The sequence below is a fragment of the Medicago sativa genome, chromosome 8 (assembly GCF_051527215.1).
Source record: "Medicago sativa cultivar Bolivia chromosome 8, Bolivia_mono, whole genome shotgun sequence".
NCBI classification, from domain to species: Eukaryota; Viridiplantae; Streptophyta; class Magnoliopsida; order Fabales; family Fabaceae; genus Medicago; species Medicago sativa.
The window spans coordinates 15,591,601-15,655,876 of NC_140756.1; the positions used below are offsets into that span (position 1 = coordinate 15,591,601).

At 33.3% G+C, this 64,276-nt stretch overlaps 5 protein-coding genes, 1 long non-coding RNA gene and 1 other non-coding gene across 9 annotated transcripts; 6 read left to right on the top strand and 1 right to left on the bottom strand.

Annotated features, from left to right (window-relative positions):
- The first annotated feature begins 5,675 nt into the window (after positions 1-5,675).
- LOC146897302 (Dormancy/auxin associated family protein) lies at positions 5,676-7,596 on the top strand. Of its 2 annotated transcripts, none has more exons than XM_085732018.1 (3): positions 5,676-6,048; positions 6,974-7,073; positions 7,195-7,596. In XM_085732018.1, exons 1-3 carry the CDS (start codon positions 5,808-5,810, stop codon positions 7,223-7,225), a joined length of 372 nt encoding a protein of 123 aa, XP_085588144.1. In that variant the 5' UTR covers positions 5,676-5,807; the 3' UTR covers positions 7,226-7,596. The 2 variants fall into 2 exon arrangements, with proteins under 2 accessions (XP_085588144.1, XP_085588145.1); XM_085732019.1 differs by having other exon boundaries at positions 6,974-7,054.
- Positions 7,597-8,920: 1,324 nt separating this feature from the next.
- TRNAA-UGC (transfer RNA alanine (anticodon UGC)) lies at positions 8,921-8,993 on the top strand. Its single transcript has one exon. It is a non-coding gene; the product is annotated as a tRNA-Ala (tRNA).
- Positions 8,994-10,357: 1,364 nt separating this feature from the next.
- LOC146897304 (trihelix transcription factor ASIL2-like) lies at positions 10,358-11,895 on the top strand. The gene has a single exon (XM_085732020.1). It carries the CDS (start codon positions 10,515-10,517, stop codon positions 11,637-11,639), a length of 1,125 nt encoding a protein of 374 aa, XP_085588146.1. The 5' UTR covers positions 10,358-10,514; the 3' UTR covers positions 11,640-11,895.
- A 12,903-nt stretch (positions 11,896-24,798) lies between these two features.
- Positions 24,799-28,303, top strand: LOC146897305 (uncharacterized). The gene is made up of 3 exons (XM_085732021.1): positions 24,799-26,201; positions 26,328-26,423; positions 26,999-28,303. Exons 1-3 carry the CDS (start codon positions 25,256-25,258, stop codon positions 28,267-28,269), a joined length of 2,313 nt encoding a protein of 770 aa, XP_085588147.1. The 5' UTR covers positions 24,799-25,255; the 3' UTR covers positions 28,270-28,303.
- Positions 28,304-31,776: 3,473 nt separating this feature from the next.
- LOC146897306 (GPI-anchored adhesin-like protein) lies at positions 31,777-45,234 on the top strand. Of its 2 annotated transcripts, XM_085732024.1 has the most exons (12): positions 31,777-31,948; positions 32,510-32,660; positions 32,772-32,954; positions 33,052-33,151; positions 33,258-33,288; positions 34,581-34,623; positions 35,793-35,945; positions 39,657-40,328; positions 40,428-41,556; positions 41,682-42,978; positions 44,125-44,208; positions 44,788-45,234. In XM_085732024.1, the coding sequence occupies exons 2-12, from the start codon at positions 32,602-32,604 to the stop codon at positions 44,850-44,852; spliced, it is 3,816 nt and encodes a 1,271-aa protein (XP_085588150.1). In that variant the 5' UTR covers positions 31,777-31,948; positions 32,510-32,601; the 3' UTR covers positions 44,853-45,234. The 2 variants fall into 2 exon arrangements, with proteins under 2 accessions (XP_085588150.1, XP_085588148.1); XM_085732022.1 differs by having other exon boundaries at positions 39,657-41,556.
- Positions 33,720-35,542, bottom strand: LOC146897307 (uncharacterized). Its single transcript, XR_015021306.1, has 2 exons — positions 35,444-35,542; positions 33,720-34,009 (listed from the first exon to the last, which is right to left on the bottom strand). It is a non-coding gene; the product is annotated as an uncharacterized LOC146897307 (long non-coding RNA).
- Positions 45,235-47,189: 1,955 nt separating the features above from the next.
- Positions 47,190-54,900, top strand: LOC146897308 (ABC transporter B family member 19-like). The gene is made up of 9 exons (XM_085732025.1): positions 47,190-48,244; positions 48,672-48,726; positions 48,865-49,040; positions 50,031-50,195; positions 50,387-50,682; positions 50,989-51,305; positions 51,421-51,644; positions 52,063-53,994; positions 54,458-54,900. The coding sequence occupies exons 1-9, from the start codon at positions 47,285-47,287 to the stop codon at positions 54,803-54,805; spliced, it is 4,473 nt and encodes a 1,490-aa protein (XP_085588151.1). The 5' UTR covers positions 47,190-47,284; the 3' UTR covers positions 54,806-54,900.
- The last annotated feature ends 9,376 nt before the right edge of the window (positions 54,901-64,276 follow it).

Sequence of the window (64,276 nt, forward strand, 5' to 3'; positions counted from 1 at the left end):
GACGTATAAATATTTTTTTAATTAATAATATAACAAGGGTAAAACAACAAAATATCCCAAAAATATCCTTAAATTTAACATACTCATGACAACTTTTTTTTATTCAAGTGTAAAAATATAGTTTTATTCCTTTTAAAGTGTTGCCCAAACAACGGCCAAAACACTAACCAATTCATACAAACAAATTTTAAAAAACTTTTGATATAAAGTCTTTACGAGCATACCTCAATTGATATAGACATTACAATATATAGAGATTGGTGTTCGAACTTCAAATTCACCATTTATTCACTTTAAGAGGTGAAATTCTAATAACAGAGATACTTGACCAAAAAATAAACTTTTGGAACAAATATTCATATAAAATATTTTAAAAATAAAATATTTAATATGAATATTCATGCCAGAAGTTTTGAAATTCAAAATGTCAATATACATACCGAATCTTTCGAAATTCAAAACATCTAAAAAATATCACAAACTTTGTTTTTTTTATTTTAGATTTGGTCATTTTTTAAAAGATTTTTTTTTTGAAATTAAGGGTATTTTGAGTAATTTATACAATTATATAATCTAGACAATAGAAGGCCTCAATCTGAGCCCACAAAAGTATTATATGACCCATTAAGATATTTCCCTAAGTTTATTGACATGGATATGTTGGAACTAAAATAAAATAAAGGGTTTTTCTTTTCACATCCTCCTCGCTTCTCAAGTTCCCTCCAATATTTTTAAAATACTCTCGTTCGGATTATATGATTTGAACTCATTTTTAGAATTTTTGGATTATACAATCCAAAAACTATCAAAACTCATAATTCATACTATAACTGATATGAATATCTCTGCATACCATCGTACTATTCCCGCATAAACTACACAACAATTTTGGGGATAGTATGAATAGCCAACATTGACCATGGTATTCTAACCCACTCCCAAATAAAAATTAAGAAAGAAAAATGTAGATTGGAATGGAAAATGAAGAATGAATAAAAATGTTGGTGAATGCAAGTCTTTTTATAGCCACAAAACGTTATTAGATTGTAACTACAGTAAAAGAAAATATTTAAAATGCCCAAACATGCATTAAACACACCACAAACCATAAAACTTTGTTTGTAACGCTACAATCCACATTCTGGGATGGTTCGAATTATATAATCTAAAACTATTTCCATAATATTTCAGATAATATAATCTGCATCAGACCCAAATTGTGTCGAAACTTGAAGTTTGGAGGGTTGGCAGGGTTCAAACTTGTTATGATTAAATTACCCAAATCGTTGATACATGAATTTTTATATTAAAAATTTGACATTAATTTAAATTCTACAACAACATACATTAAACATAACAATTTCAACAACGTAATTCGACAACATAAAACAACATAATAAAATACACAAACCAAACTTAATTATGCATATGGTCTATCAATGCAAGCCCTGATTTCTTCGTAGGTCCTAGTCAAAATCAAAATTACCTGAATAACTTGGAAAGATCTGACCAAGAAAGTGTCTAGCTCGATCAATCCCTTCGAACTATGTTGATCAAATAATACAGGGAACATGATTCTCGCGTCATCGTTGTTCCATAATTTCATCTTGGTGTACGGCTCACTTCCTGGGGTACACAAAAGGACGACGATATTCAACAGTGTCCACCTTCTTTGTGTCTTTCTGGTTTAGTTGACCATTTATTTGGTTCAGTCGGTCCTTCAAGCTAGACAGTATGACATCAATATGAATCCTAAACATATTAGGTTTCCCCGCCGCCCCCTGTGTTGTAGTACATTGCAGCTAGTTTGGTGTTTACATCAACCAAATAAGTGTTCATGGTTCTGATGTGATTTGCAAATGAACCAAACACGCCAATTTATAGATTTTTTTTTGTGTAATGTGGACCACACAAAAAACATGCACTTGACTGGTTTGGATTAAAAAATCATAAATGTCTCAAACCCTTCAAAGTACAAATTTTGACACATAATGTGACCATTTCAGATTATATAATCTAAAATAATTTGAGAATGATTTCAAATTATATAATTTGAACCAGTCCAGAATGTGAATGGTGGCTTGGTCAGCAAGTCTGCCTGGTCTGAGACTCATTTAACATGTTTTTTTCCCTAGACTGATCAACATAATTGGCAATATTTACTGCCTTACCTTGATTGGTCGTTACACTCTATATATGTATTACCCCTATAAATACCAACTCATTCTTCACAAATTCTCATTCCAACTCACATTATATAATTTTTTTTCATCCATTTCCTATGAGTAATGTATGATGCCAATGTTCCACAGTTGGTCTTTCATACAAAGGTTCATGTCATCTTGTAAGGACATTATGAGTGGTCAAAGGGTGATGGCCCTCTATGCAAATTTGCACCAAAGATTAGTCAAAATCTGCGATTCGTATAGCTCATAAGAGTTTCATTCACCCACTTTGTCAGCATTCCCATCTTCTCCCTCTTGAGGATGTGCGAGAGGGGTGGCAAATTTTCCTCTCTTTCTCCTCCATCTTCTTGTACCACAAATTTATTTAGTATTAAGTGGATAATATTTTGTTGTAATAAGCATTATATTAATGCAAATGTATTATATGAATTATTTATCGAATAATGAAATGTGTTCAGTTCTTCATAATTTGTATCACGTCTCTTTAAATTTATGCTCTTTTTGTCATTTTTTTCATTTCTGCCATTTTAATATTTATGTAGTTGTTTTGAAAAAATTGGTTAAACACGATTAAGATTATATAACCCGAAATACATGAAAATGTAATTCAGAATAAATAATCCTAACGGGGGTATTTTTGTGAAATCTAGAGGACGTTTTGACTCAAGGTATGTAGCATGTATGGATAGTTTTCGTCATAGTAGTATTTCAGATCGTAGACATTTGGACATAAGTAATCATATTTGTACAACCATTTTATGACAACTTTTGGAACAACCTTATTTTTCTCTCCTCTTTTTGGTAAAAGACAATAGAGAGAAAAAAGAAGAGAGAGAGAGAGAGAGAGAGAGAGAGAGAGAGAGAGAGAGAGAGAGAGAGAGAGAGAGAGAGAGAGAGAGAGAACACAATATGAGTATCAAAGAGAGACTTGCTCAAAAGTTGTCATGAAATGGTTGTACATATAACATTTCTCTTTTGACATAGGGTCTCTCACATGTACGAATGGTGTTTCATCATAATTGTAAGGTAAAAAAGACTAAATGATAGGAGAAAAACTCTTGGGATTTAGTTGGATTAAGGATTTTGGAGCGTAAGTCTTTCGTTCAATAAATAGTTTAAGATTTTAAAAAATTGAATACAAAACATGATAAAAAATCATATAACAACCAAGAGTTTGATGCGATGATAAGATATCTCTTTCGGTTTAATCAGATGTCATGAGTTTGAATTCAGCTCTGAAAATGTCGTAATGTTAAATCTCTTGAGAAAGTTTTGTCATTCATTATGGTTGTATTCAAATCGAAAGATTAGTTTTTGTAGTTGCACGTAGAAATACCTGATTAAAAAAAAATATCATATAACATTTTATTCACATTTAGTTTATTGTTAAAAATATTCATAGCTTCCTTCATTTATTGAAGAAATTTTTTTGTTTACTCTCCCCCTTTCATCCAATACTCTTCATTCAAATTAAATTACTCTTTGATGGGAGAATACACACCCCTACAGTAGAACACATACAAAAAGCTGGAGGCAATCTCATACCAAATATGACAAGTAAGTTACATCTTAGTGTTGTTTGAGGATAGCGTGGAGGTGGGATGAGATTTTGTGAGATCTTATCCACTTGACGTGTAAATGTTGTAAACTTGTAAAAGGTTCGTTAATGATGAAAATGGGACCCCAAATGTTTCTATTTTCTTGGTACTAGACTGACCTGGTCTTCTTTTTTTACATCATTCCCATTTTTGTGGATCTGAGTTGTAGTTGCAGCTGGCTTGGCTCTTTTCTTAGGCTCACTCTTCACTCACTTAGTTACTCCCTCCGTCCCATATTACTTGACCTATTTAGAATATTTGCACTATTCATATAACATGCTTTGACTCTATTTTTCTACTAATATATAAAAACAAAATATAGCATATAAGATGTTGTTAGATTCGTCTCGATTAATATTTTCAAAATATCAAATTTTCGTAATTTTTTCTACTAGATTATTAAAGAAACTTAAGTTTAAAATTGTGCATTGGCATACGTGACGGAGTCAACTAGGTCAAGTAATATGGGACGGAGGGAGTACTTCATTATTTGATTTTTATATAAGTTCACTAGCTAGTGATTAAGCCCTGCAGTTGCAGCTTGCTCTTCTAGAAGGAAGAATTTTTATTACCTATCTAGTGTCTAAATTTTTTTGATGTCAAACATAATTTTGTTGAATGTTTTTTAAGTGTGTGTAGTTTATAGAGATAAACGCTTCCATGGTATATATTTGTTCTTTACATACGAAGCTAATAACAAACAAATATTTTTCTTTTATACTAATAACAATCAAGATATACCAATTATATTTTGTCTAATGTGCACAAGTAAATTTGTCTTACATTATGCACAAGTTTATTCTACCGTTTGATCAATATATCACATTTCAAAATATGTTGCAAGTTTTTTCCTTTATACTAATAACAACCAAGATATCTCATTTGATCCAATTGTGAGATTTATTGATTCAATGATGAAAATAAATTTGTGCATAGTGCAAGACTTATTTCACTTATGCATAATAGAATTGAAAATGCTATCTTAACCAGAAAAAATGAAACTGCATTATATTTTTTGGGATTGGAAATGCTGTTATGCAGACCATCCATTTCAAAATATGATAATACAAGTAATTCATTATTCACTAAACCAGGAAATGAACCCCTAAAAAAAAAGGGAAAAGAAACAGGACACATTCTGATCGAATATTTTATATTAATACAATATCTTTATATAATTATTACACTATTGATGTAAATATTATTTATCTTCATGTATATTTATTAGGTAGATTTTGTCAATGATCAAGGGTGTATTATAAGCTTTCATGAGCCATGATTCGTATTGATAGACTGAAGTAATTTTTTTTTTTTTTGAAGGGATAGACTGAAGTATATCATGTACATGAATTGATAAGCCACTAAATAGAAATAAATCAATATTATTCATGGCTCTAGCTCATGAAGACTCATACTGTCGTTGACCATTGCCAATTCTACCTAATAAATATACAAGTTTTAAGGAGCCTAATAAATATTTAATAATATTTACATAATAATTATATAAAGATACTCTATTAATATAAAGATATTCGATCAGAATGTGTCATGTAGAAAATCACAAAAGTCTAATTCGAACCACTACTAGATATAAGCAAAACAAAAATCTATAAATTTAGTAAGGAGCCAATATAGTCAAAGAGATAATATATAGAAAATGAATATTTTGATTTAGCAATGAGTAAAAATCAATTTGATGGCTAGAAAAATGAATATTTTGATTTAGCAATGAGTAAATCAATTTAATGGCTAGAAATGAAGATAGCCTAATTAGCCGGAGCTAAGTTTACAAGCTGTCATAATTAGCCGTCAATAGTAATACTAATAATTCAATTAACCTTATCAACTCTTCATCCTAATCCTTAAGTAACCATCACACCCCACCAAACACAAACAAACAAAAAATTAAAAAAAAAACCAAAAAAAAAAAGTAATAAAATTCTTTCAAATCGTTTCGTCCCTTCCTTCATCTTTAAACCTTTTAATTTGTGTTAATAATTTGAGTTATAATAACATCATTATTATGGGATTTCTTGAGAAACTTTGGGACGAAACGTTGGCGGGTCCCACACCTGAAACAGGTTTGGGTAAGCTTCGGAAGTACAACTCTTTTTCTGCTGCTAGCTCCGGCGTACGGTTGCCGCCGGTGAAGGATGATGTTCCTGTTGTTACTCGTAGCATTATGATTATTAGGAACACCGTTTCTGAACCTGTTTCACCTTCTTCTTCTTCTGCTGCTACCACACCTCGTACCCCTAATACACGTACGTTATTGTATTCTTCTTGTCTCTTTTTTGCATGTTTTATGTTTTTCGTTTGTACTAGGTTTGTTTGTAAGAGAAGGTATTGAATCTTTGTTTTGTCCCGTAATTTAACAACACTTAGAAAAGATACAGATGTTACTTTTTTGACAATATTATTGATGAATAAATAAAATCCAAATATCATACTCAAATTTAAATTATAATAATTACTAGTTGCTTGATATTAGGAAGCATTGTGAATAATTTCTGTGAAACAAGACAAAAAAAACCTCTAAAACCTTTGATTCTTTTTGACAAAAAAAAAAAAAAAAAACTTTGATATTTTGACAAATTTAGTTATTTTATTTGTGTTACAAAGTTTGTTACTTTCTTGGATCAAGTGTTTTCTTATTTGAATGAGGAAAAAAGTAGAGATTCTTTTTGACAAAAAAAACAAAACAAAACTTTGATATTTTGACAAATTTAGTTATTTTATTTTGTGTTACAAAGTTTGTTACTTTCTTGGATCAAGTGTTTTCTTATATGAATGAGGAAAAAAGTAGAGAGGATGGGAGAGGAATTTATATGAATCTTTCTTATTTAGCTCCATTTTATGGAGGGATGAACACATTCACTCAATACCAGTTTAAAAAAATTCAATTTCTTCAACTCATAGTCTCTCAAGCCAACAATTTCTTTAACTTTGAAGCATTATTAATTGATTTTTTTTACACTATCAACAAATCACAGTCAATCATATGTATCACTTTATAAGTAGTTATGATTCAAAACAAATGCTTTTGATGATTGACGGTATACAAAAATGTTTACTTTTAGTGTGTATATGAATTGTATAAAATTAAATTTTGTTCTCTCTTAATCTTATCAAAGCTAGATGAGTTTATGTCATTTATTAAACTCCAATGTGTTATTTTTTATTTTGCAGCGGACACGCCAGGCGGTTATTTTAAGAAATTCACAAGGAGAAAAGCATCGGGGGATCCATCGGAGAGCTCCGATTATCGAAGTCCGAATATTTCCGATTGGTTATCTATTTTCCATATTTTTGTTTTAAATTCAGCCATGAAAAAATACTCATGTGATGTGGCCTTTGAATTTTTCATGCCCATTTTTTTGTCCAACTTTTCTTAATGTTTTATATTGCAGGGTGATTATGAGTGCTTTGGATCGTTGTTGAGTGATAGAGGAAGGAAGATGTTTTGCATTGAACATCATCATTCGGCATCTAACTGCTGTTATATATATTAATATGTATATATGTATATAAGATATGTACATTACTATATGAAATAATATAAGTACGTATAACTAAATGGCTCAAATGATGGGGTCTGTCGCAGCATATTGAGCCAATGCTTCATGAGATTCTGAGGGTGTAAAGGAGTAGCAAGAAAATCATAAGCAGAGTGTTTGTAAATTGTATATATGATTTTGGTTTTTTTTTTCTTCTCATTTTCTTTTCTAAGTTTTTGGCTTTTGACTATTGTAAATATGGATCATGTACTCTGAAATCTTTGTGGAACTCAATGAAGCTTGAAGTTTATTATATTTTTGTTGTTAAACCTCTTCTTGAAAATGGCTTCTTGCTAGGAGAATGGGGGGTCTTTGTATATTGTATGAATGGTTTTCGAACCATCTTATCCGTCTTCTTTACTAGAAAGTAATTTTAGTATCTTGATGGGTCGAGTACCCCTTGTACTTCTCTTTGGTGGATCAAATATTAATTGTACTCTTCTCATTCCTTTCCATTAATATATTTTTTTTGTTGTTAAAAAAAACCTCTTTTACTTGCTGCCTGAAATTTATGCTACAATTCAATTGGTTTGTAACTTTGTATTCAAGGCTATTCCTCCATATATTTTTTCTTTCAATTTGAGTCCCAACAAATGCTCATTGTAATACAAATTTCATTGTATAAATAGGCCAAAATGTTTAGTGTGTATTACGGACTCTACTCTCAAACAGATAATCCCTAACTACATGAAAATTATGACCTTAAAAACAATGCAATATAAAATAGTAATTCTATTTGAAGAGTGTAAAGAAAATTCATTTTTTAGCAGATGTAATGTAAGCATTCTATGATTATCATTTTGTGAAATTTGTGACTGAAGCTTGCAATTGGCCTAGGTTGAAGCATTCTCCACCATCTCATTATGATTAGAAGCATCTTAAACGGTAGATATGTTCTCAGCTCTCACTTCTCCAATGGAAATAAATAGTATTAATTAGTTTTAGGAGTAACAATGACTTCATCAATGGAATGTTATTTTGAAATCGTACTTTGGATATTTTGCAGCCAATAGATGGAAATGGAACACATAGGGAAATCAACAGAGATAAGATAAAAGTACTATATGAGAAAATGTGTGAAATTATTACTATGGAGGAGCAATATATTTTAGTGTCAATTCTGATCGACTTGACATGATTTTCTTGTTGTCATTTTCAACTAGACCTTACACTCACATTAATATCCCCTGCATATGAAAAATAAATGGTGTGAACCACCTACTACTTGCCCCTCCAAGATAGTCCTTTTATTTTGATGGATCAAACATTAATGCCTGTGTCTTACAATTGTACTCTTCATTAATTTGGCTAGTTTTTATTGTTCTGATCCAAGAATTGAAGGAGAGGTTGGCCATAGGAGTTGAAAAGGTACCTGCAGAATCAGAAAAATAGTAGCTCTTAAAAGCAAGAAGTTCTAGACTATATTAAGTTAATGCTGATTTTAAATACCATGTTCCACTCGCATCATATAGCTCCAAAATAATTGATTACTACAAAGAACGTTCTTTACCAGTATATGTAACATTTCGATTTTACATATAAAGGATATATATCTAAGAGAATGAAAAGATTTCAACATGGGGATGTAGCTCACATGGTAGAGCGCTCGCTTTGCATGCGAGAGGTACGGGGTTCGATACCCCGCATCTCCATTTTCTCCTTTTTCTGTGGAACTTGTAATTATTTAATTTGGAACCGCATTTTAAGGTTGACCTCTAACATTATTTGCATCCATGTCCTTGTCTTTCATAGGTTTAGTATTTCTCACCATCCCTAAACCTTAATCCCTTTTTGGCAATGAACAACTTCCTCAATTTTGTTCAAATCATTCCTTGCTTTAAATTCAACAGCACCAATTCATGTCATTCATGGGTGTGTGTTGCCAGATTTCAATGTGTGTTCGTGTTTTCAGGCAATTTCAAAACTCAGATTTTGATTACTGCCACCAAAACCTAATCATCAGTAATAGAAGAGGTAAAAACTAATAAAACAATGTCAACATAAAATAAAAGAGGTATTTCTTTAGTAAAGTGCAAAACTACTAAATCGTACATCTATTTATATTTATATGAATTCATTTCTCTTTTAAGATTTGAAATGGAAACGTGAAAAAATCTAAAATACAAAGTCCAAACACCATACTGCTACAAACTTTGGACAAACTTACAATTCATTTTCCTATATTACCCTCCTCCATTAAAAAAATCAAATTCAATTTTAGTAAATAACAACAACTAAGATTAATTACCAATATCTTTAAAACACCATGAAATGTTTTCCACTCTACATAATCTCTCAGAATAATCAATCTATTTTTTATACAATTTAAAAACAAAAAGCATATTTTATTTTGGGGTAATATTTATTTTAGTTCCTCAATATGTAATGATTAGTCATTTTAGTCCTTCATTATATCAAAATTTCAAAATAGTCATTGATTGTGCATTCTGTTAGTCAAAATAGTTCTTGACACTAAAATAACCTCTCAATGTTCACAATAACTCTTTTCATATAGGGACTAAAATGATAATAAACATGTACTTGTAAGGACTAATATGACAATAAGTAAGTATATTGGAGGACTAATATGACAATATTAACGAAATATTTTAACATTAAGGAATATTTTGACCAACAAAATGCACAATCACGGACTACTTTGAAGTTTTGATACATTGAAAAATTATTTTGACTACTCATTACAATTTCAGGGACCAAAGAGACTATTACCCCATTTTATTTTCTTAGACCATGATAAATGAGGAGGGTAAATTCGGAATATCGCCGGAGAAAACAAACACAGATTTGATGGGTAATTCGGAAAATGAAACGTGACTAACTTAGAGATTATCGTGAAAACCAGGCCGGTGACGGAGTTTTCATCCAGACCAATCATATTCTTCCACGTAATCCCTCCTTCTATTATCTTCATCCACGTGTCGACGGTCACCGTCAACTCACCCTCTTCCGTCAAAAACGTTACCAATTTCCAAAAATTAAAATACAAAAATTTAATAAACCAAAACCAACCACGAAAAGGCGTCGGTGTAATGATTCTCGCCGGCAAAAAATTAAACAATTTAATAAATAAAAACCCTACCTTCTTTCTTTCTCTCTCTATAACTACTTTCTCTCTCTAACAATTTTCTCTCTCCTATCGGCGGTCAGTGGTTATGGATGACGACGACGAGATCCACTCGGTTAACTCGATCCACTCGAATCCATCTCCGGCGAGTGGTTCTCCATCTCCGGTGTCGTCTCCGGGAGCGATCGGTAGGATTTCGGTGACGGTTGCGGCACCGGCGGCGAACAGCTATGCATTAGCGCTTCCGATTCAGAATACGACACGTGGAAGCAACGGTGGAGGGAGGGAGGATTGTTGGAGCGAAGCAGCGACGGCGGTGTTGATTGAAGCGTGGGGAGAGAGGTATTTGGAATTGAGCAGAGGGAATTTGAAGCAGAAGCATTGGAAAGAGGTTGCGGAGATTGTTAATGGAAGAGGTGATTATTTGAAAGCTCCGAAAACTGATATTCAGTGTAAGAATCGGATTGATACGGTTAAGAAGAAGTATAAATCGGAGAAAGCTAAGATCGGTGCTGGAGGTGGCTCCGGCGGTGTTACAACCAGCACTTGGCGGTTTTATGATCGGTTAGATCAGTTAATTGGTCCAGCTGCCAAGATTAGTGGTGTTTCCGGTACCAGTCATACTGGAAACAGTCATTTGTCACAGCAGAAAGTTCCGTTAGGAATTCCTGTTGGTATTCGCTCCTCTGGAGCTAGAGGCGCGAATCAAGCTAATTCTCAGAAGAAAGATATTCAACAAGCTCAGTTGAATTATCAGAAGATTCAGCTCAGACCACGCGTTTCTGAGCTGAATTCTTCTGATAATTCATCTGAAAAAGAAGCGTTGTCACCGGTGTCAAGCGACAGTTTACCACCACCGGAGAGGAAGAGAGCGAAAGTGATGAATTCAAATTCGAAGGGGAGAGGTTGGGGAAGTGCGGTGAGGGAATTGACTCAGGCAATTGTGAAATTTGGTGAAGCTTATGAACAAGCGGAGACGTCGAAGTTGCAGCAGGTGGTGGAGATGGAGAAGCAGAGGATGAAGTTTGCTAAGGATTTGGAGTTGCAGAGAATGCAGTTTTTCATGAAAACTCAGGTAGAGATTTCACAGTTGAAACTTGGAAGAAAAAGTGTTAATGTTAATGGTAACACAAGTAATCATCAAAACAACAACAATGTAACCAGCAACAACAACAACAATAGCAACCATAACAATAACAGTGACAGTGAGTGAGTGATGTTTAGGTTTAAGGTTAGGTTCAAATTTCAATTCTGTGTGTATGTGTTTAGTTATTATGGATTAAGATTTGTGCATTAATTGTTGTAGTTAACTTAGAGGGATGTTGTTGCCAAAGAGAATAATTAAAAAAAAAATGAAGAGTATGTTGTACTAAATAATTTAATGTATCAATGTAGCTGATGTGTTATTTGTAATGTGTAACACCATTCTGAATTGTTATTATCAGTGTTAAGGATCATATCTTTGTTGATAGGCTCTAGTTAGTTTGATACAATGTAGTACATATTTAGCATATACAATCTTGTAGCATTAATTTATAGTTACTGTTATGAAAGTTTAGTGACTTTCTTAAAACTGAAAATATAATGTTAATCTTGATAAATTACTGTTATTTTTATGTAACCTAAATGCTATTTTGATGGATTGAGAGTACACTTTACCTTTTTGAATGGTCAAATTCGATTTTGAGTAACTTGATTGTAGATATAAAAGGATTGATTGAACACGAAGGAAAAAAAAAAAGATAAAGGGCTACATTGATACAAAATATTAAGATAAATTATTCCTGGCGCAATTTTGTGTTTTAAATATCGAATAATATTACATTTATGTACATTATGGCTTAAGAAGACTTAAAACATTAACGTGATGCAGAAGAATCATTCTCAGCGGGGATTGAATTAGGGCTGCTTAGAATTTTGCTGATGATTTTAAGCTGAGATTTGTACTTATGTATCCTTACAGAGGAGGGATATTGTATTTCTCATAGTGCCATCTCTTTTTTTTTTTTTTTTTGAATTGGCAAATATTATTAATCCGAAACTCTCGCAAGACGATAAGAAACGGTGACAGATAAAATTACAAGGATGCCGCTTATAGGCGTAAAATCGCCCAAGTTCCAAAACGAGAAGAACGGTGGAAGACTGAAAAACCAAAAACTACCAAGAACCACTCCAAAATGGCTTAAGCTATGACTCTGAAATCTAGTGCGGGCGGACCACCAAAATTCAGTCCCATAGCTATGCCTCAAGCATCCCAAGCAATAGCCACCAAAAACCGACCGAGGATAAGGAAAAAACACCCCAAACTGCAGCCGTACCTGCCTGAAAACAGCCGCAACAGCTGCTGGACTATCATGACAGCAGCACAGCAGCGCTGCCACAGAAAAACCAGCACCGCTGGGACGTGAAACAGGCAGAAGGCAGCAGCTCTCTTAGAGCCATCTTATAAGTATATTTTATAAGAATATGAGATAGACTCAGGAAAAAAATAAGCAATTACCGTCATTGTTTAAACTTATATACTTGCTTATTTTTTTACTTGTAAAATTATGTTGTCAGTTTAGATGAGTCACGTTCATTTTATAAGAATGAGCATTACATTCCACTGGATCACAAAGATTGATTCTGCTTTATACTTCTGTGCAGAGTAGCCTGATGTACAAGCTTAACCAAATATATGTCAGTAGGGGTAAATTTCGCATATACAATCTTGTAGCATTAATAGTTACTGTTATGAAAGTATAGTGACTTTCTTAAAACACTAGAATGTCATTAAATGTTTGAATATTTTGGATGTGGCCAATCATCATGTCATATGATATACCAGTATTTTAGTTATAATTGAGTTAAGTGAATGAATTATGCTTATATTTTTTACTTGTGCTCTCAAAGTGTACTGAATCAATCAGCACTGCTCTAATGGGATTATTGGTCTTCACTGAATAAAATAGTTAAAATGGTACATCACTAAGACTCAAAGTAAAGCATTGGATTCTGGTTGGAGTTAATTCATATGTGACCAAAAAATTGCCACATAAAATAACTGGGTCCAGTGATGATTATCATGTGCACCACACTGGTAGATTAGTGGTTACCTTTGCTGAGTGTATGTGGTTCATGGTGACTTACATAAATCTTTCAACGATGAAGGTTGTTAACCTATATTAAGGAAGAAGGATAAGTCAAATCAGAAGCAAAATGGCATGTAGAATAATATCTTCGACATCACATCAGTGAGAGATAAAAAAAAAAGGCCAATTGATGATGGAGTCGTGGAACTTATGTAGAATAATCTTTTTCCCCCTTCTTTCTTCTCGCATGTTTTATTTGAACTATAAAATCTAAAAAAAATAGAAATTTTTTGAAGGTGTTTTAACGTGATTTTGAAGACGTTTAAAGTTGTTCTGATTATAAAATCCAAAGTTCATATGCTGCGTGAAAATTTTATAGGGTGGAAAAAGAAACAACCACTAAATTATACTAATCCTTGCATACCGAGTGTCTCAGCAAGGGTTTGCTTCTTTAACCCACTGGGCTTAGCCCTTTTTAGGAATAGGACAAAGAAAATTGCTCTTTTCACTTCAAAAATTGTTCTCTAACACCTCGAAAATGGTCATAGAGGCAGTTAACTGTTATTCTCCCCCAACCGCAATTAAGTGTCATTGCGTTCTAACTTGCATCAGAGTAGCAACAACACTTCCCACACTTCTCCAAAACACAAACCCACCTCTTTCCATTTGTTGTAAGACAATAGAAAATGATAGATGATGATTTATAGTTTTATTTCATCTTTGTTTAAATCGGGCAATTATAGTACATAAACACAATTAAGGAAACCTAACATGTCATTCTCTCTAAGGATGTTGTAGTATTATGTTGTAGAATTTCATTTAATTCATAGAAGTTTATGAAAATGATGGCATTGAAGTGTATTACTACCATGTCAACTGACATGTTTCAGTTGACAGAGATGCATGATCAAGTTCAAAACGTCTTGGAGCACATTCCCTTTTGTAATCGTTCTCCTTATATGAACGAATTTGATGTGAGAATTTGCATATCTTACTAGGTAGAATAGAAAACCTGTTATCTTTATCCTTTTGAATTTTCTCAAAGAGACTACTAAATCCTTACACTAAGTAGAAAACTTCACTGCCAACATTTTCATAAGCTTTCATGAATTAAATAAAATTATACAACAACAATAAGAACATACATTAAACTTTAATCCAACAACATAATGATACAACATGGTAATACAACATCTACTACAAGAGCATAATAATACAACATAATAGATCACAAATCAGATAACCTAACTTCTTCATGTGGTTCTTCCATGCAAACCTAACTTTTTTCGAATATCTTCAAAAGATTTAATCTAGGAAGCATCCAACTCGAGCATTCCTTTAGTACTGTGTTGACCAAATATTGAGAATATGTTCCTAACGTCGTCATCGTTACTGAGCTTCATTTATGTGAAGCAGACGCTTCCATTTGAGTTGGTCAATGGATAATGATACTCAACATTTTCCATCCTCATTGTGCTTACATGGTTGAATCGACAGTTGATTTGGTCCAGTTAATCCTTCAGCTCAAACAGTGTGACATCGACTCGGATAGGATAAAGTGTGACATTGATGCTTCATTTTTCTCCTCATGGAACCGTATTGGCATATGTATATGTTTACGAGATGAAGATGGTGTATATGTGCTCGCTAAAACTATGAGTTTGTCTCATAAGCATGCAATTGAAGTCGGAGAAGCTCTTGGATCGTTTTATGCATTATAATGGTTAACAGACATGCAGTTCGACAATGTGGATTTTGTGGTAGATCGAAGATCGCATCAGATGCTTTCAACTCAATTCGTCAAGATGTAACAGAGTTTGGCCACGTTATTACAACACGTCGGAATCTTTTTTCACACAATTTACAAACTTTAGGGTGGAGTTTAATAGGCGACACACAAATGTGGTTGCGCATGTCCTTGCGAACGGGACCACATTGTCAGCTAGTCTCATAATTTATTCTGATGTTCCAAATTGTATTAACAGTATTATTATTAGGGGTGTTCAAAACCGAACCAATCCAAACTGAAACCGTAAAAAAACGCATTTGGTTCGGATGTATTTGAATCATTTTTTTACTCAACCGCATGGTTCGGTTCGCTTTGCGGTTTTAATTTTACCAACCGAACCAAACCAAATCAAACCGCAATATAAGAAAAACACTAATTAAATACATATCATTTAAACCAATACTCATAGAAATTCAATGGAAACTTTAATAAAATGAAACATTATTTTCTCCTGTTAATTTTCTTCTTTGCTTTTTCTATCAAAAATGTATTTATGTGCTACTTGAACTCTTAGAGAATTATTAAAATTTTAGTCTTTTGAATTTCTTACAAAATAGGATTACTTTTTGTCCACGTTTTAATTTGGTCTACGTAGTTGGGAACATTGTTAGATAGAAATAAAATTGTTATGTTGGATGAAATTTAAAATATTGTTGAAAGAGTAAATAGGCAATTACCCCCCTGAAATTGTAAGTTTCGTCAATTACCCCCCTGAAATTAACAAAACTTCAATTACCCCCTGAAATTGCACAACGTTAATCAATTTACCCCCTCCGTCAAATTTTTCTGTTAGTGAACATGACGTTTTGCAAATACCCCCCTGAAGTTTTGCACTTATGTGCAAAATGCCCCCCGAACTTGAAAATTTATATATTTTTTTCTTATCCTTGACTCAAAAGATATTAAAGGCAAACAATTAACAATTAACTTTAATATTTTAAACTCTACAAACTCCTAAACATTAATTCATGATCACATGCCTCATCATTCTCCTCATTGTTACATCTTCATCACTAATAACTTCTTCATTCAAATCAAAGGATATTGAGCACCTATGTGATGATCCCATTGAAGTGTCCTCAACATGTTCTTCACTATTCCCAGTATTCTCATTCTCATGTTTCTCATATCCATCCAACATATTCATTAACAACTACTTGTTAAATATTTGTTGTTTGCAAATTATGTTTTCAAGCCTGAAACAGATAGTAAAATGTACAAAAAGTTGTTAAAATGAACAAGAATTAAAAGGGAGGAGAACATGTTTGTAAGATGTCTACAACATGTACAATTACTTAGCTTTAAAACTTTTAAAATATAGGTACTGAAATGCTAGAATGGCATGGTAATAAAGGAACAATGTGTTATTATGAATTAACATTTAGGGGGTTTGTAGAGATTAAAGTATTAAAGTTAAATGTTAATTATTTATCTTTAATATCTTTTGAGTGAAGGATTACAAAAAATATATAAATTTTCAAGTTCGGGGGGCATTTTGCACATAAGTGCAAAACTTCAGGAGGGTATTTGCAAAACGTCGTGTTCACTAACAGAAAAATTTGACGGAGGGGGTAAATTGATTAACGTTGTGCAATTTCAGGGGGGTAATTGAAGTTTTGTTAATTTCAGGGGGTAATTGACGAAACTTACAATTTTAGGGGGGTAATTGTCTATTTACTCATTGTTGAAAATATGTTGTGTTTTAGCTTTTTAATTTGATTTTAACGTTGAAAGGAAAAAAAAATTATTGTCTAAAAAATCCGCAACAATTGATCCAATCCAAACCGCATTGGTTTGGTTTGGATTATATTTTAAAAGTCAACTGAACCAAACCAAACCGCATACTTATTTATCTTGCGGTTCGGATGACTTTTAACTTCAAAACCGAAACAATTCGCACCGCGAATCCGCGAACACCCCTAATTATTATAAATGAAATGTTGTAAATAAACACCTTTCCTTAAAAAAGAAAATTACATGATTCGTCTTTAGAACTTGAGTTTAAACTCGAGCTCTAATATATCAAAATTATTATAGTTTTTTATCACATGAGTGATACTTATGAAATAATCTTACCAGTTTTTTTTGTATGGCTAACCGAACAGAAAAGACATCAAATCAGATTTCTGTACGGCATGAAGGAACTGTGGAAAAAAATGGAGTCGTATGAGATTAATGACTTAAATTCGGCTAAGGTTAAGCATAATCAATTTTTAGTTGAAGGTTGTTTATTTAGTCTATAATAATTAACTAATAATTCTTTCAAAAAAAAAAAAATTAACTAATAATGAACTGTCGATACGTTTTTGCCCGAATGAATCTAGTGTCATTTTCCCTTAAAATCTAAATAATGCATTTCAATCTCTTATTTTGAATTTAGGAACCAAAGCTATGATGAAGTGCACCAAAGTGCTTCTATATTACTTGTTCATCTAACTGGGTAAAAAATTACAAATATCTTAAAATCGACTCAAGGCGAGGAGAAATATTCTTAATATGGAATTGGAAAATGGAAATCAAGCATTCTAGAAAGATGCTCCTGGTCAATACTTGATTTTTAGGTTGAACATACCTCTGATTATGTACTATCAAAAAGTACGTTAAAGATAACCACACATGAAAAAACATGTATCGTATGAGAAATTTGTTTTTTTTTAAGGTCTTGGATTAGATTAAGAATCAATTAAGAGGTATATAAGACTTAGTTTAACCATGTTCATATTATTAGGTTGAGCATCTTCCACACAAATTTAGTCATGGAATCTTATAATTGTGTGTGTCAATTTCAGTGGTGTTTGACATCCCGTCTATAGACCAAAAAATAAAATAAAATAAAATAAAATATTACAACTAAGGTATATTTGAGATTGATCTTAGCAACCTCACTCTATTATAACATCAAAATGCAATTTAGTCCATAGGACCATAACATAACGATACTCTTGAATAGATAGTTCAGTATATCTATGTGATTCTTATGCAGGGTCGTCTCTGATAATTCGAAGTCCCCGTTATAATCTTAACAAGTTTTCAGTTAAAAAGAATTGAAAAAAAAAATCTAACACCACTTATCGCAGCAGACAACTAAATTGTAGTTAAATATATGCAGCGTGTGTGGTGGTCATATTGATTTTGTTGTCTCACTTTTACTAAAAAAATGTGTACCCCTAAGGGCACATCCCAAGTATCATACCTCCATTATATACACACAAGTACTGTGTGAAATCTCCCCTATATGAGACTTATAGCATTTTTTAAGCCACACAATAGCGTACTCGTATATGTTCCAACAACACCACACTTAACGTTAAAAATAACTAAATATTTTCTTTAAGATGGTACATAAATAAAGGTGTCTTCCAACTTGTGCCATTGTATAATGAGTATGATTTATATTTTACTAGGATGACTCGTAGTCTTAAACTTTATCTCTCACATTAGGGCACATACACTATTTTCTTAGATGTATTCTTAAAATAGACCGTGCTTTAAAGACCTTGCACGTATGTCCCGATAAAACGAATGTTGTAGAGATTTTACCCCCACTTCCACATATATCAAGTACTCTTGCAGTTGGGTACTTGTTTTTACAGAGCATGAAACTCATTAATAAGTTACGTTATCAAATCCTTTTATCGTTTCTAGAATCATGTTTCTTCCGATTTATTACATTTTAAAAATTTCTCACAAAAATTTAGAATTTTTAAGCACTAAAAATTATTAATTCATATTTGATCATTCTTTGTTAAAAAAATTAAATTTCTACAAGATATATATTTATAATGTACTTTCCTAAAAAAAATATATTTATAATGTATTAAACATGACTAAAAAAAAAAGTTAGTGTTTCGAAGGTTACACATGACTTTAATTAAAATTAGACACCAGAAGTCATGAAGGAAAAGATTTTCACAAAACTGATTGAAGAATTTTAGAAGGATTAAAAATAAAACTTGAAATTTTTATAGTGACAAAAACTTATTTAAGCTTCAAAAATATTTTTTTTCTTCCCTTTACCAAAAAAATAAAATAATTTCTTCCCTTTACCAAAACTGATTGAACATAAAAAAACTTTTATAAATATTATGTTCAAATTCAACTATTCTCTTAGCACGATAAATTCTTTAAAAGATAAAAAGCGTATGTAGCATCTTTTTCAAGTTTTAGGTTTTGGATTATGGTGCTACTTCATCCAAAATTTGAATGAAGGGCCAACTAGTTGGTTCACATGTGTGGAATTTTGTTGTTCATTGAATCACATGTGTGGAATTTATGCTAGACTACATGTGTTAAAGAATTGTATGCACGTTTGGTCTTGGAGATGTCCTGGACAATAATTTACACTTGGCTTTTGATGTTCAGCAAATTACTACACGATAATTTGTAATATTTGGCGGGCTATTTCTGTTCGAAATGCTCCTTAAAAAAAAAAAAATCTGTTCGAAATGTTAGTATTTGGAAAAGATACAGTTTAGGCGGTTCGAGGGTCTTAAATTTGTTAGATAATGGTTTGTTAAAAACAATTATAAAAATATAATATTTTGTAAATATTTATCAAAACAAATCGAACAACATCTTACATGCTAACATTTGCATTTACATGTTAGTTAAAAACTATGGTCAAAGTAAGTCATGTGAATAGTGCACATTGCAAAAATGCGACATGTATTTTGAAACGGATGGAGTATTTCAATATTTTTTTTTTCTTCAAATGTGATACTTAAGACGTAAATATGAGGTGTGAATTTTAGATCTAAAATTTAATGACCAGCCTTGTTCTCAATAGCCTACACCAGGCCAAACTACGCCCATTGTTCCAGAGGATATGTGAGGTCAAACTTTAGATAATAATTATAACTTGTTACTTGAGGCAGCTTTAAAGATCAAAAGGGTCTTTGAAATTGAAATGTATTAAATGACTGATATATATAGAAGATGCGGGAAGACTCTATGCTAATAGACTAGACAGAGACACCACTCAGGCACCCAACATTACAAGCATTGATTGGTGATGGCTACTACCAAGTTGCAATAGAAAACTACCAATCCTGGCTAACACTAATTAAGCCTTGCAATAAGGAACCAACTCATGGTTCACCTCCCCCGGATAGAAGTGGAAGCTTACAAATAGTAATATACAACAGGTATTATAAATTATAATTAAGGATATGATACATGTTAAAACACTGGTGTGAAGTTAGGAGGAAATTGGAAGGTTAGAAGATTAAACATTAAGTAATAAAACTTTAAGTTAGTGTGACGTTAATTTAAAAAATAAAATGTGGGGGTCTCATATAAAATAGAACACAGTCATTAGTAGTGTTTAAATTATGGTATTTAATTTTGTAAATATTTGGTAATGATAAAAATAATTATAGGAAAACATATTAGTAGTTGTTTATATTGATTAACATAATTTTAGATTATGTTGGTTGTGATAAGATTGAGAATTCAAGTGACTTTCTTATATTTCCTTCATTCATATTCAATTAGTTTGTTTCCTCCACTTTTATGAGTTTGTTTTTTTCTTATCTTATCCACAAAAGTTGTTGAATTAATTAATGGGTATTTTTTTTATTCTATCCACTAAAGTATCTGCTGCCGCAATTTTAGCAAAATTCAGTTACAAAGTCTCTATATAAATAAAGGACTCTACTCGGTTTATAAAACACACCAAAGAGCTATATTGATTGTCGAAAACTCTTTCTCTCTTCTCTCTCTTCCTGCTCGATGCATTTCCGAGCCACTTCCCCCTTTATTTTCTGTCTCTTCGGAATTAATAATGTTATTAAGATCATAGTCCCTTTCGAGATACGATGTCTCTTCGAAATAAAGAATGATCTTAAGAACATAGTCCCCTCGATAATATATGTCCCTTTGAAATAAAAAGTGTTTTTAAGATCTTAGTCCCTTTTCAGGAATAATGTCCCTTCGGGATTAAGAATTATCATAAGAGTATAGTCCCTTCGATATTATTTTTCTTTGGAGAAGTTGGAGATTAGAATGGTGGCAGTAACACCATATTTGAGTAGTCATAGTACCATATTTGGTGAAATTAAATGTTAGAATGGTGATAACATCATATTTAAGTGGTCTCAATATCATAATAGAGTGGTCACAATACCATAATAGAATGGTTTCAGTATTAAATTTAAGTGGCCTTAATAGCCACATTCTAGGGAGTAATTATAGAATGGTTAGATATAGAGCGGTAGTTAATTGCACAATTGTTGTTGGACTTGTTTTATTCTGAAGACGACGGCGTGGTTGATAGTTTGTCTTACATAATTTTGGATAGTGCCACAAAACATCTTAAAGATAGCGAATTGATCGTAACTCAACCTAATAATAACTTCAGTGGATGAAAATTCCTTTTTAAAATAGAATTTGGATCCAAATGTATCATATGGACAATTCCAAAATCAACAATACATGAGTTGATAAATGTTGAAGATTTAATTTCAAGGTTGAGAGTGTAAATCTTGAATATTAAAATTCATTTGTCAAGATTAACGGTTGAACTAGTTGATAAATTTGAGATGACGTATAAATATTTTTTTAATTAATAATATAACAAGGGTAAAACAACAAAATATCCCAAAAATATCCTTAAATTTAACATACTCATGACAACTTTTTTTTATTCAAGTGTAAAAATATAGTTTTATTCCTTTTAAAGTGTTGCCCAAACAACGGCCAAAACACTAACCAATTCATACAAACAAATTTTAAAAAACTTTTGATATAAAGTCTTTACGAGCATACCTCAATTGATATAGACATTACAATATATAGAGATTGGTGTTCGAACTTCAAATTCACCATTTATTCACTTTAAGAGGTGAAATTCTAATAACAGAGATACTTGACCAAAAAATAAACTTTTGGAACAAATATTCATATAAAATATTTTAAAAATAAAATATTTAATATGAATATTCATGCCAGAAGTTTTGAAATTCAAAATGTCAATATACATACCGAATCTTTCGAAATTCAAAACATCTAAAAAATATCACAAACTTTGTTTTTTTTATTTTAGATTTGGTCATTTTTTAAAAGATTTTTTTTTTGAAATTAAGGGTATTTTGAGTAATTTATACAATTATATAATCTAGACAATAGAAGGCCTCAATCTGAGCCCACAAAAGTATTATATGACCCATTAAGATATTTCCCTAAGTTTATTGACATGGATATGTTGGAACTAAAATAAAATAAAGGGTTTTTCTTTTCACATCCTCCTCGCTTCTCAAGTTCCCTCCAATATTTTTAAAATACTCTCGTTCGGATTATATGAAGGAGCATTTCTGTTCGAAATGCTCCTTAAAAAAAAAAAAATCTGTTCGAAATGTTAGTATTTGGAAAAGATACAGTTTAGGCGGTTCGAGGGTCTTAAATTTGTTAGATAATGGTTTGTTAAAAACAATTATAAAAATATAATATTTTGTAAATATTTATCAAAACAAATCGAACAACATCTTACATGCTAACATTTGCATTTACATGTTAGTTAAAAACTATGGTCAAAGTAAGTCATGTGAATAGTGCACATTGCAAAAATGCGACATGTATTTTGAAACGGATGGAGTATTTCAATATTTTTTTTTTCTTCAAATGTGATACTTAAGACGTAAATATGAGGTGTGAATTTTAGATCTAAAATTTAATGACCAGCCTTGTTCTCAATAGCCTACACCAGGCCAAACTACGCCCATTGTTCCAGAGGATATGTGAGGTCAAACTTTAGATAATAATTATAAGTAGAGCGTTAGATATAGTTGTTTTGAGTTTTGAGCTACCCTAAAAAATACATTAATAAGAATATAAAGATAAATAGATAAATTTGCAAAAATAAGATTGTTGGATCAATTGTATGTGTTAATTACAATGTATGAATAAAGTGTTTATAATGTAACTATTGTATATTAGTCAAACAACATGGCCTACAACGCGTAACTCCTGTTCGAATAATGGGTGTTGTGTGATAACTCCCTTGGTAGTGGGATCATGACGCCCCATGTTTCGGCTTCGAATTTTTCACTCCAGCATGATCCAATGACAATTTCCTTTTATGTGCAGCTCCACTACAGGTGTATTTGGTAAAATTAAGCTATAAGCTAGTTGATAGATGATAAGCTAGCAGATAGCTGAAAAGCTAGCTGATAGCTGATATCTGATAGCTGGAAGCTTATGGCTGAAAAGCTAGTTGATTGAAATTAAAGTATTTGATAAAATTAGCGTTTAAAGTGACTGATAAATATAAAATGATAGAAAAGTACACATAAGTTTAATACGTTTCTTTAAGGACATATATTTAATATGTTATGAATTATATTTAAATTTTTTTTAACTAATATATTTATTATAACAATTTTAATTTTTTTCAAAGTATTTTTTGTCTTTAAAATGATAAATGTGATACATGAATTTAATTGAGATTATATTTAATAAATTTTCTATATTATTACAAAAAAATTGAATGAGACCGTATAAAAAAATACAAACCTCAAAACATATTTCAATAAACAGGAACATTAAAAAAAACATCAAATTAGAAAGAAAAAAAAAAGTTGAATAACGCAACCGTAAAAAAAATAAAAATAAACACAACGTGGGTAGTTTTGATTTCTTGAGTGGGTAATTTTCTAAAATAAAAAATGATATAAAGGTCAAAAATGGAAGAAAATATAAAAAGCTACCAGCTATAAGCTCAAAAACTACTTGAAATAGCTTCTCAAAAAACGTTATAAGCTCATGAGAAAAGCTTGTTACCAAACACGTCACGTTTAGCTAATCTAACAAGCTATAAGCTAGCTTATTTGTATTACCAAACACAGCCTACATATCACGTTTCTTCCCTCAACTCTCAGAATAATTATTGGCACAACATGCTTGTGACTCAGTTTTAAGCCTCTGACGACCCACCTTTTGGGTTAGTGACTTTGAGAAAGAATAAGTTCACTTGCTCAACTGCTCTAACATTGTCTATCCTTCATTCAGCTGAGGGACTTCCTCACTGATTACTCAATCACCTATTTACTGAATTCGGGTGACATTTAGTGTTTGACATGCATCAAATAAAATTACATCTGGTGAAGTGAATGTATGGATAAAAAAAATGACATGAATTTATTTATTATTAAGATCTTTATCCGATTTCAATTTTTCATAATTTCAACTAAGAGTTAGATTTAGTGAAGTAAACTAGACTCGCACAACATGTTGAATCAATGTTTGAATACCGACTGAAGAAAGTATCAACGTTTAATATCCGATAATACATTATATAAGGTTACCTTCTTTAAAGATCTACGTCGTGTAATCGTACAAAATGACTTTTTTAAAGAATAACTTCTTGATATAAATTTATTAAATTACATTAGAGACACCCGTTAGCCAAACACAGTATTTAAATTACATAAGAGACCATATCTTCCTTCTAAAACTCTGAGTTTAAGTTAATCAATAATTAACGTATCACCGTCATTTTCTGCTTAGACCACTTACAATGGGTTATTGAATCCCATATTCAACATATTGAAGCCATTGCACCAGCCTTATTGAATATCAGTTGGAGGAAAGAGAGGATGAAAAAATTCAACAAGATGAATTCCTGTCCGAGGTGCCACGTGGCGAAGCCAGATTGGCCAAAACTGGCGCGTGCATGTCACGCGCCGACAGGGTGAGTGGCTGCAGGTTCACGCGGAAAGAGAAAGTGGAAGGGATAAAACATTGCCACGTGGCTTGCGTTGATTGGCTGCTTGGATTTTTATCTTCTTAATAATTTGGACTCAATTATTTCATTGTAAATAAATTTTTTTTTTTTACCAAAATTCGTCATTTTTTTTCTCTCTATAAAATGAGACTTGGATCATTTCATTTGGACACAGAAAAAAAATCAAGTTTTTCACTCTCTTAATCTCATTATTAGTCTTTCTGTTAAAGTTTTAGTCTTTGATTAGTGAAATGGATCCCAATAACAATCAATTTAACACCCAAAATTCTTCTGATTACCCATTTAGCTACCAAAATCCCAACAATTATCAACACCCAAATCAATTTCTCAACCAACATCCTCAAAACCCAAATCAATTTCCCAACCAATATCCTCAAAACCCAAATCAATTTCTCAACCAAAATCCTCAAAACATGCCTAATTTTGGTTTTGCCTCAAATTTCAATCACCCATCCTCTGTTCCAAACAACTTTCGTCCATATTCTAGATCTATGATGGGATATACATCTCAAACACCCCCATTTAATGGTTATATGCCGATGATGAATGAAAATTTTCAGAGTCTTGGTGAATATCCTGAATTTTCATCACAAATAAATCGTGGTGGAATGACAAGAGACAATGAAGTCACTCCAGAGGATACAACTCCTAAGAGCAAGAAAAACCCCCAACCATCATGGAACACTGAACAAAATTTGGTGTTAATTAGTGGGTGGATAAAATATGGAACATCCAGTGTTGTCGGGAGAAACCAGACAAGTGAAGCATATTGGGGAAAAATTACTGAGTATTGTAATGATCATTGCTCATTCGATTCTCCACGCGATGTCATTGCATGCCGAAACCGCTTTAATTATATGAGCAAATTAATAAATAAATGGGTTGGTGCTTATGATACCGCTAAGCGTCAGAAAGCAAGCGGTTGGTCGGAAGATGATGTTTTGGCAAAAGCCCAGGAAATATATGCATGTGGGAAGAATGGTAAATTTACTTTAATGGAAGAATGGCGCGCTCTCCGTGATCAACCACATTATGGCAGTCAAGTAGGAGGCAGTCAAGTGGGAGGAAATGTTGGCTCAGGTAGTAGTGGATCTAAGATATCTCACGAGGACTCTGTAGGATCTAGTGCTCGTCCAATGGGAAGGGAGGCAGCTAAAAAAAAAGGAAAAAAGAAAAGCAAGGACGCTGGCTTGGAGGAGGTGGAACAGGAGTGGGTTCAATTCAAAGAAATGAAGGTGCAAGAGATGGAACACTTTAAAGAGTACACCGAAAAAATGGAACAGTACACCGCAGTGCAACAAGAGAAAAACAAATTGAAGAAAATGGACATGTACATAATGTTAAGTTCCAAAGAGCATCTCGATGACAGGAAAAAAGCTCTGTTGGAAAACTTGGAGCATGAGCAGTTCGGAAATTAATTTCACTAATATTTGTTTGTATTCGGTCAAAATTGTCAGTGTTGTCTAGTCCCCAATGTTTACTTTAAATAATTGTCAGTGTTGTCTAGTCCTCAATGTTGCTTTAAATAATTGCCAGTGTTGTCTAGTCCTCAATGTTGCTTTAATAATTATGCATAATATTTGTCCCGTGACTTTTTTCACAAACTTTAATTTCACAGCCCATGATATTCCTCACTAGTTTTTTCACAGCCCATGGTATTGCTTTACTATGCATACAAAACTTTAATTATGCATACTATTTTGTCACAGCCCATGGTATTGCTTTACTATGCATACTTTTTTCACAGCCCATGGTATTGCTTTACTATGCATACAACACTTTAATAATTCAATCCCCGTGCTTCAACTATTTGCTTATATATAGGGACTTGAATAGCATTCATATCTACTTCCAAACCTATTTGCCATTTCAATATTGTTTAAACTATTTCCTTTCTCAAATTGCATTCATATTTACTTCCAATATCTACTTCCAAACACTATCAATGGATCCTTTTGGTTTTGATATGGAAGCCTACTTCAAAAAACGTGATGTTGAAGACACATATATGGTCAACCGATTTATTCAGCGTCGAAAAAAACTAGAGGAAGGTAGTGGATCAGGTAGTGGATCTAGTAGAAGAAAATATTTAAATAGAGATCATGCAGCAGCTAACCAAAGACTCATTGACGACTACTTTGCCAATGAGCCTACATATGACGATGCAATGTTTCGTCGTCGGTTTCGGATGCAAAAACATCTTTTCCTTCGAATCGTTGGAGACCTTTCAAGTAGTGATAACTACTTCACCCAGCGAGTTGATGCCACCAACAAAGAAGGTATATCACCCTTAGCAAAATGTACCACAGCAATGCGAATGTTAGCATATGGTGTGGCAGCAGATGCGGTCGATGAATACATCAAAATAGGAGGTACTACAACATTGGAGTGCTTACGTAGATTCTGTAAAGGAATCATACGATTGTATGAGCATGTGTACTTGAGAGCACCAACGCAAGATGACCTTCAAAGAATACTCCATGTTAGTGAAATGCGGGGGTTCCCAGGGATGATCGGGAGTATTGACTGCATGCACTGGGAGTGGAAAAATTGTCCTAAAGCATGGGAAGGTCAATTTACTAGGGGGGATAAGGGAACCACCACAGTTATTCTTGAAGCAGTTGCATCACATGATCTATGGATCTGGCATGCCTTTTTTGGATGTCCAGGAACGTTGAACGATATCAACGTTCTAGACCGATCACCGGTGTTTGATGATGTGGAACAGGGAAAGACTCCAAGGGTGAATTTCTTTGTGAATCAACGTCCCTATAATATGACATATTATCTAGCTGATGGTATCTACCCTTCTTATCCAACTTTCATCAAATCAATTAGACTTCCTCAAAGTGAACCCGATAAGTTATTTGCAAAACAACAGGAGAGCTGTCGAAAGGACATCGAACGTGCTTTTGGAGTGCTTCAAGCTCGATTTAAAATCATCCGTGAACCAGCTCGCTTGTGGGACATAGCCGATTTGGGTATCATCATGAGGTCATGCATCATATTACATAATATGATTGTTGAAGATGAAAGAGATACATATGCTCAACGTTGGACCGATTTTGAGCAATCTGAGGGAAGTGAATCTAGTACACCGCAACCATACTCGACCGAGGTGTTACCCACCTTTGCAAATCATGTGCGTGCTAGATCCGAGTTGCGTGATCCAAATGTTCATCACGAGTTGCAAGCAGATCTCGTGAAGCACATATGGACAAAGTTTGGAATGTTTCGTGATTGAAGATGATTTGTATCAGACTAAATAAATTAGTTGGGTTTTGTGTGCTTGTTTGTTGTCTTGCATTTTAAGCTATTTGTGTGTCGCGTGCTTAGTTTGTTGTATTGCATTTTAAGTTAAGAAAAAAAATTATTTAAATAAATATTGTTTTTAAAAAAAATTAATTGTATTATTTTAATTTAATTTAAATCAATAATTATAATTTTATGTAATTATAAAAACAAAAATTAAATAAGAATAAGAAATAAAAAGTGGTGGGGTAGGGTGTTGAATGTTTACCATTGGAGTGGTAAAAATTGAATAGGTGTTGAATTAAGAGAGAGAAAATGATGTGGAATATTGGGAATTGAAAAAGTGGATGTTGAAGGTTATTGAAATTTTTTTTCCATTGTACTACATGGTCTTAGAAAGAATAATTATCCTACCACTTTTGAATTTTCGATCAATGAATGCACAAAATGTTGACCGCAGCCTAATCACATTCTTCTTTATGAAATTATCAAAATGTCCATTTTGTCCAATCAATGTAAGGGTCTATTTTATATACCTGATGACAATAACGTAATTAAAGAGTGAGAATGAAATACCTCATGTCATGAAATTGAATCATTAGTCTATAACCTGTTAGGGTGTGTTTGGTTTAGTGGAAAGATTAGAAGAGGGAAAGAAAGATTGTGGAAAGATCTTCTTTCCATTGTTTGGAACCACAACAAATAAGAAAGGAAAGAAAGTTTTATGTGGGACCCACACAAAAATTCTTTCTTCCCTAGATTGAACGGAAACATGAGGTGAGACAATGTTTTGCTTAAAAAGACAAAAATAACCCTATTTAATAATATAATATTAACAATATGTAATGCATCTTTTTATGAAATAAACAATATAAAAATGTCCACAAAAAATGATACATAATGTTGTGACAACAATACACATACAAATATTCATCTTTCTCTTCTCTTATTTTTTTTGACATGTTTATATAATATATTGCATATATTAATATTTTATTAATATACAAGGGTATTTATGTCAATTAATAAACACATATCTTTCTTTCCTCTTACTTTCTATTCTACTTTCTCTTATACCAAACAACCATAACAATCATCTCACTTTCTACTCTCTTTCATTCCTTACACAATCTTTCCTTTCTCTTTCTTTCCTTTCACTTTCATTCACTAACCAAACAAAGCCTTAGGGAAGGTGACTCGATTCTTTAAATTAAAAAGGGAAAGGTGATTCGATATTTCCATCAAACCTAACCACCACCATAACTTGAACAAAAGACTAACTGCACGATAACAACATCAAATGTATCAATATGAACTTAATATTCTTCCCCTAAAAAAAAGGATTTATTAACTTTCTTGTGTAGTTATTTTTATTTTATTTTTCACTTTTAACTTTCACATAAGCTACTTCTTTTTATAATTTTGTTATTTTTTAACGGATCAAATAATAAAATTTTTTTATAAAGAGAATATGAATTATGAGGTAATTAATATCATGTGTAAAAAATATCTTTAATGTAACATTTTTTCTTTCATTTCTATTGTTTATTTAAAGAGAAATGCTAGGGTCACACCCACTAACACTCTATTTTAACACACCTAATAATAATCCTCCATGTCATCAACATTTTACCTACAAACCGGTTTCACCCTTTTTTTTTTTGAATTATGAGTGTTTCTATTTATTTTATTTTTATTATTAAATTAGATTGTAGTTTTTCATCTTCTGCACTCAACTTTCAACAAACCTGGTCGTTTCACATAACGTCACAAATTATTTGCTTTCACAGAGAAAAACAAATCAAATTGATCTCACTTTTTCAATCAAACAATGATAATTTTACTGAATGTGAATCGTAAAATCTCCACCCCAACAAAATCAATAAAAATTGATCTCACTTTGACAAATCTTATTTAAGAACCAATAACTACGACCATGTATATTAGAGGGTGTGAAGATTTATTTGAGATGTTCATAGCTCACAACCATACCTACCTAGAGAAAGAGAGGGTCAGATTGACGAAAATGACAACAAAGCTTGCACGGGACAAATCAAAAGGAAACAGGCGAGATCGGAAGAAACAAAGATAAGATGGGTCAAATCAAACAAGAAAGATGATAGATCGGAAAAAAAGAAGTGGTGGATAGGCCGGAAGAAGAAGACATGAAGAGAGGAGAAGGAGAAGAGGAAGGAGCCATGAATATTTTAGATTTTTTTGTTTTTAATTCAGAGCCTTGAAGTTCAACGAAAAGGATGTGTTCCAGTAAAATAAAAAAATAACATTTAACAACTTGTATTACCGGTAACCAGTCAAGGAATTAAAATAAGTGGGTGATGTGGCTAATTGTCATTGGGGTGTGTTAAAAGAGAGTGTTAATGGGTGTGACCCTAGCATTTCTCTTATTTAAATTATTTTATTTACAATTCCATAGTATTAGATGAACACCTTAATACTTTCTATGGGTCAATAGCATTATAGTTGAGTTATTTTTTATTTATTTATAAGTAAGGGGACAAATATCATCTAAAAATTCACACATATAAAAGAGAGATGTCGAGGTACTTATTTATGAGACAATGTGACATCATACGAAATGCACTCTTACTCTTTGATTGTATTCGAACCTTGTGATTGTGATGTCAAACTTAGTTAACATCAGACTTTGGTTTATTAACACAAAATATTTTTCATCATATTATTATTATAAATAGGGTTATGCTTATAAGTGCAAAATATCAACACAAAAATAAAAATAGTTGATAGATTTTATGTAAAAAAAAGTTACTTTTTGGTGTTTCAATACTTTGAACACACAATTTTTAAGATAAATTTTTCCCTTTAAGCCTCCAAATAAGTGTGCATTAAAGACATTTGTTAGCATTTCCCGTATAAATATTACAACAACAACAATAGTTTGTACTTTAAAACATTTAGATAAGATGGTAAAATACCTCTTTCAATTTAACTAAGAGTATAGATTTCAATCCAGCCATAAAAATACAACAATTTTAAATCTTTTGAGATAATGTTTTTGTCATCTATTATGATCTTAGTCAGATCAATAAATTAGTTTGAACCGTCGTCCGCATACATTATTGGTACTTTATAGTTTCTAGTAACAATTTTGGTCACTATGCAAGTCATCCCAATCATTCAAAAAACTACTGAAGTAATTCTACTCAATCAACATTCACCAAGTGTTTTTCCTCTTGTCTTTTTGAACAACAAAATCCTAGTTAGTTGCTAACAATATTAATTAACATTATTTCAAATTACAAATGTGATAATAACATTTTTTTGTTTTTACCTTAGTTGTTTTGTCTTGAACTACACTACCACCACTCACACTCTCTCTCTCTAGAGACAGGTTGTAGAGAGAGAAACCATAACAAAAGATTTCAAATGAAGGATTGAGTAAAGCAAAAACCATCTTTTTCATTGTGGGGTTTTCGTAAAACTCAATTTTTTATCTTCAAAATTGAGGAAGAAAAAAAATAAAGAAAGTGGTTCATTTGGTTCCACAGTGAGAGACACAAAAAGGAAGAGAGAAAAGTAGAGGCAAATGCTGGTACCCTTTTCATCTCTGAATCGAAGGATCGAGTAGCAAAATCAAAGATCTCTTATCTTCATTGTTGCACTTTGCATTGGATCGTTCCTCATTGAAAAATGTAATTTTTTAGGTTTTGTCTTTTTGTTTCTATTTTTGATTTTGTACCATGCATTTTTGTTTTGTGTTTTATGTGTTTTACTATGACAATGTTTGTGAAATTCTGGTTTTTTAAGGTTTTTGTTTTGTGGGTTTTGTTTGGTTGGTGTTGGAATTTAGGTTTATGTTGTGAAGTATGCAACTTTAGTACTTTAGTCAAATTTGGTCTTTTGTTGAATCAGATCTATTTTATTTTTATGAATTATTTGTGGGAATTTTGGGTTTTTGTTTTGCTTCAAAAAAGTTTGAATTTTGAGGTTTTAGGTTGGGATCTATGGATGGAAATTAGTGGGCTTTGTTTATTACCATTTTGTGCATCTGGGTTGTTGTTTGATTTTGTAGAATTTTAAAGTTTTTTCTGAAAATGTAGTTTTTTTTAAAGTAGTGCCAATTTGGGAATGATACACTGATTGCATTTGTTGGTAAGAGGCAGAATTTAGCAAAAAGTTTTGGTTTTGAGATTTTTATTTTTTCTGTGGTTATAGAGAATCTACATTCTGACTTTGGGATTTCTTGTGTGCAGTTTTGTTGATTATGATTGGTTTTTGACAAAAATGACGGTGAAACTGGAAATGATCTGAAGAGTGGTGTAAGTGTTACCTTAAATAGACAAAAATGAGGTCTGACACTCTTCTTGACTATGCTGTGTTGCAATTGTCTCCGAAGCGTTCAAGGTGCAGATAACACTCATTGGATTTTCTGATTGTTATATGCTTTTTCTTCTGACTAGAGTTATGATCGTGTTTCGTTGTTTTTTTCCCTCTCTTTATATGTTAAATTTGCAGATGTGAGTTGCTTGTTTCAAGTGATGGATTCACCGAGAAACTAGCATCAGGATTAGTGAAGCCATACTTGGACCATTTAAAGTTCGCAGAGGAGCAGGCTGCACATTCTGTGCAGTCTATCAGGCTAGAAATTGATAGACGTAGAAATGCCGAGACATGGTTTACGAAAGGAACATTTGAGAGGTGAAGTTCATATCAATTTTCATTGGATTTGATTCGTTTGCATCCGGTGAACCTTTTGATTTACTTTTTGGCTGGTTGGTGTTGATGATGCTCACAGGTTTGTGCGGTATGTTGGCATGCCAGAAGTTTTAGAAATGGTGAACACCTTTGATGCAGAGATGTCTCAATTGGAAGCTGCACGGAAGATATATTCGCAGGTAATAAAAGACTTATGATCAAACAGGGGAAATTGATGCAAACAACAGAGAAAAGCAATTACTTTATTTCTTTTATATTGCTTATATTTTGAATGTCTTATTTCAGGGGACAGGAGATCAGCGCATGGATTCACAAGGTATGTTTTCATTTCATTTAGACACTTGACTGCATACAATGTAGGCATGGCGATACAATGTATATCTTCTGTTGCACAAAATATGAAAGAAACATATTGGACAGTTAGAGATTTTAGTTAATTTGGTTAGGATGATATTTTGTCCAAATTTGAAAATTTGATAAAATCAAAGTTCATCAGTAAACTTAATATGTTTTCTTTTATTACTTCCTCTTTGAGTATACCTTAAAGTAAAGCCAACTAATGTACATAGTTGATCATAAAATGGAATTATTGTTATGATGATAAAATCTTCAGGCCATATTGATATGCTGGATATTTGTTTTAAGTATTTAGGCGCTTTCCGAATGCTATGTATGTGGTGTCTGTCTTAGTTTAATTACTGTCTACTTTATACTCGACGTCTTCTTGATGGAAGTTCTATATTGAGATTAGGGATGGCAATGGGGTGTGTGGTGACATTGTATAATATACCATATATATTTTACAAATTTGATTGATATGGGTTCATCCCGCCTACAAAATATAAAATAATGAAGTAAAATATTTATATCATGTAAAAGTGATATAAAATGTCGCATTACATATTATATATTTAATAAAAGACAATTTTTATGCGTATGCGGGAATCCCCACCCGCCCAATGGACAATAGATATCCATTTCCCCCTCCATTGCCAGTAATTCGTGCGGTATCCACGGGTGCAGATATTTTTCCATCCCTAGTGTAGATGATTGAAAATGAGGCAAGTTAATTGTAGCCAGAGAAGAAAGAAAACCATACTTAATTCTTAATGACACATGCTTATATTTGCACCAACAGAATTGCGTGACTTGTTAAGGGCAAGTCAAATTGGGTTGTAGATTCAATATCTTGCACAGAAATTGAAACAGATGCAACCCATGCTTGAACTTTGATACAGAGAAAATAATGATAAGGTGAAGTTAGGAAAGTAAAGACTATACACGAAATTTAAATGTAAAAGAATTCATTGAAGAAAAAGTTGAGATTGAAATTCTTATTTCTTTGTCTCATTTGACTCCAACATAAGCAGTGTATTCAAAAATTTCAATGCTCTGTACCCTGTAGATTCTATGAATGCTAGATGCAGTCGATATTTGTTATGTTATAATTTTATTATATTAAACTTGTTGGTATGCATGGCAATGTGGAAGGGACCTAAAATTGTGCATGTTGATATGAGAGTTGTGGTTTCATATGTCTCAGTTTCTTTTGAGTAACTCGAGCGATTATAATGATGTGGTGACAATATTTTGGTGAATTTGCTCCAGGCGGGGATGGAACAAGAGTAATCGGAGCGGCAGACGCAACAACGTAATTTTTCTATCCACTTCCATTATATCTGGTTGCACTGCATCTTGCATTGCATGTTTTCTTTTTCTGTGGTATATCCTCTATTATGATTAGAGATAAACTCTGCAACTACATATCTAAGATAAGAGAATCCCCTTTTATTATCAGTGAAATTGCAGGGTAGTAAGGATGTAGAGAGGACTAAAAAAGAGAGATAAAATTCAGAATGATAGTATAATGATGATGCATTAATATTGTGAGATATAATAATCACTATGCTAATGTACCTATTTATTTATACTATTATTCTAGGAACTGCAAGTACAGTTCAAGCACTACCTCTAAGTACTAACACTCCTGAGCCTATTTGGATAAACAGCTTAGTAAAGTGCTTATAACACAAGTGATTATCATATAAGTGTTTATGCATAAGCCTGGTCTATAACAAATATAAAATAAAGTCAAATTGTTTTCATATAAGCTACAAGTTGTTTCCATAAGCTATGTTGAAAACAATTTATAGACATGTCATAAGCTGTTTCTATAAGCTCTCCCAAACAGTCTCATTAGTGCTAGGTAGTTAAACCAATCCAAACAGGTCTCTAATACCAAAATCTTAGCCCTAATATTGTAACATCATGCCAATAATCAATCCCAGTATTATAGGGAGTGTATAACATTTTTTATGAACCAGTCATAAATAAGACCAACCATATGCTTTATAATACTCAATTTTGGTGAGTAAAGTCTTATGACAGCATAAGCTAAGTGTTGCCAATATAAGAAATTTGAGTTGACATTACAAGATAAGAAAAAAAAAATTAAGAACAGATGATATTACCTCATATGGGAAAAGATGAGAAAACCGGGCTGCATATGATTTTAAGCTATATGAGAAGAACAATATGATAGCCCTTTTGTAAGAAAGGATTGATCATTTATGGAAAATATATTGATCAATTTATGTATATGAATTGGTAAAGATAACACATCGAAAAAGTGATTTTAATCTGTTATGACTTTTCAGACAATGAAAACTTAAATATAGGAAAAGACATTCTTAGTAGCAGTAGTTGTTGCAAGACTATCATCCTTTTGCTATTGATTGTGAAATGAAAAATATAAATCAACCTTATGAAATTTGCATATATTTTGTTTGTTATTAATAAATTTTATGATTACTTGTACAGGAAGGAACTGCTAAGGGCTATTGATGTGAGATTGAGTGCAGTTAGGCAGGACTTAACAACAGCATATGCTAATGCATCAGCATCTGGATTTAATCCTTACACTGTCTCTCAACTCAAACACTTTGCACATCAATTTCGTGCCCATCGCTTGAAGTAAACTACCAACCTTCAAAATCATTCATACATTTTTTTGACAGGAAAATCATATATAAAGCTAATTTCAAAAATATAAAAATATTTTTCTGAGTTATCATACAATTAGGGTGCATTTGTTTTGGATTTTTTTTTTTTTTAAAAATGGTTTTGTTTTAAAAAATATGAAGCTAATTTTCGATTGTTTACTATCATAAAATCCTTTTTTGTTTTTCCTAAAATAATATCTAAAATCCTTTAAGCTTTGGTACACGGGCGAAGTTAGATCGAGAAATGGGGTAGGCATCATTGTGGATAAGGAGTGGAAGAAAGATATTGTGGATGTTAAAAGGATAGGAGATCGGATTATAGCCTTAAAGTGTGTAGTGGAACAAGACACCTTTAACGTAATTAGCGCTTATGCACCTCAGGTAGGACTAGAAGAACACCTTAAAGTAAAGTTTTGGGAGGAGCTAGAAGGATTAATTCAGGATATTCCATTAGGAGAAAAGATTTTTCTAGGAGGGGATTTGAATGGGCATGTAGGGAGGGTTTCGAGAGGTTTCGAGGGCGTGCATGGGGGGTATGGTCTCGGGGAGGTAAATGCGGAGGGAAATTCCATCTTAGATTTTTCATCGGCTTTTGATCTTACAATAGCAAATACGTGTTTTAGGAAAAGAGAGGAGCATCTCATCACTTACAAGAGTGGGGCCTCTTGTTCTCAGATCGATTTCTTTCTCATTAGGAAAACAGACAGGAAGATCTGTTTAGACTGTAAAGTCATACCGGGAGAGGGCTTAACTACCCAACATAGAGTAATGGTGATGGATGTAAGGGTTAAGAGGAGGGCAAAGAGAAGAGACCGTAGCGGGGCTCCGCGAATCAAGTGGTGGCATTTAAAGGGTGACAAACAAAGGATATTCCAACACAAGATATTAGAGGGAGGTTTCAGGCAACCACATGGAAGCGCTAATGATATGTGGGAGAGGATGGCTCATGAGATTAAGAAGGTGGCAAAAGAGACATTGGGAGAATCTAGAGGTTTTGGACCTAGGGGTAAAGAATCTTGGTGGTGGAATGACAGTGTTCAGAGTAAAGTTCGGATCAAGAGAGATTGTTTTAGAGATTGGTCTAAGTGTAAAAATGCCGAAACTTGGGATAAATATAAGATAGCTAGGAAAGAGGCTAAGAAGGCGGTGAGCGAAGCGAGAACTCAAGCATTTGAAGGATTATACCAATCTTTAGGTACCAAGGAGGGGGAGAAATCTATATACAAGCTTGCGAAGGGACGAGAACGAAAGACAAGAGACCTGGACCAAGTGAAGTGTATTAAGGATGAAGAGGGTATAGTTTTGGTGCAAGAGAGAGATATTAAGGATAGATGGAAGAAGTATTTCCACAACTTATTTAACGAAGGATATGAGATCTTACCAGACTCTAACAGGTTAGACATCAGAGAGGAGGACCGAAACTATAACTATTATCGTCGGATTCAGGAGCACGAGGTGAAAGAAGCGTTGAAAAGGATGAGTAATGGCAAGGCAGTTGGGCCGGACAACATACCTATCGAAGTGTGGAAAAGTCTTGGCGATAGAGGAATTGGGTGGCTCACAAAACTTTTCAACGAGATTATGAGGACGAAGAAAATGCCGGACGAGTGGAGAAGAAGCACCTTAATTCCAATCTATAAGAACAAGGGGGATATACAAGATTGCGCGAATTATAGGGGAATTAAGCTAATGAGTCATACCATGAAGTTATGGGAAAGGGTAATTGAGCGAAGACTAAGAAAAGAGACTCACGTTACGGATAACCAATTTGGTTTTATGCCTGGGAGGTCGACTATGGAAGCGATCTACTTACTTCGACGCGTGATGGAGCGATATCGGACGGATAAAAAAGACTTGCACTTAGTTTTCATTGATTTGGAGAAGGCGTATGATAGAGTACCTAGAGAGATTTTGTGGAAAGCCCTGGAGAAGAAAGGGGTGAGGATTGCCTATATTAGAGCTATCCAGGATATGTATGAGGGGGCTTCGACTAGTGTGAGGACGCAGGATGGGGATACCGGAGATTTTCCCATAACAATAGGACTGCACCAAGGGTCAACCCTAAGTCCTTATCTTTTTACTTTAGTTTTGGATGTACTGACGGAACACATCCAAGAGTTAGCACCGAGATGTATGCTTTTTGCAGATGATGTAGTCTTGCTTGGTGAGTCGAGGGAGGAGTTAAACGGGAGGCTAGAGACTTGGAGGCAAGCCTTAGAAGCGTACGGTTTCCGCCTGAGTAGAAACAAGACGGAATATATGGAATGTAACTTCAGTAAAAGGAGAAATGGGTCTACCTTAGATGTGAAAGTTGGAGATCATATCATACCCCAAGTTACACGGTTTAGATATCTTGGGTCCATAGTACAAAATGACGGAGAAATAGAAGCTGATGTACATCATCGTATTCAAGCTGGGTGGTTGAAATGGAGAAGAGCCTCAGGTGTTTTGTGCGATAAGAAAAGTACCACTTAAGCTGAAAGGAAAGTTCTATCGGACAGCAGTCAGACCGGCAATGTTGTATGGTACGGAGTGTTGGGCGGTTAAGAGCCAACACGAGAGTAAAGTAAGCGTAGCGGAGATGAGGATGTTGCGTTGGATGAGTGGTAAGACTAGACATGATAGGATTAGGAATGACATCATTAGAGAGAGAGTGGGGGTAGCACCTATAGTAGAAAAGTTGGTAGAAAATAGGCTTAGATGGTTTGGACATGTAGAGAGAAGACCCGTAGACGCCGTGGTAAGAAGAGTAGATCAAATGGAGGAGAGTCAGGTTAAAAGAGGTAGAGGAAGACCTAAGAAAACTATTAGAGAAACCATTAGAAAAGATTTAGAGGTCAATGAGTTGGATCCAAATATGGTCTTTGATAGAACATTATGGCGGCATTTGATCCATGTAGCCGACCCCACTTAGTGGGATAAGGCGTTGTTGTTGTTGTAATATCTAAAGCTCCTACACTTAAGTTTCTTGTTTGTTAGAAAAATAGATTTTGAAAAAGCTACTAGGATTCCTTTTGATTTTAAGGCGGAATATATATATATATATATATATATATATATATATATTTTTAACCTTAATGTCATGATAAAAGGTGATTATGGAATTTTTTATTTAAAAAAAATGATTTTTTGAAAACACTATTAAAATCCAGTACGAACGCACCCTTAATATCATGATAAAATATGATCATATGATTGTGGGGATAAGCTTTCTACTATCATTGCACTTTTTTTAAGATAAAATCGGTGCACATTTCTCAAACTCATAATTATACATAAAAAATGATTAAAAAAATAAAAGATGATTAAAAATTTCCTTCAAAAAAAAAAAAGATGATTATATTATATTAAATTTCTATTTTTGTTCAAAAATATTATTAATTTAAATTATATTATATTAATTAAATTTCTATTTTTGTTCAAAAATATTATTAATTTAACGGTCATTAAAGTAACATATTAATCATTTCTTGAAAAAAAAAGTCTATTCAATTTTTTTTTTTGAAAGAACTCACTAAACATTTATATTATTATTATTATTATTATTATTACTACTTTTCTTGCTCAATATTTTCTATTTTTTTTAAATTTCATTCATTCATCATTATTATTTAATTATTCAATTAAACATGAAATGACTAATAACACCCTTGTGTTTTTTTCTTAATAATTTTTTATTCAGTGAAGCATGTACGAAATATTCGTCAGGGTACGAAAGAAGACCAGAACTCATTACTCAACAAGACGAAAAGCCACGTGGCAATGATACAGAACTTCGTTCATCAATTAACTCTGACATGTCCATCGACAACGAAGACGACGAAGCCCAAACCCATAACCAAGCCCAAACCCAAACCCAAGCCTATGATCAAACAAAAACATCCACGTGGCAACCTCCTAAAACCTTCACCACCTTCAACTCTCTACAACGTAACACCAACAACGACGTAATAATAAACAAAAATAACAAAGACGAAGCCAAAGACAACAGCAATAACGACGGCACCAGCAGTAATAAAGAACAGACAGAGTCGTCGCCGACGCCGTTGCCGTCATCACCAACGCCGGCACCGGCAGGGCGACGACTCAGTGTACAAGACAGAATCAATTTATTTGAAAAGAAGCAAAAAGAAAATACTGGAAAGCCGGTCGAGCTTCGGAGAATGTCTTCTGATGTTTTCCGGCGGTGGAGTGGTAGTAGTGACATGAGCATTGACGCTAGCATGGAGAAAAAAGGTTCAGAAAGTGTTAATGATAATAATAATTTGGACAAGGTTGTGAAAACTGATCAAGGGTCTTCTTCTGACGTGGGGTTCAAGGATCATCAACTGAAAGGTTCTTCTTCATCAGATAGGTATGAGTTTGTTGTTGATGATGATCACAATGATAATGACGATGTTAAGTTTGATGGGGGTGTGAAAAGTAATAATGTGGTTGCTACATCACTTGGTAGGGTCCACCGTAGTCATTCAAGATCTTTTTCAGCTCAGTTTGAAGGTAGTGGTGGTGGTGTTGGATTCAAATCAAGGGAAGCTTCTAATTCTAATTCTTCTTCTATTTTAAATGGTGTTGATCAATCAATAACAACTCAACCCCATTTGAGATCATCTTTTCCTTTAGAAGCTGAAGCTTTGAAGAATCAGGTTAAGGAAGAGGATTCTCAACTTGTTATGAAAACTAAGTATCAGAAACCAGTACCTGCTAGTTCGGAACAAACCATGGGGACATGGAGTAAAAGGGATGAGATTCGGGGTGGTAATGAAAGTGCAAATATGAATCTTTCTGGTAGAAAACAGGTTTTGGAGAGTCAGGATAGTACACATGTAACGGTACCTTTGGAACAGAATCAGAGAGTAAGGCAGAGTAAAGGAAATCAGGAGATGCATGACGAGTTGAAGCTGAAGGCTGATGAGCTTGAAAAGCTTTTTGCTGAGCATAAACTGAGGGTTCCTGGGGATCAATCTGGTACTGCACGGAGAATTGAGCCCGCTGATGCACGTGTGGAACAGGCTGCTAACTCACAGTCTAGAAGACCTGGAATAGTGGATTCAACTCAGCAGCCTGCTGATGTGCACGTAGAACAGTCTGTTAACTCACAATCTAGAAGACCTGTAATAGGGGACTCAACTCATCAGCCTGTTGATGCACGCGTAGAACAGGGTGTTAATTCACAGTCTAGAAGACCTGGAGTAGGAGACTCAACTCCTCAGCCATCTTCCAGAAGCAATGTGCCTGAACCAGCTGTGAGTTCGGGGACTAAGTCACTTATGAAGACGGTGGATAGTCAGAATTATGGGGGTGCTGTAAGGCAAAATTTCTCGGAGCTTAATATTGGGGATGAATCTAGAGGAAAGTTTTATGAAAAGTACATGAAGAAGAGGAATGCTAAACTTCAGGAAGAATGGAGTTTGAACAGATCAGAGAAGGAAGCTAGGATGAAGGCAATGCAAGATAGTCTTGAGCGGAGTAGGGCTGAGATGAAGTCCAAGTTTTCAGGGTCTATAACCAGACAAAATTCAGCAGGAGGTTCTCAACGCGCAGATAAACTTGGATACTTCAAATCAAATATAAAGAGAGACCAGGTATTCATTAATTACTTGCTTGCTGGTTTTTGGGATAACTTCTATGTTTTATTCTTCTACAAAACCTTGTTTTGACACTTAAAATCCATTATGTTTCTAATTTCAATCACTTATTTTTTCTACAGCATCCTATAGATTCCCTTCAGAATGAAGAGGATGAAGATTTTTCTGAATTTTCAGAAGAAAAGATATATGGTGCTTCAAAGCAAAGTAGGAAAATTTTTCCTAACAGAAATGTGTCTTCAGGTACACCTCGCACAACAGGAGTGTCAATGTCACGTCCATCTGGCAAACGAAGAGACAATCCCCTTGCGCAGTCTGTACCAAACTTCTCTGATTTGAGAAAAGAAAACACAAAGCCTTCTTCTGGAGTAAGCAAACCAACCCGCTCTCAGGTGAGAAACTATGCTCGTAGCAGAAGCACCAATGAAGAGGAGCAAAGTATCAAGGAAGAGAAGCTAAGGCAAAGTCTGTCTTTACGGAAGAGCTCTGCCAACCCTGCAGAGTTTAAGGATTTGTCCTCTTTGAACTCAGATGGGATTGTTTTGACTCCGTTGAAATTTGATTTGGAAGAGACTGATCCGAGCCCTTATGATCAATCATCAAGGTCTTTCCTTAAAAAGGCCAACACTGCAGGACCTGGTTTTGTAGGCAGTGCTATCAGGATGAAAGCTTCAATGGCATCTGATACCGAGAAAGAATTCAATGACCTAGAATATGATATGGAAGATTCATTCCATACGGCCACAGGGGAACAAGATGAAATTGGAAGTATGGCCATTGAAGATAGTGCTTTTAATCATAATAATGGAAAGGTTAGTCTGAGCCAGGAATCTGGTAATTCTGGGTCTGAAATTGGTGATTCTACGAGGTCTCTTGCTCAAGTAGACCCTATTTTAGGGGGTGAAATGCCTAATGCATTTCCATCAACTTTAAACGGTGTAGGATCTCGGCAGGACTCTCCTGTTGAGAGTCCTGTGTCCTGGAACTCACGCGCGCCTCATCCTTTTTCTTACCCGCATGAGTCTTCTGACATTGATGCTTCTATAGATTCTCCTATTGGTAGCCCTGCTTGGAATTCTCGTTCCCTTATCCAGGGTGAGAATGATGCTGCTCGAATGAGGAAAAAATGGGGAAGTGCTCAAAAACCTTATCTTGTTGCTAATTCTTCCCAAAATCAACCCCGGAAAGATGTTGCAAAAGGTTTTAAGCGATTACTAAAGTTTGGGAGAAAAACTCGTGGGACAGAGACTTTGGCTGATTGGATCTCTGTTACAACTTCTGAAGGAGATGATGATATGGACGATGGCCGAGATCTGGCCAACCGGTCATCAGAAGACTTGAGGAAGTCGAGAATGGGATTGTCTCATGGCCATCCTTCTGACGAAAGCTTCAATGAAAATGAGCTGTTCAACGAACACGGTAACCTTTTATTTACTGAAATTTCTTGTTATCGATCAACATGCTTGAGTACCTCTTGGATATAAGTTTAAACTTTTATTTTATAAAAATATTATTTTTGCCAATTTCTTTTGACAACCTGCTATTAGGAAATAGACCCTTCTTCATTTTTGCATCTCTGTTTGCTCATTTAGATGAATGATTTTTCTTTTGTAAATAACTAAATATCAATGTGAATCATAGTTGAACAATATATTTTCTAGTGTATCAGATGTACCTTTTCATTGGGTATCATAGTTGAGTAGATGCTATCTATTTTTTAGATCCTTCCAAATCCATGCCGGTGGTATGCGTGTTTGTATACATGTGCAGATCTGTTGGGATGTATCAGCTAGGTAGAATAAGAACAGCTATTGGTCAGTTTATCCATTTGTTAGATTAGTTCGTTGATTTTTTTGTAATAGATTGAGTTAGCCATAGAGGGAAAAGGCACTATTGGGATTCTCGACAGTGTTGTTGATGGTGGATAGCAGAATATGGAAGAAGGCAAAAAATCCGTCATATAAACTTGCCATTGTGGCCTACGGCGCTGCCGTGGTGGGCATCCCTTCACAAATTGCCTATGATGGTTGTCAAAAAACCCACCATGCCATTCCGCTATGGCTTCCATTTAACACCACTGATTCTTGATATACACCAAAACTCTTGGTCGCAAGGCATATCTCCCTTGTAAGGTTGTGACAAACCTTGTGATTTAGAATAATAACAATTCTAATTCGTTCTTCATCCGCTTTTCTTATTCTGCCATTGTCTGTTTTTCTTTCCTCTACACTTCCTAGGTTCTCATCTCATGAATCTAACATGATTCAACCTTGTCTTGGATATTTTAGCTTGACTGAATTAGTTTTTATCCAACCATTAGACGAAGGGGGTAGGCGGCTTTGGAAAGGAGAGGGGGGACATTGTATTCTTGTAATTGTATTGTTCTTACTACTGGCCAATCATTTGCCAACTCTATCTTGATTTCTATTTTATTCAGCTAGTTCTTTTTGGCCATGCATGTTCATGTCTACATACTATAATTTTCACATTTTTTATTTATTTTGCTTAATGGATAAAATATGAGAATCAGTTTGTAGTTGATAATATGATCCTCAATTCTTGCAGTTCAATCTTTACAAAGCTCTATTCCTGCACCTCCCGCCCATTTTAAACTGAGGGATGATCATATATCAGGAAGTTCATTAAAAGGTGATGCCTGTGTAACCTTATTATGTATTTATGTTGGTTCAATCCATTTTTTGCACACCTGCGTGTGTAAGGCTGTTGAAGTGCACATGTGCCCTGTGAAGAACCCTCAACACGTGTCTTCTGTCTTTGCATTTGATTGTTTTCAGTAGTTCATTCTCTGATCTATAGCAATTGTCTGGTAACTATTAGGAACCCAAGAATTGAATTGAAAAGAATGAACAATTTGATTGAAATATTGATATAAAAGGATAAATGAGAATAGGAGAGAAATCTCTCCTCCAAGGGTTTCCCTTTCACAATAGAGTTACTACTCTATTCATAATGTTTACTCCTATTTATACAAATAATCTCTAACTAATCAATTAACCAACTAACTACTCTTACAAGTCTTAACTACTTTAACTTCTCTAATTTATTTATTTTCTATATCCTAACAGTAACATTCTGCTATTATTATAATGCGTTTTATTCATACATAACTCTTTGAGTATCTATTCATTGATATCGAGAATAATAACATTACATTTGCTTCAAATTTTCACAACTTAAAATTTACACATTAATTTCCATTTTGTGCAGCTCCCAAATCATTCTTTTCACTCTCGACTTTCCGAAGCAAGGGAAGTGACTCAAAACCCAGATAATATTTCACCGAGTGGGCCTGGCAAGTGATCTGAATCATCTTCAATGATAGGGTGTAAAGGACAGCATAAAAAAAATGATACATAAAAGAGAGGTAGGCATGATACAGTGAATCTATGTGAAAGATATATAATATGGGGTAATGTATATTTTCTTGGATTCATGAGTTTTTTCCCTATGATTTAGTTAGTCATGGTTGTGTTGAAATATGCTGCATACTGGTGCAGTATCTTGTAATTTTGGCAGTAGTGGCATTCTTTTTACGCGTTTTTTACTTTGGTTTACTTGTGTGATGATGTATATCAGAATTGAACTCTTTTTAGTCAGTATAGTCAGATTTAAAGAGCAATGTGATTGCGGAGTATAGTAATAGCTTTTCAAAAAGATTATTTCCTTCTCCCCTCTTAATGGACAAATAAGAAATATTGGAATATTTTGCCACTTCAGTGTTATTCTTTGCTGAAGGACCCATCACTGTGCCCTTGTGGATGTATGAACTCAGCTATTAATGTTTAATTTCATGATAGTCACACATTTTTCAGTTTAACTGGTAATTTGTCTCACAGCGATAGAGTTGTCACATTCGTTGTGATATTTGCATACATTCCCTTTGGCTCAAAATTTTGTGCCAGTTCTATTTTAGAGTGAGCTTGGATAAACTATTTTGAAGTGTTTATTGTATAATCGCTTATCATATAAGCGTAGACTCTGCATAAATGTCGTGTTTGGTGTAAATAAGTTCAAATAAGCTCTTCCAAATAGACTCTTGGATGTTTATGCTGTGAAAATTTTATTTGCTTGGATTAGGATAACCTCTCCATTTACTGCTCAGAACAAGTCGTTTGTAGACTTGTAGTTCAGGTTGCTTCCACTTAATATGGTTTCCTGTTGTCCTACTAAGTCCTAATATGTCATCTACATATATGAATGGAAAGATGATAATTATGTAAATAACTTACATTATTCCATGGTATATGTTCAAGGGTGACTGAAAATGCATTTTGGTGCGTACGAAATAGCTTATGCCAAAGACACATTTTATTACTTTTCATTCTAGTTATATATGACATTTTACGCTTATACAAATACATCTTAACTTCAAAAAGAATGATGAATATGTGAATTCTATTTTTGGGAAGTACATATTTAAAGAGTTTAAAAGAAAAAATACATATGAAGATATCATGCACTGCAAAAGCCAGATTATTATGGAAAAAATGCAAAGGCTTAACCTCTAAAATTTATCATGCCTCTCAAAATTAACTATTTTTTAGTCAATTGGTATCATGGACAAACTATTGGGATTTGACTTTTGTTCCAATACACCTAAAAGTCTCACATTATTTAAGAGTCGAGGCTAAGAGTAGTTTATAAACACGCTCTTTAATCAAACAAATGCTTTTTTAAAAGGACAACATAATTGAGGTTGGAGCAACTTCTATCAATACTTTTGGATGGTCATGAGCAACATAGGAAAACCAAGGTAGTGTTTGTTTAGAATGACAGTGATTCACTTTTGTGAAGTTTCAAGTGTAACTTTTGTCAAAATTGTCGTGGTTCATCGTGATTCTGCCAATCCAAACATGCAGGGTCTGTATCCAATCTTGTTGAGAAAATTAAAGGTATACAAGGTGAATAATCTTATTCTAATCTTTTTTTTACTATCTTTTGTTTAAGAGATTTGAGCCCTTATCACTCAACTGTTAGCCGTCACAATATTTATTTGATATCTCCTAGGAAGTAACTCGGTCAATTAACAACAAAAGAAGATTGTTTAACTATTTTATTTCCTTGGATTAAACGAATACACTGTCATTTATCTATTTATGCACCAAAGTTAAGCACTTGGTGCAAGAGCCTGCTGTGTGTAATAAACTAACAGATTCTCTTCCAGATCATACCTTTAACACAATTTAACTTTTCACCTTTCAAATCAACATTGTTTGAAACTTCCAATAAAAATCACTGTCCTTTTATATCTTTGAGGACAACATCATCCTTAGTTAGTTCCGGCACAACATTTTATGTCTTGTATGATTAGTGTTTGTTTGGAGCAAAGATTCTCCAACATACATGACAAATAGATTTTGTTCTGATTATTATAAGAAAGAAAACTTGACTCAAGACATAATAAAAACACATAACATAAGTCACTTTAAAATTTCAATATCAACATTATCCTCTAAATAAGAATCTGCTGAAATTTTGAAGCCAGTCTTAAAACTAATTAACTATGCTAAGCCGGCCATATAGCATTATATGCCGTCCATGGACAACAATGTTAGTCTCAATATATTATACAAATATTCTCAAACAAATCATTAAATTAGACCAATCTCTATGTACACTAATCACAAAGTTGAACATTTTATCACTTTCTGTATAATTTCTTATTACAAACATCAAACACTGGCAGCTAGGTAGCTAGCTAGCCATGGCTGATTCTTCCTTTGAGATAGACAATCCGGGAAGACACTATCCAACACCAGTGAGTTATCAAAGTCTATCTGGCTCTAGCTCCTTCATAAATTCTGCTTCTCGAAGCAACGCAACTCCGAGAACGAGAAGAAATCGTCGCAACAGAATTCCATCCACACCTTTTGCCTCAGACGATGACCGTTCATGGCAAGGAGAAGTTTCATGGAAGTTTGAACCAACCGGGTTGCGTGAACATAGCACAAACTTTGGTTCTGTTCTTAGTCCATGGCCAACCAACTCCACCTCTGATCGTAGCCGTGTGTTTCGCCAATCGGCTAATGACTATTACCTTTCGAGAATAGGCGGTTTTCGTGGCAATACAAACTCATCACATGATCATTCTTCCTATGGAAGAGTTGAACTTAGAAGCCATGTTGCTAGGGCCACCAATGATCATAGTTATTTTGATCAATATAGTGGTTTCTCCAAATTGGGAATCATCAAAGAAGGAGTTAATAGTGTAGATCGTCACATTAAGAATAAGGCTAGTCCATTAGCCGAGGAAGACGAGCTCAGTGCGATCGATTATAGTATATCAGATGAACATGTTAAACATGTTAAACATGATCATGGTCATGGAGTACCATCATATGGTAGAAAATCTCCTAGCCAAATTTATGGTGGTGGTGGTTATAGTCACTATGAGAGTAAAATGGCATCAGGATATGACGATGATGAAGGTGATGAAGATATGGATGAGGATGATGTTGTTGGTCCTCCAAAGAATGTTGGATTGTTTAGCTTGTTTAGGTATACAAGAAATTGGGATTGGTTACTTGTGTTTATTGGTTGTATAGGAGCTCTTATAAATGGAGGATCACTTCCTTGGTATTCTTATCTTTTTGGAAACTTGGTTAACAAGCTTTCAAGAGAAGCAAAAAATGACAAAGGTCAGATGTTGAAGGATGTAGAGCAGGTACTAATTCTCCTTTATTTGAATCGCGTGATCAGAGAGTTGAATTTCCTCTGCATTCACGCAATCACAAAGTTGTTGATATGGGACGTGAGATCAGATCAGACAATTCATATTCTAACTTTGTATTTTTGTCTCAATTTATAAAAGTTGGAAAGTGAGTTGTCTGATCATGATTTGACAGTTCTCGTCGCCTGAGTGTGTGAAAAAACGTGACTCTTGACCATTGGGACTTTGAAACCCTACATCTGCATAGACATGTAGTCACAAATTAGATCATCGTATTAAAATTGGATGACTTACGTTCCGACTTTGCATTTTTCACTCAATTTATAATAGTCGGTACCTGGATCGTTCGATCTTACTCCAACGATCTAAATCGTCTGACTGGTGTAAGTTTTCATTGACTTCATCTTATTGTAATTTTCAGATATGTGTATTTATGACTGGCTTAGCTGCAGTTGTGGTAGTTGGAGCCTATATGGGTAAGGAGATTAAATCAATAATTAATCATATTTGTTTATTTCGTATTTTTCAATGCATGGTTTGTCTAGAACTCTTGAAGTATAATTGAAAAGTGTTAGTAATTAATGATATTTTTTATAACTAATTTTTTTTGGCAGAGATCACATGTTGGAGGTTAGTTGGGGAGAGATCTGCACAAAGAATCAGAACTGAATATCTAAGGGCAATTCTTAGACAAGACATAAGTTTTTTTGATACAGAGATTAATACTGGTGATATTATGCATGGAATTGCTAGTGATGTTGCACAAATTCAAGAAGTTATGGGAGAGAAGGTTAACTCTTGTTACTCTTATTAGTTACACTACATTAATTTAACAAAAACTTATGGAGCTTTCATACAAATATAAACTATGAATATAATTAACAAGGTCTTATGTACTCAACAGAAGAATATTCTCCAAATTGAACTTTAGTTTAGGTCTGAAATTACTGACTTTATCAATTTCATCATACCAATTTTTTCAGGCCATTTTTCCTAATACTATTTTATTTCCTTACAGGAAAAAGAGCATCATATGTACTAACATTTCAGTTTTTTTAATGATGGATAATATTTGGCTTTACCTTTTTAATTGATATTTCTACATGTTAAGCCGGCAGTGACGTTATTTTGGATTTTTTTTTACAAGCTTATTAGCTTTTGGATTACCAATTCACACTCATATTTTATACTCCTATATTATTAAATTAGCTTAGACTATCTTTACACTACAGTAATTTAATACAGGTTTATTTTTTGAAGTAAAGAATGACACATGTCTTTTCTTAGCTTATTTTTCTTTATAATTTTTATTTCGAATTCTTTTGATATATATATTTTGGTTATAATAATTTATTTTAGTTCACATTGATTATTTTTTAAATAATTTTTATATTTCTTAAAATATTTTTTTTTTTTTTTTAGATTTTACTTAAGTTTAAAATACATGTAAGACCTATGAGATATTTATTTGTATTAATACACTTAATATTTTTAAGCGGAACATAAACTAACCAATAATTTAGACACTACATTAGTCAAAAAATAATTTAGACACTACATTAGTCAAAAAATAATTTAGACACTACAGTTTCATTAATTTTTAGATAGGTTTACACAATTTAAAACTTTACAATTAGGTCTTTACATTTCTGATTTTTCTATGAATATATTTCTATTCATTACATGTGAAAAAATTATTGGTAATCACTAAATTATGTAGACTTCTTTAAGATTTAAATCAAACTAAAATTTTAACAGAATTTTATTGCTCTAAATGCAGATGGCTCACTTCATTCATCATGTATTTACATTCATATGTGGATATGCAGTTGGGTTTAGAAGATCATGGAAAGTGTCATTGGTTGTATTCTCAGTCACACCATTAACAATGTTCTGTGGTATGGCTTATAAAGCACTTTATGGTGGTCTAACAGCTAAAGAGGAAGTAAGATTAAAACATACACATAAATATATTTAATGAGAAAATGTGACATGTTACCGTAAATTTTACACCGACATCCAATGAGAATTCATTTGTGTGACAATATCACGAGTTTTCGTTCGATGTTAGTGTAAAACTATTAGTGCATCTCCATTATGTTCATTCTTAATTAATATATATTTTTTTGGTTATAGGCTTCTTATAGGAAAGCTGGAAGCATTGCAGAACAAGCCATCAGTTCAATTAGGACAGTGTTTTCTTTTGTTGCTGAAAGTCAATTAGGTGAAAAATATTCAGAACTACTTCAAAAGTCAGCTCCAATTGGAGCTAAAATTGGTTTTGCAAAAGGTGCAGGCATGGGTGTTATCTACTTAGTAACATATTCAACATGGGCTTTGGCTTTTTGGTATGGCTCTATCTTAATTGCTAGGGGTGAACTTGATGGTGGTTCAGCTATTGCTTGTTTCTTTGGTGTCAATGTTGGGGGAAGGTGTGATTTCTTCTCTCTAATTTTGCTCAAAATGTTACCTTAAAATTCGAGTTGGACATATAGCCTCACATTTAGGACCAGAGCGTAATTGAAATGATTGATAATGAGTGACTAAGCGGACCTTCAATAAATTTTGTATCATCTTAGAATTTAAGTCTAATCTAAATGAATCTTACAAAATTATAGTGAGGCACGAGTTTAGTGTATGACCGGTCAATTTTTTTTTTAATGTATGAGACTTTCGCAGCTAGACTTGCATGAAATTCCCTTGACTATGTTCTCATAAGTTTACTTGTTTATTGACAGAGGCTTGGCACTAGCACTTTCATATTTTGCACAATTTGCGCAAGGTACTGTTGCAGCAAGCCGTGTATTCTATATTATAGAAAGAGTTCCTGAGATTGATCCATATAATCCTGAGGGTAGAAAGCTTTCATCTGTTCGTGGAAGGATTGAACTAAAGAATGTCATTTTTGCATATCCATCTCGTCCTGATTCACTTATACTTAATTCCATTAACTTGGTATTTCCATCTTCAAAAACCTTGGCATTGGTTGGTGCAAGTGGAGGAGGAAAATCAACTATCTTTGCTCTCATTGAGAGGTTCTATGACCCTATAGAAGGTATAAGTGAATTCGTTTTGTTAGTCGCTAAAGTATATGAAAATTTGTCATGTTATTTTCTAGCATATTGTAAATATATGGCACTTACCTTTTTTGAGTTTGAAAATGTTTGCAGGGATTATTACCTTGGATGGTCATGATTTGAGGACACTGCAAGTAAAGTGGTTAAGGGATCAAATTGGGCTGGTTGGTCAAGAGCCAATTCTTTTTGCTACATCTATACTTGAAAATGTGATGATGGGGAAAGATAATGCCACCAAGGAAGAAGCAATTTCTGCTTGCATTGCTGCTGATGCTCACAATTTCATCTCTAAGTTGCCACTACGTTACGACACTCAGGTGCAGTAACAAATCACAAAAGTCTTTCTCCATTTCTAGATTAATATGAATTCAACATTAATAAGGTTTCAAAATAGTTGTACAATAAAGATATACTAATAAAAATCAAGTCCTGTGTCAGCACTAGTGTCTGTAGCAGTGTTATAAATCGCTGATCGCAGAAAATCATGGTTTGTTTAAATTCTGCTACACAATAATGCTATAGCGCTGCTGTAGCCTCTACTAGATAACATATTAACATCTGTACTAAATAGTGTACGGCGGAACAATAGAAAGTTGTTCAAATTCTACCACGCTATGGCCGTTATTTAACTACACTGGTCTATAAGCGCACACAACATAGATATAAGTCACAAAACTTGGTAATTTTTTTTATCATTTGACTCTTACCAATAGAAAGTGCCATATTCTTTTGCAGGCTGGTGATAGAGGTACAAAACTTTCAGGAGGTCAAAAGCAAAGAATTGCATTGGCTAGAGCAATGATAAAAAATCCTAAAATCCTTCTTTTAGATGAACCTACCAGTGCTCTTGATGCCGAGTCAGAAGCTGCAGTTCAAAGGGCTATTGACAAGATTTCAGCAGGCAGAACAACCATTGTCATTGCTCATAGGATAGCAACAGTGAAGAATGCTGATGCCATTGTAGTTCTTGAACATGGTTCTGTCACCGAGATTGGCGACCATCGCCAGCTTATGTCGAAAGCCGGAACCTACTACAACCTTGTCAAACTTGCAACTGAATCCATTTCAAAACCTCTTCCTACAGAAAATAACATGCAAAAAACCAAAGATTTATCATCCATCAATAATAAATATGCTCCTGATATAGCAAAGTCAAGTTATCTAGTCGATATCTCGCGCTCTAAATTGGAAGATTCAATGCAGGATGAGAATCAAGAAGATATTGAAGATAAACAATATAAAAAGTCAAGAAATTACAAACTTTCTGAGGTATGGAAATTGCAAAAGCCGGAGTTTATGATGCTAATTACAGGTCTGGTTATGGGAATGTTTGCCGGCGCTTGTCTTTCCCTTTTTCCATTGGTTTTAGGCATATCCCTTGGAGTATATTTTAGCGACGACACTTCAAAAATGAAAAGAGATGTAGGGTACCTTTGTTTAGTACTTGTCGGCCTTGGATTCGGTTGCATACTTTCCATGACAGGACAACAAGGTTTATGTGGTTGGGCAGGTTCAAAGCTAACACTGAGAGTTAGGAACCTCTTGTTTCAATCCATACTTAGACAAGAACCTGGATGGTTTGATTTTGATGAAAACTCAACCGGTGTATTGGTGTCAAGACTTTCGATAGACACGGTTAGTTTTCGTTCGGTACTCGGTGACAGATTCTCGGTACTTCTAATGGGATTGAGTTCGGCTGCTGTTGGACTTGGTGTGTCCTTTGTATTTAATTGGGAACTAACACTTGTTGCAGCTGCTGTAACTCCTTTAACCCTTGGTGCAAGTTACATAAACTTGATCATAAACATCGGTCCGAAAATCAATAACAACTCTTATGCAAGAGCAAGCAATATTGCTTCGGGTGCAGTGTCAAATATAAGGACAGTTGCTACATTTTCTGCTCAGGAACAGATAGTTAACGCCTTTGATAAAGCCTTATCAGAACCTAGGAAAAAATCATTAAAAAGTTCACAGCTTCAAGGTCTTGTATTTGGATTGTTTCAAGGTGCTATGTATGCAGCATACACCTTAACTCTTTGGTTTGGTGCTTACCTTGTAAAAAATAATAGAGGAGATTTTGACGATGTTTATAAGATTTTTCTCATTCTTGTTTTGAGTTCATTTTCTGTTGGACAACTAGCTGGTTTAGCACCTGATACTTCTATGGCTGCTAGCTCAATTCCTGCAGTTCAAGATGTTATAAACAGAAAACCATTGATAGGAAACGATGGAAGAAAAACTAAGAAAGTTGATAGATCAAAGGCTTTCAAAATAGAATTCAAAATGGTGACATTTGCATATCCATCAAGGCCTGAGGTAACTGTGTTGAGGAATTTCTCCTTAAAGGTTCAAGGTGGAAGTACTGTGGCTTTGGTGGGACCAAGTGGATCAGGAAAATCAACAGTTGTGTGGTTAACTCAAAGATTCTATGATCCTGATCAAGGAAAGGTTATGATGAGTGGTGTGGATTTGAGAGAGATTGATGTGAAATGGTTGAGGAGACAAATTGCTTTGGTTGGTCAAGAACCTGCACTTTTTGCTGGGAGTATAAGGGAAAATATTGCATTTGGGGACCAAAGTGCTTCATGGGCTGAAATTGAAGCTGCTGCAATGGAGGCTTACATTCATAAGTTCATCAGTGGCCTTCCTCAAGGTTATGAAACACAGGTATGTTACTTGACAGACACTCAATACTTCCACTAAAGCAAAATTATATATTTATAACAAAAATATGGAATTTTGACAAACTTTATACCTTTGTAGCACCGATACTTTTAAAGGTGTATTTAGGGTAGGACACGCGTTAGGGTCTCATGCCGACATGTATTCAACCACTTCAATTTTTTCAAACTATTATTGGTTACTGGTGTCTACATTTCAGTGTCGTGCTTGGTGTCTATGTTTGTATCACTGTTTCATAAAGAAAACCTTTGTGTATGCAGTCACATAGTCAGTAGGTCGAGGTCGTCCAATCTGGACAACTAAAAATGTGAGTTGTCGATCCCAACTTACTGATTGCGTGACTGTATGGACTCTTAAGCTGCAGAGAATTCACATTCAAATATTACAGTGTCTATCTACCAATGCATAATAAGCTACCTCATTTGTTCATATCATGTTTATACTATAGGTTGGTGAAAGTGGAGTCCAATTATCAGGAGGACAAAAACAAAGGATTGCTATAGCAAGGGCAATATTGAAGAAATCAAAGGTACTTCTACTTGATGAAGCAAGCAGTGCATTAGACTTGGAATCAGAAAAACACATCCAAGAAGCTCTCAAGAATGTTTCCAAAGAGGCAACAACCATAATAGTTGCACACCGTCTTTCTACAATCAGAGAAGCTGATAAAATTGCAGTTATGAGAAATGGAGAAGTAGTTGAGTATGGTAGCCATGACACTCTCATTTCTTCCATTCAAAATGGTTTGTATGCTAGCCTTGTGAGAGCTGAGACTGAAGCTAATGCATTTTCTTGAGCATGTAATGTTGTAGTTAAGATAGAAATTCTGATGTGTAACATTTTAATAAATTTTCTCCATATTCGCACCGTAAGCAAATTGATGTTTGGTTAGCTGCGTTTCAAAATGCAATGTGATATATAATGCAATGCTTTAAAATCAAATCGAACCGGACAATTGAATCGGTTCAATTATTTTGACGATTTGATTGTTAACTACGACATTGATCACAACTGTAACTTGGTTCAAATGGTCTAAGACATATGAACTACGATCAGTGGCGGAGCCAGGAATTTTATAGAGCCTGGGCAAAAAGTTTATCGCAAATTCATATGTGACATAATATATATAAATAGTCATAAATCAAAATAAAACAGGTTCGTCATTTTTTCAACAAAAGTACAATTTTAAATAAGAAAGATGAAATATAACATGCCAATAGCGTGCTAAATAAAATTAGGCGGTAAATGCCCTTTCCGCAACCTCTTCCGAGTGAATGTTCGAATAATTTTAAGTAGGAAAAATGGCATTGGGCTGGGCTTTTAGAAAGCAAGCAGCAGTAGAGCCTGGGCTACAGCCCAGCCTAGCTGGGTGGTGCCTGCGCCACTGACTACGATTAAGAGGTATCGGAATTTCAATTCCCGGTTTAATTTTTAAAGCATTGATGTGAGAAAACAAAATCACATTGAAGTAAAAAAAATATATGCTTTATAATCAGAATGAGGAAAACAACATTCGGTTCTAATTAGAATTTTAATACATGCAAACAAACAAAGCAATTGAAATAACTTCCCTTGTAAGTGAAAATTGAAATGTAGAACCATAATATCAATATTATTTCAATCATAGGAGAAAGAATCCATGATGGAGAGCAAGAGCACATGCTCAGAACTTTTATAAAATCAAGCATGTGCCCTGCTTCTCCAACGTGGTTCAATCTCCTCCATTTTCCTCGATGCTTCTATATCAATAACGTTTTGGTCAAGTCACTCGTTGAATTGAGAACATAGAAACATATTGTATATATTTACACTTCTTTGATAAATGAATGTTGCAAGTCACATTTTTATGTTGGATTTTATAAACAAGAAGGGTAATAATATGTACTTTTTTATGGTTAATTAATTCAAGTTTGATATAGTTACAGTTGTATTGGTTGACAAACATTTTCTTGTTGAGGAGAGTGGTTCAACTTCGTATCTTAAAAAAAATTATATTTGTATAATGGCATATATTGGAAATTATTGAACATGGTTTTGTTTAGGTACTGTTGAAGTTGGCAACCAAATAACTAAGAGGAGTTTTGTGAGCTCTTGGTTGAAAGGAAAAGTGAGACCAAAATTACCAAATGCAGGCAAAAGTTAGGAACCTCACACTATTAGACACACCCACCAGTGAATGCCTTGCAATTGATAATTTCTCAAGCTTGATTACATTGAATAATTAATGCACAATAGTTCCCCTAAAAAAAATTAATGCACAAAAGTTTTTTTATTTTTTATTTGTACCGGACACATCGGTTATAAACTAGTAATATTATTAAGCAACGCAAACCAGCCTTAATTCCTTTTAGTTTTTCCTTGACACAAAGCGAAGTTGTGCATATATATTGATTTGGTATTGAGGTCAAAAGTCATTTTAATCATATTGATTTGGAATTGAGGTTAAAAGTCAATTTAATCGCAAGATAAAAAAAGTACGTTATTTGGTTTAGTTCGGTTAGCTTTTAAAATAAAAACCAAACCAAACCAATGCGGTTTGGGTTGGTTCGGTTGTTGTGGTTTTTTGCAAGACAATGCAAATTTTTGTTTCAAACATTAGAACCAAGTTAAAGTTAAAAACAATTTATTTTCAACAATGTTTTAAATTTGATCCAAAGAGTGCATTTTCATTTTCATCCAACAATGTTCTCATCAACATAGATCAAATTAAAAACATGAACCAAAAAGCAACCCTCTTTGGTAAGAAATGCAAAAGACTAAAATTTTATCATTTTCTAAAAGTTCTCATTGAATTCTATTATGAGAGAGAGAGAGAGAGAGAGAGAGAGAGAGAGAGAGAGAGAATGTCATTCTATAAAATTTTCCATTGCATTTCTATGAGTAGACTAGGTTGGGTGACATAAGTTTAATTAGTGTTTCTTTTATGCTGCAGTTTGGTTCGGTTGGTAAAATAAATACCGCAAATCTAACCGAACCATGCGGTTGAGTCAAAAAATGGTTTGAATACATTCAAACCAAATACGGTTTTTGTGGTTTTCGGTTTGAGTTGGTTCGATTTACTGTTTTTCTATTGGATTAGTTTGATTTTAAAAACCCATATTCCCAGGTATGTGTCAATCTGCGAGCATGGTCATTCAAACCAACTCAATGTATATTCTATCGTAATCCATTTAATTTTGGATCCACCCTAAACTTACATGTTTAAACTCACTACAGCCAACGTCGTGGCATATATGTATTTTATTTTTTATTTTTTATTTAATTTTGGATCCACCCTACCTATTGGTAGCTCTGAAAACACTATGTATTTTCAAGAGTATTACTAGTACAAGTGTATATTGTCTCAAGTAATAGTATAAAAAGATCGAGCCTACAAGGATTGGGCACTATAGCTTCCTATAGCTTTTCAGCGATAAACTTGTTTGTAAGAAAACAAAATAAATTATTTCGTGTCACAATAATAAAAGTAAATATTAAAAACAACATCAATTTAGAAAGCAGTGAAAATGACTTAGAAGTTCACAACGGTAAATGTTTAGTTTAAACAATGAATCGATTATGACAGAATTTTGCTATGATACCGAAAGATATAGGTTTCTATGACTTCCTGGCAACCTGGTGGCCTTAGCGGTTTTTCAACTCAACCGTCATGTTAAGCATGTGAAGACACACCTTATGTGGTTCAATCACAGTACTTAACATGCAACATTACTATGTTGAGACATCGACAACTTTCAATCCAAGGAGAGGCCAAGTTGTGGCCTATGACAAGAATCCTAGATTGATCTTTATGTATCTCTAGGCGTTTCAAAGATCTTGTTTAAGTTCAAACAGTTTTTCTTGTTCCCGTCTCCTTCCGGTACTTACGGATGTAACTCATATTAAACAACCATTTCCATTCACATCTCCTTCCAATCTCAAGGAATTTGGCAATAAACATAAAAATTGATCAAGTTTTACTTTCAAAGATTCGCATTAAAACAATTTGTTTAAAAGAAGCCTAATAAAGCTAAATTAAAAGGGGTTTAACTCATGATGAGCTTAACCACAAAAATAAAGATAAAATAAGACATAGATGAAATCATGAAAAAACTAAATTAATAGATAAAGAAGAGTATGGACAAATTACACTCCAACAAAGAAACAGGTGAGCATAAACATCACCCAAGTAATCTTAACTCTAATTCACTAATAACTAACACTCATGCTCATCTATGAAGAAGATAAGATGGACTAAGAACTTTAGTGGTTGCTAAACCTAACTAAAACTTGGCTGCTCAATTCAACTAAGCAAATTTCGAACCGTTGGCACTAACATATGATTGTCCTTTATATAGAACATATTTATGTGAAGTTTTCTATCATGTACAAATTTGTACGTTAAGAAGTTCAAACTAGTAAGTTTGTATTAGAATTTGTGTAATTTAGATTAAATATATAACTTTTTAAATCAATAATTATTGTTTTCAATAAATAATGGCTATTTTTCAGTTTTCAATAAAATATTACACGTCTTAGACAAACTATTATCTTATCTTAATCATATATAAACATGGAACCACAAATAGGAAAATTGATTAGGTGTCATGTTCTAAAGCTATTGTTGTCAAATCATCATTTTGATGTACAACTTTCTTAACCATTTTTGTCTTACAAGGTTTGAAAATTCAAAATATTTGAAAACTCAAATTTCCTTCTCATTTGTTGTACTTTTGGCCTTTAAAGTAACAACATTTCTTTAGAGTGTGTTTGATTATCAAACTCAAAATTTAAACTCTGTGTTATTTGGTTTATACAGTGGTTTGATTATCAAACTCAAATTTAAACATGTAAAGAAATGTTCTTCTTGGTATATGGTTTACAATCTTCTTACTTTGATAATCTAGAACAATCCAAATACATAAAACCCTCACAACCAATATCCATAATTGTTTCTCAGGAGATATGTCAACAACAAAATCATATTTAAGATACATATTTTGTTTTTGCGTAGTGATTTTTAGACTTACTCGTTAGATATATTTTAATTCATACTTTCTAAGTTATCATTACTCTATATTGATGTTATGTAGAGTAAATTTAATGGGAAGATCAAATGCATACATGACATAGGACGACGTAATGTTTAAGGGACATATTTTGTTTATGCATAGTGTTTTTCAACTCATTTAATAAGATTTGCACTTAAGTTATAAGTTATCATTGATCTATATTGCCAATGTGTAAGAAAAATTTGATGGAAAGAAATGAACACATGCATAAGATGATGTAAAAAATTACTCTTGTTTTGTGGACGTTAATTCTTAGCTTGTAATCAATATGCATTTACGTATTTGCAAAGTCATCTATTTACAAACGTAAATATCTATTAGTGTAATTTATATATTGTCGTTTTTTAATAAATATATTGTAGTTTTTATTCACTATCTCTTTTAATGTCATATTGGTATATTTTCTCCCTTGTATAAAAATGTTTTAAGTTGTGTGTATGAAAAAAGATGTATCAAAATTACATTTTAAATTCCAAAGATATTTCCAATACCAATCATTAATGATATTTTAATCATCTCTTGCATTTTTAATAGACCAGTAATATACATCTAATCTAATATTAAACATTGATTATATACATTAGCTAAAGTTGTTGCAATCCAATTTAGTAATATTCATCTTAGTTCTTGTGCAATCTCTATTGTAATCCCTTTAATAGACACCTCAATCATGACATTTGCATACAAAACACATCTAATATTAAACATTGATTATATACATTAGCTAAAGTTGTTGCTATATTTAATCACTTAATAACTAAGTATTTATCACAAAAATCATTAAAAGTATCAATTGCTAGTGTAAATGCATGTTCCTAGGACGACTAAACCATGTTTAAATATTTAAACTCTCTTATTAATTGTAAAGTTTAATTTGTATTGGCTACACGAAAATCTAATGAAACCACCGTTAGTAACAACATAAATGAGGAAATTGTGTACACAATACCCTTTTCGATATTGTTTCCCTACATAATAAATAATAAGATATTATAATTTTCTTAAAAAAAAAAATCAAAATCATAAAATCAATATTATAAAAATGCATTTTCATCTATTAAAACCAACTTTATAGAAACTATAAGTTTCTTATTTTGGTAATTTTGAACAAACCAAACCTGCATAACCCTCACAACTAATATTAATAATTGTTTCCTATGAGTTATGTTAACAACAAAATCAATTTTAAGAGAGATTGTATAAAAAATAATGGAAACAACACAAGTTAAATTTTGAAAAATCATTGGATATGAAATGACTTTGTATGTTTGTTCTATATATGGGCCATTTGATTATTTTACTTGTTAAAAGTATATATGTTAATGATTTTTGCATATCAATCATTTATATTACATGTCTTGGAGAATTTGATTATTTTATGTTAAAATAACATGAATTTGACATTTGTGTGCAAAATATGTGACCAATTCTTCGGTAAATAATAATAATAATAATAATAATAATAATAATATTAATAATAATATTGACGTTTTTTTGTTTCAACCTTTTGTCGGAAAGTAAGTGTCACAAATATGGTGGGGGAAAATGCTTCGTTCCAATCCAACGAAATAACACCCCAGCTTTCTCCGCAATGTATCATAGATGGATTGCCTATTCATGTTCTGATGAAGGATATTGACTGGATACAAAGTGGCGATAAGCAAGTCTACATAACCTCTACCTACTTGGCGTTGAAATTTGCCGAAAAAAGAGATTTAGCAACAATCAGTATCCATATGAACTATACTACCAAGGAAACAGAAATTTTCAATCGATGGTAAGCGTGCAAAGACCTTTCACGCTTGTTGCCCATATGTGGTCAGCCGATGCAATCAGAAAGGTTATGACATTGCATGAATGCCTATTGGGCATTTTCAGATGCGATAGTCGGAGAATGCTTGCGTACAAAGGTCCTCTTAAGATATACAAGTTACCAAAAAGTGTTAAAGGCACTCCACATTGTGTTTTGATAGTGGTCGTGGGGAGGAGTGGAGGAAAAGAGTATTTGGAAATTCAAAATTCATACGGGCGAGGTTAGGGAGATCAAGGCTTTGGTCGTGTCGACTTGGATGGATTTCACATGATACATGGTATTAGAGGTGTTGACATGTTATAAAAGCTTCGTTTTTTTTTCCTAATGATTTTTCTTTCTTTAAATGAAGTTTTATATGATATGGAATCTGCTTTTTTAGCATATTCAAATATTGACAGTTGAAAAGATTCCATGATGAATAGTTAAGTTCTGATTTTAACTTCCCAAAAAAAAAAATCGTGACAAAAGAGTAGTGATCATTTTCCATTAAAAACATATATGTATTATGAAATTACATTTTTATTATGATTACACAATTGAAATATTGATATTGTAATATATGTGTTGCATTAATTTGTATGTCGTGTTCAAATCTAAACTGATTCGTTTTTCTTTTGGACCTATCCAAAAATTCAAAAAACTGCTCAAAACAAATATTTTTTAGATGTGTTTGTGCCACTTTAAACAAGAACTTATGGTTTCGGTTTTTGATCCACAACTCTATAGTGTAACTGCACAAAACTAAAATGTGATAATTCAAATCAAACGACAACTTTGCTATGCCACTTTGGAACTATATCATCACTACAAACTTTAGCCACTTCAATTTTAGTATTGTATTTGAATGTTAAATTTATATTGGACATGTATCGGATAATTTGAGTTATAAGGCCGTGTTTACTTAAATAAAAGTCCACATTAGTACAATCACTACCATTATTTGTGTTATTAGACAATGTTGAATTGCGTAGTCAGCATTATTTGTAAATCAGTTGTGAGAGAAAATGGTTGAGAGAGAAAAAGTAAGAAAGAATAACAACATGTGGGTATGAGAGAAAAAGTTGTCAAAAAATTACCACAAAATAGTTGTACAAATATCATTTCTCTTATCCAGATATGTAAAACAACAGTTAACTACTGTTAGATACCCATCGAAAGTTAATTGTCAATAATTTTTTTATTTAATTTCTCAACAACACTAACTGCAAAAATTAGATGGCTCCTTTTAACTGTATTGTAAGTACATAAGAGGAGAAGGAAAAATCAATGAAATATAAAAAAACAGAGATACTATCCTAACAGATGCTTCTATCTTGAGCCCAATTTCTCTTTCCAGATATTTTTTTCCCCTTTTCTGATTAGGGCTTCAAAAATTGCATGCATCTAGAGCAAGAGAATTGCTTTTCTCCCATTTAGAATTGTTCGTTCGCGTAAAAAAGTCGAACGTGGGTTAACTCACGCATGTGTATTTTCAATGTGAGTTAACTCACGTTAGACGGGAATGAACAAAAACAAATGATAGAAGAGCAATTCTCCTAGAGCAATGACTACACACAAAAGTGGAATGAATCCAGATAATAAGTGCATTGGTAAAATAGTTTAATTAATATAACATGTAAATGTATAATTATTTTATATATGCATTTAATGATGTGTTGTCACGTCAATTAATGAATATAACAACTTATTGATAAGTGTTTAAAAGTGATATATTTCATATAGGAGTTTAGGCATTTTAGTGACTTGTTTTGCAAGATTCTCCATGGAAAACTCCAAATATTATGTAAATATGTCATTTATGCTTTTGAGCCTTATTCTACCCTTTTTGTGCAGGAAAATACAAGCAAGGAGCAAGAAACGTCAAAGTTCAAGGAAGCTACGCTATTAGCGTGTGATACGCTATTAGCGTGATCAAGGGATGCCAAACTCCAGAGAGATACGCCAATAGCGTACCTGGGGCGTGATTCTGGGCAGATGTGAAGATACACGCTATTAGCGTGAGATACGCTATTAGCGTATTCAGTCCAGAGAGGTACGCTAATAGCGTACCTGGAGCGTAGAAGCAGAAGTTAGTTATGAAGAACTACGCTATTAGCGTAAGATACGCTATTAGCGTAAATGCTCCAGAGAGCCACACCATTAGCGTATCTGGAGCGTAGAAGCAGGGCAAGACTAACGTGGCACACTCCAATTGGCCAGATTATAGGCCGACATACCACGCTATTGGCGTGAATTACGCTATTAGCGTAGGTACAAAAACACAGCCCATATAAATAGTAGTCTTACCTCTCTTTTAGGTCATTCACTATTCCATTGATATTTTCATACATTCTAAGAGAGAGGTCAGAGCTATTTCCAAGAGAGAAACACAAAGCAAGGTGTTTAGGAGTAGATTCAACTCAAGATCACTTTGGACACGAAGGATCTTGACATAGAATCTTCATCTTTCCTTCATCCTTTGCATAGTATACATGTCTATGTGTAGCTATCATCTTCTTTGTAGTATTGAGGTAACAAACAAGCTATTATGTAATCTTTTGGTCTTTTAATATATAAGGTTCTAGCTTAATGATTCAATATTGTTGTTATTCTTATGTTTAATGCTTTCAATGAGATTCAAGATGATTTGGACACAAACTCTTGAATCTAGAACTAGAATAACAATCTATCTTATGTTATATCACTCTTGACAAGTTTGTAAACCTTTGATAATTACTTTTAATCAAGAATTTAATGCTTTCGGATACTTAATCAGGCTGGACACGGTCGATTAAGTTATCCGATCGACTTTGTTATCGTTTAAGGGATTTGGACACGAATGTTTAAACGCTAACTTAGAAATAACGATGTCGCTTTGGACACGAAGGATGTTGTAGAAATGATTGTAATAATATTGGTTATAAAGCTAGAGTCTGTTAATCGATCGAGAGATTGCTGCTGTTATGCTTGCTCGTTATCTTATACCGCAAGTGAAATAGTTTGATCTCCTCTCGTTTTTACTTTTATGTCATCTGTGGATATAGTGTTACAAACAAATATTTTATAAAGGATACCTTAATGTGAAAGATTGTGAAAACGCTTATGATTTAACGCAACTCCCTGTGGAAAACGATCTTATATATACTCACGTGTACATAGTTATATGACATGTAGAAAATCTACATCACTTATATATTTTAATATTCATTAATCTAAGTCACAACATATCATTGAATGCATTTGTAAAACTACACTACTCACTCAACTCATAAGAGTGGTTGCCTAACATCTTAGGGCTAGATTTACTTGATCACAAAACCAGATACAAGGAAGAAAAAAAATTGATTCTACTTTTCTTTGATGTTTGATATTTTATGTGAGTGCTTAAACTTTCTTTGATGTTTGATATTTTATGTGAGTGCTT

Bases quoted from the DNA above. Each gene is read 5' to 3' on its own strand.
- LOC146897306 (XM_085732022.1), top strand. From the start codon at position 32,602: ATGAGGTCTGACACTCTTCTTGACTATGCTGTGTTGCAATTGTCTCCG. The intron at 32,955-33,051 runs GTGAAGTTCATA...TGATGCTCACAG, and splicing joins ACGAAAGGAACATTTGAGAG to GTTTGTGCGGTATGTTGGCA. The intron at 33,289-34,580 runs GTATGTTTTCAT...AATTTGCTCCAG, and splicing joins TCAGCGCATGGATTCACAAG to GCGGGGATGGAACAAGAGTA.
- LOC146897304 (XM_085732020.1), top strand. From the start codon at position 10,515: ATGGATGACGACGACGAGATCCACTCGGTTAACTCGATCCACTCGAAT.
- LOC146897302 (XM_085732018.1), top strand. From the start codon at position 5,808: ATGGGATTTCTTGAGAAACTTTGGGACGAAACGTTGGCGGGTCCCACA. The intron at 6,049-6,973 runs GTACGTTATTGT...TTTATTTTGCAG, and splicing joins ACCTCGTACCCCTAATACAC to CGGACACGCCAGGCGGTTAT. The intron at 7,074-7,194 runs GTTATCTATTTT...TTTATATTGCAG, and splicing joins AGTCCGAATATTTCCGATTG to GGTGATTATGAGTGCTTTGG.
- LOC146897308 (XM_085732025.1), top strand. From the start codon at position 47,285: ATGGCTGATTCTTCCTTTGAGATAGACAATCCGGGAAGACACTATCCA. The intron at 51,306-51,420 runs GTATAAGTGAAT...AAATGTTTGCAG, and splicing joins GTTCTATGACCCTATAGAAG to GGATTATTACCTTGGATGGT. The intron at 53,995-54,457 runs GTATGTTACTTG...TTTATACTATAG, and splicing joins CTCAAGGTTATGAAACACAG to GTTGGTGAAAGTGGAGTCCA.
- LOC146897305 (XM_085732021.1), top strand. From the start codon at position 25,256: ATGGATCCCAATAACAATCAATTTAACACCCAAAATTCTTCTGATTAC. The intron at 26,202-26,327 runs GCAAGGACGCTG...CAGTGCAACAAG, and splicing joins AAAAAAAGGAAAAAAGAAAA to AGAAAAACAAATTGAAGAAA. The intron at 26,424-26,998 runs ATGAGCAGTTCG...TTGATATGGAAG, and splicing joins TCTGTTGGAAAACTTGGAGC to CCTACTTCAAAAAACGTGAT.